This window comes from Daucus carota, chromosome 5 (genome assembly GCF_001625215.2).
Source record: "Daucus carota subsp. sativus chromosome 5, DH1 v3.0, whole genome shotgun sequence".
NCBI classification, from domain to species: Eukaryota; Viridiplantae; Streptophyta; class Magnoliopsida; order Apiales; family Apiaceae; genus Daucus; species Daucus carota.
This window is the reverse complement of record NC_030385.2, coordinates 14,537,427-14,609,515: the sequence shown is the minus strand read 5'-3', so window position 1 is coordinate 14,609,515 and position 72,089 is coordinate 14,537,427. Positions and strand designations below refer to the sequence as shown.

Sequence of the window (72,089 nt, the reverse complement as noted above, 5' to 3'; positions counted from 1 at the left end):
TTCTAATGAGGTCCTCTATGTGATCCTTGAGATGCACACATTCCACCGTGTCATGCCCATTTAAATCGTGGAAAGCACAATATTTCCCCTAGTCTTTCTTTCCAGGGGGTCCACTTCGAAAGGGCTTCCGGAAGAGCCTCGCCTTGTCTCCAACCTCGAAAATATGATTTATGGGAGCTGTCAGAGGCGTATATTCATGGTACCTTGGCTCTCTAGTCTTCCTCACAGTTAGCCTTGACTTGTCGAAGCCCTGCGTGCTGGTTGTATTCACAGTAATGGGTGAGGTTTTGCCGTCTCGGCTCGAGGATTTCTCACCAGTAGGCCTCGTGTAGGGGTTTCTCTTATAGGTGTTCCTCCTTTCTGGGCTGTAAGACCTATCTCTCTTGTTTTTCCAGCTACTACGACTTTCAGACTTTGATTCCTTCTTCAGCTTAGCTAATGACTCCTCGATCACTTTATGGGGTTCTGCCCTAGCAAAGAAGTCAGCTAGGGTTTCAGGCTCCCGCCCTTGCAACTCCTTCCAGAAATCTGTTCCAGGCCTTACCCCTGCTATCAAGAAATTTTCAGGGTTTCCTTCGATGTCGGCTTGACACGGGGTACCTCTGAGTTGAAGCGCTTGAAATATTCCCTTAGTGTCTCATGCTCCTTCTGTTTAATGTTAGCTAGAGTGTTGGCAGGTGGGGCATAAGTAACGGAAGCCCTAAATTGCCCCACAAACAGCTCACTCATTTTCCTCCAAGAATTAATGGCATTAGCGGGAAGCCTTTTGAACCAGTGGTGAGCGTCGTCCCTGAGGGTTGCATCCAATAAGTGACATTTCGTGAGGTCTGGAATTTGGTAGACCTCCATCTCAGTGTCAAACCGGCTGAGATACTCCACGGGATGTGTGGTCCCATTAAATCTTAGGTCGCCAACCGCCCTGTAGATACGCGGTAGGGGTGACTCCCTAACCCTTTCAGTGAAGGGTGACTTAACGGTAAGCTCAGCTTTCGACTTCTTATCGGCCTTCACCTTCTTTAGGGCTTCCAGCAGCTCTTCCATCTTGTACTTATCATCCCCAACATCAAGCGCGACCTCATAGTCATCACCCAAGGGTTGATCCTTCTTCTTGCTTACTTCCTCATCATCGTAGGACCCTGAGCTTTCCTCATCGTCCTGGATTGAGATGACTTTTGACGGCCTGCGGTTTTTATCCTTTGATCGAGCTTCAGACACGGGCTTCTCCTGTCTTTGGCTGGGTTCATCCCCGTTACGGGCCTTGTTGTCAAGCCTATGCCGCAAGTCTTGCTCGGTCAGTTTCCGTCCCAGGCGGTCGAACACACTCACGCTGGCAGCCAGTGAATGTTCTCCATTATCCCTCTCGGGGTTAGCATCTTTGTCAGGGTTGCCACCTTCTTTTCGGCCAGTTTCCGTCCCAGGCGGTCGAACACACTCACGCTGGCAGCAAGTGAATGTTCTCCATTATCCCTCTCGGGGTTAGCATCTTTGTCAGGGTTGCCACCTTCTTTCCTGCCGCCTTCTCTTTCAAAATCTAGCTTGGTGGGAGTCACCTTGATAGCCTTTTTCGACCTTGCTGACTTTATCTTCAAGGAGGCAATCCTCCTACTCATTCTCTTCATTTTTGCCTTCATTTCCTCGCGTGTTAGTTCCCCGCTCGGAGTGTCACTATTGTCTTGCGTACCGCCCTCCGGCGTCTTGGGATTTTCTGGGTTTTCGGGAATTTCTGACATCTCTCCTCTCTAAGATCAGTAATGCCCTCCTTCTAGCGCCAAAAAGTGGTGTGAGAGGAATTGATACAACACCCCCAGAACTATATTGCACAATTATAGCGATATTTGTGACAACTACGTAAAATACTGCTAGCTTTTAGGGGCTACCGTTAACATAAACTAAGGAAAAACTAATGTGTTAAGGGATGAGCTTGCAAAGAACCAAACAACGATGCCGGAATTATGGAATTTTGTCCTACAATTGCCCGGAAATGTACGTCACAAAGGTTACACGTGCCTCTCTTTAGATTGTAGAACTCGTGAGTAATGAATCCGAATCCCTTTTGCAAGGTGCCTACACACCCTATTTATAGGGATCAAGCCCATGTAGTTCTCGATTTAGGACTCTGAAGAGATAAGCTCTTATCCCCTCTAGTTTAGGATAAAACAACTTTCTCTTGTAGTTATATAGCGGCATCCCACTCCAAGTAGGTCACTTGAAGCCTTCATCTTCAATACATATCCAAATATTCATGAATTATCTCCCCTGATTATAATTATCCTCATAATAGATGTATTTATTCCTTAATTCGTAGATAAATGATAGCTGATATACTCCCAATATATACTTCCAACTCGTCCTCCTAGAAACAAGGAAGAAGAGTCCTGCTTGGAGTCTGCCTGCCGTTCTGCCCAGGCGGCGGAAGCCCTGCCAGCGGCATCCCCTTAATGCAGCCATGTAGCTGCAAGCCAAGATGCACCCTGTGGTAATCCCTAGCTAGTAGAGGTAACCCCTAAAGCGCCTTCAGGTGCAACCCCATTCTGATAGCAGCCCCCATTATGTTTCCAATGCAAGTCCGTATACCTCCTTGTATGTCTTTAATGGTTCACCCAGCTATGGTGAAGCCCCCTACTACTTACCAATTGACTCCAGTAGGCCCAAATAAAGCCCAGATACTATGATGGGCTATAAAATAAGTCCAAGGAGATTTTACGGCACAACAATTGCCATTTGCTATATAAAAGTAGATACATTTTAATGAATATGAATTTGGAATATGATTTTTCTAGTGTGTGCTTATGGTAGACGATAACAACCTTTTTTAGTAGATGGCGGACTTTTATTGAATCCAGTATTATTAATGATGAGGGTCATGTATGTAAATAAAATTTCACTGATAAATTTTTTATCACCTAAATAATAAGGTAGATATTATTATATGTTCATGGTCACATACTAAAAAGATATTTTAAAATATGATGTTTAATATATTTTAACTTAGAGATCCTAAAAATTATTCCTAAATATTTTCTTGGAATCTTACTTAGACAATTTTCATTAAGTCCCCCGCTAATAGTGAGGTTTCAAATACACCGTTCAACAAAAATCAATTATTTGTCTAGACAGAAAAAATTGGGACAAGATTTCCCTTACTCATGCTTCGTTTGACATTACTTAACATTTTTTCACGAAAAAAGGTGAAAAAATATTTGGTAAATTTAAAATATAACTTTTTCCTAATAGTAGATTTTAACTGAAAAGATACTTTTAGAAAAGCGGACCCTATATTTTTGGAAAAAATTGATTTTTAAATTTTGTGGGAAGCTGTTATATATTTCACTACCAAACCTTATCAAAAATATTATTTTTTAAAATTAGAAATCAAATTATCCAAATATGAAAAAAAATTACCAAACAATAATCACAACATCAATTTTTTCTGGTAATCTTTTTTAACAACATCGCAATTTTTAATGACAGTTCCGAACTAAACGTTAACAATTTAACCAATCACTCAAATCTCAATAAAAAAAAAAAAAGAAAAATCACAAATCTTGAAGGTTAGCTACTCCCTCCGTCTCACCCAATTATATACATTTGGTGTGGATTCGGAGACCAAGAAAATGTATTCAAAATGAGTAAAGTTAGTGACCCATTTATGTGCCCGTTTGGGCAACGACACTTCCGGCTCTTTTTTAATAAAAGTCAGTTTTTACTTTTTTGACCCGTTTGTGTCAAAAGTCAGAAGCACTTATAAGAAGCTGAGAATGCTTTTGTTTTAGAAATTCTATTTCTTTCCCAGACAGTTTGATCACTTATAAGTTTTAATTTAGAGCATCTTTAAGGGGCTCTGCAAACAAGTTCTTAACTTCAAATTTAAAGAGTCAAAACAAAAATGAGAGCTACAATGAGCTCCTAAAAGCTCTTTAAAAATTTAAGAGCTAATCATCTCTTCTATCTTATAAAGAGCATCTAGTAGCTCTTAACTTTTATTTATGAATATTATATTAGTTTCCCTTCAACTTCAACTCCAACATTTCTCTCTTTTTATTCATTTATATGAATAAAATATGAATAAGAAGCAAGTATAAAGAGGAGCATTGAAGTTGTCATCTTTTACAATGTTTTAAGAGTAAAGTGCACTTTGTGTACTTCTTCTTTACTCAAGACACCATTTGTAATACTGTAATTCAAAATCGAGCCCTTGCAATATCAATCTTTGTATTTCATTATACTTTGTTGTATTCTGTTAATTTGGATTAACTCCGTTAGTAATTTAAGGAGTAAAGTGCACTTAGTGTACTCGGACTTTGCTCAAAACATCACTTGCAATACTCTAGTTAAAAATTCACAGTAAAATGTGAGTACACAAAATGCACTTTAAGTACAGTGCGAGTACACAAAGTGCACTTTACTCTCTAAATTATTAACGGAGTTAACTCAAATTAACGGAATGCAACACAATGTAATGAAATACAAAAATTGATATTGCAAGTGCTCGATTTTGAATTGCAGTATTGCAAGTGGTATCCTGAGTAAAGTGCGAGTACTAAAAGTGCACTTTACTCATGTTGTAACTCATTAGGAGCCACATATAATATTATATTTGAAGAGTGATTTAAGAGCCCAATCGGAGATGCTCTTAGTTCTCACTTCTAGTCTACTTCTTTATTTTAACCGAGAAGCACTTTTTTAAGTTTACCCAAACCGCCCCTATATCTAGTAAACAGATTTGAGACAGTGGGTGTAATAGTTTTTATATTACAGAGATAGGGGAAGAAAGTAGGGGATGCAACAATGTTTTATACTTCCTGCGCTCCCTTTTGCATGTCTGTTTTGTTTTGACTTTTGACCGTTCAAATAAATATATTTTGACTGAAATTTACATGTATCATATAATTGAATAAAATAATAGAAATTATATCATTAAAAATATATTTAGTTTATATTATTATGTAATTTTGAGATTTTTAAAAATAATAAATAAATACTATGTAAATATTTAGTTAAATATTGATCTATTTGACTCATTTGAAAATCAAAATAGCCACGTTGAAAAAGATGGGGGAGTATTATTAAAATGAATTATTTTTATAATGTATCGAAATGGTAAAAAAGAAACTGTGCATAAATGAAGGGGATTGGGAGTATAATATTCTTATACAATACTCTCTCCGTCTCATAATATAATTCTTTTTTGGAAAAATTACGCATATTAAAAAACCATTAATTAGATAAGGGTCTTTCTAGTGTGTGCACATAGGAGTATAATATTCTTATACAATACTCTCTCCGTCTCACAATATAATTCTTTTTTGGAAAAATTACGCATATTAAAAATCCATTAATTAGATAAGGGTTTTTCTAGTGTGTGCACATGAGCACACACTGACCACTACTTTCTGTTGAGGTGGAGAAATTTTACTGTTTATGATTTTTGTGCATATGCAGGGGTCATGATTATTAACGAGGTTTGACTAAGAAAGCCGTCCGCCTCAAAAAAAAAAAAAAGACACATTAGATTTAGATAATATTTTTAATGAATAAATTAATTGTTGACGGGGGAGTAATGATAAATTTAACCGAAACTTTGAAATTTGACGTTGACAGGACCTCGGCGTGAGCTGCTCTGAAGTGTTTTTCCTGTATACGTGTAGACCGGAGACGTTTGCATCACCCAAATTGACAAAACAATTGACGCTGAAACACTCAACTCAATGGAGAAATGGAGAGCTGCCGGTTTCATCTACCGCCGTCTACTCAAACACTCATCAAACCACGTCTTCACAAGTCATAATTCAATCCCTAATTTCACGCGATCATCCATTTCAGGTATCGTTTCTAAACATCCATCTATATTATTTTATTCTTATCCTTCACTTATTTTTGTGCTCAATTTGGATATTAGCAATTGTTTTAATTTTACTTGAGCGTTAGTAGTTAATAGAAGTGTATATGATTCCCAGGGTTTGCATATGATTACTGTAACATTGCTGCACCATCACACAATTTGGTTGGGCAGATAGGGTATAGAAATTATGCCACATCAGCTCAGCGGAACCCGATGTTTTCGTCTGTGAATTCAGATGATATTGTTCATTTTAAGAGTATTTTAGGGGATAAATATGTAATTGAGGATAAAGATAAACTGGATGATGCGAACACGGATTGGTTGCGCAAGTTTAAAGGATCAAGTAAGCTTATGCTCCAACCTAGAACCACTGAGGAGGTTTGTGTCCTTTGTTTCTCGAATTGTAGTGATACTCGTTTATTGTGTAACACTTTTGATGTTGTATTTATGTGAAGTGCAACGTGCTAGAGTAACAGCAGTTTCATTTAGTTGTATTGTAACACTTTTGATGTTGTATTTATGTGAAGTGCAACGTGCTAGAGTAACAGCAGTTTCATTTAGTTGTATTTGTTCTCCAGTATGTTTTGTGTTTATGAAACTCTATAGGTCTTATGAAGTTAACAGGAATGTCATGATACTTTAAGCGGTTTTTTTAAAGGGGGTTTGTTTCCATCTTCACTAGCTAATTTTCAGTCTGTGTAACGGAAATCTGAGATATGATCCTATATAACCGCTCTTTACGATTTTATGGACCTTGGATATCATTACATCTTTTCTTGATTTGTTATTGCTGCTTTGCTGCTCTTGTTCTCGATTGTTTTTTTACATGTGTGTGTATCATGAAAGTACTGCTGCGATGCTGCCCCATATATATCTTTATTTTTTCAGTTTAATGCTTAAAAGTTATTCTATTTCCTATGTCTTTGAAGCTTTCCGATTAAAGCTCGGCCTTGTCTGAGCTGCATTATCTACTCATAGGAATTTGTTTATTCCTATATGCATTTATTGTTATGCATCTGTGAAGAATTTCTTGCCACATCGTGTAAATTATATAAAAGATAAATGAATGACTTATAATATATATGGATCACGTAACACAGGTCTCACAGATTCTCAAATACTGCAACTCCAGACGAATTGCTGTTGTCCCTCAAGGTGGAAATACAGGTCTTGTGGGGGGAAGTATTCCTGTTTTTGATGAGGTAGTTTATGTAGCTAGATAATGATTGATGAGTAATCAGTGTCATGCTTTGCTCTATGGTGAACTGTTACTAAAAGTTAAAACTGTGGAGTCGCAGCCAGGAAATGGCAAGTAAATTATACAGATTTTTTTTTTCTCTGTTAATTTTTTTCTATAGTTTAGGTCAACAACGTTGCTGAATACTCATTTAAAACAGACATATATAGGCTTGTAACACGTGGTAATTAGTGTTACTAATTCTTCCTAGTTCCTTTATATAGACTTTTGGACCTTATTGCATTGCAAGTTGCAGAAACCTAACTAGTTTCAGTGTATTGGTGTTTTTGAGTATAAAATTACTTTCACAATAAAAATTTGGGAGTTGTATAATTTCCCTACAATTGATGACTGTATCATAATGCTGTAGATTACTTCGATATTTGTAATCTGGACTGCATTTTGATGCAATCATATGACATGGCTGAGACCAAAGGTTTTACTATATCATTATGTAATTAAGAAATTGAAGTTCACTGAGTTGCAAGCTTGAACAAAATTAGAAACTAGATATATCTTGATGCCACTGATATATAATGAAATAAAATCACCATTCTTCACATACCGAAGTACATTACTATAGATCTGTGACCTAGGTATAAGTCTGTATACTGACCAGATGGACTTGGCCTGTTGTAGATAGCTTAGGGTGCACGCCAAATCATTAGTCCCGTAGAAAAAGTGCAAGCATACTAATATAATGGATTAGTTGCAACCCCCCCCCCCCCCCCCCCCCCCCCCATTCTATATTTGCTTATTGTATTTTGTTACGTGATCTTGCAGGTGATCATTAATACTAGCCGCATGCATAAAATTGTATCATTTGACAAGGTAGACGCTTCTTTTCTTGATAATTGAGTGATGTGATATTATTTTGTTTCCCCTGTATGCATGGTTCTAATTTTTATCGTCTCTTTCTATTATTTTTTCATCCTGATCATTATAATGTAATTTTGTCCTCGCTGCAATTATTGAAGCTGTACTATATGTTGCACTGTACCTCTGTAAATTTGTCACATCAAAGAGCTAAAGTCATCTTTGTTAATTCGTAAGTTTTTTTTATGGTCTTGTATCCTGAACATTTGAAGATTTCACCTTTAGCTTTTGAAGCTATTTATATAATGAAAAGAAAATTATTATTGCCAAGCATTTTAGTGGAGTATATAGCAATCAGACAATATGTGAAATATAACATAAATGTTAAATTTTGTAGGTCAGTGGTGTATTGGTATGTGAAGCAGGATGCGTATTGGAAAACTTGATTTCGTTCCTTGACAATGAAGGGTAATTTTGACGTCACTACAGGGGACACAACTATATCATCTTTAAAGCCACATGTACAATCATAGTCTTATACATTACCTGCATTGAGGAATCAGTTTGCCAAGTTCCTCTGTATTATATAAGCATTCAGCTATCAACTTCTATAAGTGTTTCATCTATTTATAAAATATTCGGTATATCTCTGTGTCTAATTGAAGGTAAGGTTTTTTTCAGAACAGATAGACAAATATGTGCTATTAAGCAGACAGAAATTTGGCTTATATGAGTTGACATGACTTACCCTCTTATGTGCCTATGTCTACCATCGTCCATCGTGATCCACTAACTTGTATATGCTTACCCTTTATATCCATAAAAAGTTTCCTAAATGTCGCTACATTTCAAATTGATGTTGGAAACTGTGTCCAATACCTCAATCTAAAGGCAACATTTTCCACCAGAACTCCCAGACTTCCTGTTAGTTGTTTAACCATAGTTGTCAAAGCGTGTGCGTCTTCTCATAATATTTTGTTCTTGCCCTTTGAATCTGGGAAGCAGCTCAGTATTTATTAAAATACTGAGATGTCAAAAGGACTTCATAATGACTGAAAAGCATTCACATTTCTTATCACAGCATCTTCTACCTTTAATGCTCCTGCAATATTTCTGTAGAAGGTAAATGTGTAATTTCTTCCATCTTGAACTAGAATTAGCTTTAATATGGTCATTTAAAAAAAAATTACCAGTTACTTGACATGCTAAGATATAGTAAGATTTTTCATCTATTAAGTGACATTACATCTTGAGCACCCTAAAATCTCTGCAAGTCTGTAACAGTTACTTCCTGTAGTCGTTGTATATACCATCCTATCCATCCATGTTAACATGTTGTACTTTGTTTCAGATTTATAATGCCGTTAGACTTAGGTGCAAAAGGTAGCTGTCAGATTGGTGGAAATATTTCAACAAATGCTGGGGGTTTGCGGTTGGTCCGTTATGGATCACTGCATGGAACTGTGCTCGGTAAGAATTACTTTTTTACTCTATATGTTCAGAGCTTTCTTTTGCTAAACTAAAATCTTTAACCATGGATTAACTAAAATGTGCAGAAGCTCTATTTGTTGATACTTATAATGTGATAGTTGCTAATAGCTTGTTTGTAATTATATCTATAGACACTACACAAAGCTTTCATTACATGAACGGGAGATTAGGCACTAATAAATTTCTCCAGTGGTAGAGTTGTGTGATTTTCTCCTCATTTTATCATTCGTCATATATAAAATATGATAGTTAAGAACGGTAATATGTACTTTCTCTTTCTTAGACTGAGGATGGAGAATAGAGGACAGTGGTAAGAGGTAGTCTTGATATGTCTAGCTGTAACAGTGATTATGTATGACGGATGTTATTATGTGGAACACTTGTCAGCCAATTAGTGTTTTAGCTACTGGTTTCTCATGAGTAGACTGGTGTATGATGTTCATATCAATTCTAGCATACTAGATAGTTTCTCATCCGTTTAGTATTCATATGCTTCACCGTGGCAGATTTTTTTCAAAAAAAATCTTGTAATTTATTGTTTTACACTGATCTTTCAGGTCTGGAAGCTGTTTTAGCTGATGGTACCATTCTTGACATGCTTGGAACTTTACGAAAAGATAATACGGGATATGACCTGAAGCACTTGTTTATAGGTATTTTGACATATAGTCATTTTGTTTATTATGACATATCTGTCAGTTCAAATAGATGTAATCATCTATCCTGCTGATGCTTCAATTTTATTTAGGAAGTGAGGGGTCCCTGGGTCTGATAACCAAAATTTCCATACTTACCCCTCCAAAGTTATCTTCAGTAAATCTAGCTTTTCTTGCTTGCAGTGATTATCGCAGCTGCCAGGTAAAATCACTGTACTATCCCCTGCTATAGTCAATGATGTTTAGTTTTCATTTGGATTTTAGACAACTATGAGTCTCATCTTTTTTTTTTATTCTTTGGTATTATGAGATACAGTGACTAATGTAAATATATTTTATCTAATGATTCAGAAACTTTTATTAGAAGCCAAGCGAAAGCTGGGAGAAATTCTGTCTGCATATGAGTTTCTGGATGCCCAGTCACTTGATCTGGTAAATTTTCTCTGGGAATTAGCAACATACAACATTTTTAGTCAAGATCAACAGATTTTTTTTAGTCCTCGGGTGTTTTACATGTTCTATTTAAGAGTTAATGGATGATATTGGGTTTAAATTTAGTTTTTTTTATAAAGAATATGGAATACATTGTGTCATGATTCAACTAAAACTGCTGACACGCTTGTCTTGTTGTTCAAACAGGCTCTAAAACACCTAGAAGGTGCCCGGAATCCGTTACCTCCCTTGATGCACAACTTTTATGTTCTAATTGAGACAACAGGCAGTGATGAAACTAGTGACAAGTAAATTCTTGCTTGTTTTTAAATAGGCTTAGTGACCTTTGAGCCCTTAAAGTTTGAGGATTTGTACCCATAAGCCCTCAATGTTTTAACTCATACCTTAGCCCTCAATGTACAAACGGTATGAGTTAAAACATTGAGGGCTGATGGGTACACACCCTCAAACTTTAAGGGCTAAAAAGTCATTAAGCCTTCTAAATACTATTTGTATCTGTTATTTCTTGCAATTATCAGTATTGTACTACATCCTCAACTTCCCTTCATGTCACCAAGGTTCATGTGAAAACTGATCATACAGAGAATAAATGCTTTCTGCATTATAAATACATGTATATGTATTAGCAGCATGTTAGAAAGTGCACGTGGTCAGTGGTCACTCTGGTTCTTATATTGTCATGCCATATGCCTGTGTTGGCACGTCATAATCTATAGTTTTCTAATTCGCAATAATAAAATATTGCACCATTTGGTCCGAAGTTATATAATATGCCATGGCACCTATGTACGGTGCAGGAGCAGGACCAGGACCACGACAGGATTTAGATGAAAATGTGATAAAATAAGAGGTGTAGAACTTTTACAGAAATAAACAAGGCAGAAGCCTCTATATCTACAAAAAGTAAATAATCAATTTAGGATTTATAATCTGAATTAAAATAGAAAAAAGAAAGAGCTTACATTCATATCTATAATGAGATTGACACAATTTTGATTCCTAACCCTACTTAAACCATGACATGATTGTCTTAATTCTACAAAATTTTAATTATATACTTATAAACCATTATCTAATATCTGAACAGTTAGATAATTAATGATGAGAAGTACTGTACTCAGTTTCTTTGTTTCTCATCAATGTGTAAGTGGATAATTATATTAAAAGAAGTATCACCCTTTGGATCCTCGACCTCGAGTATAAAGTTTCCAGGGCATCTGATCATTCATGAGTATTATAATGTATTTGAAGTACTGTTTGAATACTACCCTGTCATCTTGTCTAATAATTAAGATAACCAAGTATCTGGTCACTGATAAGTAATGATGTTTATCTTACCTACTGTTGTGTTTTCATGTACAGACAAAAGCTTGAGGCCTTCCTCCTTGATTCACTTGAGAGTGGTTTGATATCAGATGGTGTTCTTGCGCAAGACATACAGCAAGCATCATCATTTTGGCATATTCGCGAGGTTTCTATTTTTACTTCTCCTTTGAAATTTTTGGTTTTTCCTCCTATATTGGTCGCAATTAAAAAAAAAGGGAACCTGAGATACATCTCTAGCTCCTTTTCCTGAGGTTCTACTAAAATGATGCCACTTTATTACATATGTATAATTGGAAAAATTACATATAGTCCCGTTTCTGACCCCAACCCTCTTCCCGCAAAAACAAAAATAAAATCACGACACCATTATCACCAACCTTAACATCCTCCGAATAGTCACCTTCATACACTTTCTGCGGTTGAATCCGCTTCCTCTAACCCATCATAACTAATTAGAATATTCCTCCAAGCATCAAAGGAAGTGGATGCTTGTAAATTGTTTGCGAGAGAGTTTGCTTCTTAATTATAGTAGTGGAAAACATAGAAATTCAATACGGAAGGGAAAAATAAGTTTAGCAGGGTAAGAGAGAGGAAGGTATTAAAAATAGAAATAACTGTACTTGGAGTTGGAGGGTAAACAACTTCGTTTAAGAAAATATCAGGAAACGAGCCTAAGATGTACTGTAGGTTCCCTTCTCTCTTAAGAGATCAGTATAACCACTGTTTACTTGTCAGCGACTCAGCATACACAAATGTGGTAATCAAACAGCATAGTCCTGTATAACAACTTAAATTCTTTATGATTTGGTTTCTCTTATTGTAGATTAAGATGAAGGCAAGCCTAGGAAATAAAAGTTTTGACCAGATAACACCCGACCTGAGTTGATAACTAGTTGGAGCACTACTTAATCATCATAGTAAAAAAACTGTTGGGGCTGGAATACTTTATTGATCTGCAACTCCTGCCATCAGTAGATGTATTCAGAATGCTCTGCTATGTTATTAACTTCTTTGAATAAATGATGATAAGTTTTAATACAGAAAATAGCAATACTTTCTAGGGCCTTAGAATTGAGTTAAGGTTAAATACTTGCCGAGTAAGTCGAACTCATATCCCCCAGAAGGAGCTGCAAGTAGCGTTTTTGAGGATTTTTAGAAGTAAAGATCACTTGTTTAGGGATCCATTACGGCTGACTAAATTACTTGGGCCCATAATGGGTAATTCATCCCTAAATGGGTAGTAATTTGGACCTACTTGGGCTTTATTTTATTTGGACCTATTGTCTGTGTGGTTTTAGGGTTTTACAAACCAACACTCATCAATTTTCTTATTAATTTACCATCTGATACAATGGGGAAATTGTACGGTGTTCAAGACAATTTCCCTAAGATAATGCGTCGATTAAGAATATAGGATAACTTTGTTTTTCTCTGTTATTAAAAACCTTGGTGAAAAAAGCAAAGTTGTGACAGGGTATACCAGAAGCATTATTGAAGGCTGGTGGTGTCTACAAGTATGATCTGTCATTACCAGTTGAAAAGATGTATGATATTGTTGAGGAAATGCGGACACGTCTAGGTAACCAACTTATCCTTGTATTAAGTTTTGTCCAACTGTTTTTCGCATTTTGGTTCTAAGAAAATGGTATATTGGAAGGTTTGCACTGAATGCAGAAAATAAACAATCGATGGTTTATTTGGTTTTTGATAAGAGCTTTTCTTGTGCTGTAAAAGAATGTATTCTTTGTGCTAGTCCAGTTTCTTAGATTATCTTCAGGAGTCTGTTTTAAACCTGTCTGAGATAAGGTTACATATCTTGTTCTAGTTGGGTTTTCGCTCAAGGGACCTTAAGGGGAAAATGTACTGATATGCTACATTGTAGGTGCTGAGGATGCACTTTTTGAAGTGCTCTTTTGTCTTGTTTTTCATTGGTCTATGAGTGTGAAGTGTATTTCTTATCAAGTAATCCACTTCCTGTTGATTCATGCTTTCAGATTCTATAGTTTCTTGTTTTTGGATAGAAATTACAAGAGTAGTTTTATCCGATAAAGACTAATTTTACTTGTCAAATGTATCTGACTATATGTATATTTACATATAAAACCTACATCTTCTTACATGATGGATATGAATATTATAGGTTCTGCAGCCAATGTGGTAGGGTATGGTCACCTTGGAGATGGCAATCTTCATCTTAATATATCAGTCCCACAATACGACAATACCGTAACATCCTCATTCCTGATTAAAGAGTTCAGCCGTGTATGCTACTATGCTAGGGATGTTAGTTTTGTTTAACAAAAACCAAATTTTGCAGATTTTAGCACAAATTGAGCCCTTTGTTTATGAATGGACATCAAAGCACCATGGGAGTATCAGTGCAGAGCATGGCTTGGGGTTTACAAAAGCTGATAAGATATACTACAGCAAGTCACTCGAAACTGTAAGTCCTATAGAATGTTTTTCTTGGAACTTATACCCTGGGTTCAGTTTCCTATATATATTCAAACTGCTCTGTACTGCTCATTACCCTGAGCTAGGGTAGTAATAATATATATATATATATATATATATATATATATATATATATATATATATATATATATATATATATATGTCCCGCTTCTTGAAATCCTCTAATAACATGACCACGGAGGGTTTTATACAGAAAATACTGTAATCGGTTATAATAGTTTGGTGCTTGTAATAGCCCTTTTCTTTATTGGGCCCTCAATGGGCTTTGAAATGGCATAAGAAACCAAAGATTAAAAAACCAAACAAAAGCAAAATGCAGAAAAAGAAAAACGGTGAAGAAAGGAAGGGGGAAGAACAGAGCAAAAACTAGGGTTGAGATTTCAACAAGAATATACACCGGAACGAGTACGAATGGAAAGGTGCTTGAACCGTGAAGCTTAGTTATTGTTCTTATGTCTTCTTAAAGCCCAATGAAGAAAAAGGCTATTACAGTGCTGGGGCTTGATTAACTGCATATCTTCCGCGGTGCATGTTTAAGAGCTCCTTGCTAGTTATTCAGACGGAGAGCAGAATTATTTTTCGTAGCAAATGCTTTTGAATAAGTTGGCAGGGAATTATGCTTTGTGACTAATGTCCTCTAATTGTAGTTATGAGATGGGAAGGTCCATTTACTGGACTTTGAGAAACCTTTTTGTATACAGGGATCTGAGAAGATAGTATGATTTTCTAGTTGATAGCAAAGCCATTGTATTTAGTACCATCGATATTTGGAAATGGCAGCACAAAGTGCCCAGGGGGCTACTATATGTTCTCACTATGAAAATGCATAGCTTCCACATCTTAATCATTATGAAAGAATTTCGATATCCATTGTTGGATGTAATTACACCTTATATACAAGAGGGAAGGTTGTCTAGTCAAAATGTTGTGCAACATGTTTTGTTTCCCTCAACCGTAGCTTTTATTGTTTTAAGCCTAGGTAATTCTTTATGACAGACTTGCTCTTGTACACAGGTTCAGTTAATGGCTTCCATAAAGAAGTTAATGGACCCTCATGGAATTCTTAATCCCTATAAAGTTCTCCCGCCTTCTTCTCTCACATCTTAAAGCAGGTAAACAACTCAATTCAAGATCTTTACATGTTTGAAGGTATCTAGAGCGAGTCATTTGAGGCATAGGCACAAGCATTGAGTTAATTAGATTAATGTTGCCCGAAGTGGATGGTATAGATTGTCTTAGAGCTGGAAATCACAAATTTTCCCATGATTAGAATGAGAACTAGCATTTGAAAGAATGACTTCTGTAGACCATCTTTTCTTCGGTATGTGGAAAAATACCCCTCCACTCAACAAGAGAGCATGAGCGTGACAGATGAATTGGTATGGACGAGACCAAAATACCATGTGTGTGTTCCAAATTATACTTTCTATGGATTGGGGAGGCCCAGTAATCTATGGGGAGGCCCAGTTGATTTATAAGTAAATAATATTTTTCTAGATCCAGAACGAGGGAGTAAACACCAAAATACAATGGAAAGGGAAAAGTGAAATTTTGCATGAGAACATATATTTGGCTTTAGAGTTGCATATTACAATGGAAAAGGAAAAAGTGAAATTTTGCATGAGAACATATATTTGGCTTTAGAGTTAACATATCACAATGTTGCTTTTTTCTTTTCAAAATTTTTAAAAATTACACAGCAATTTGCAACTTGTTTTACTCTTCTGTTTGTAATTCCTTTCGGCTTATGTTTATCGTATTTCGCATATGAGTTGTGATTTTATGATTTGTAGGTAATTTGTATTTAGGATCTATTTTGTTAAGTCGTTGAAGACAGTATGAAACTAAACTCTGCTGTTGCTATGTTCCTGAAGATGACAAAGAGCCAAGTCCAGTGGCATGGTTGTTTCTTTTCCATTTACTATAAGACGAAGCTCATGCTAATTTCTGTATATATGTCATTCTCATAAAGATTTATACTAAACTAGTCTCGTAATATACTACAAACAATGTAGTAATAGCATATATGTTGTATCTTAATGAAGACATGTGCTCAACCGAATATGCAAAAAAAGATAAATTTAATCTCAAGCTGTAAATTATACTGCCAAATGAATTAGATTATGTATTGCCAAATGAATAGGCAGATTCCCAAATCTTAAAACAATTATAGAAGTTAATTTTGAAACTTCAAAAATTATAGTAGTATATTGTTTGTGATGTGTTTCAAATTTTATAACCGTTGATTTATAAGGTATATTCCCTGAGATATTTTTTGCTTAGTCAACTATTCCCCCCATCTCATATTATGTTTTTTTTTGACTATTAGAGAGTCAATTTGACCAAACTTTGACCATTAATTAAAGAAAATTTATTATTATTTTAAAAATCTGAAAAATGGATTTTGAAGGGAATTAGATATATTTTGTAATCAAGTAAGTTTTTTAATCTTTTGAAGTAGGATGATATGTGTAATTTGCGGTCAAAATCTAGTCAATTTGACTCTTCAGTAGTCAAACAAGACACATAATATGCAAATGGAAGGAGTAATAGTCTCAACAGAAAAAAGAAATAAGTATATTTGTAATGTTGTAGTTGAATCATGAATGTGAATTCAACCCCTTGTTTACTAGAGTTGATAAAAAAGTTATTATTGTTTCTAGGATTATTTACCAAATGATTATCCTATTACATATATCCTAATATAATAATATGCATATGAATTTGAGCACAAATATAATATATTTGTAAAAATACTGTATTTTTAAAAAATATTTTGTAATAGTACAATCTTTGAAAATTGTAAAAATATCATTTTCTGAAACTTTTTTACAAAAATTTGAAGGCTACGTTTGTAACTATAATCACTAATCATATACGTAACAACAAATGTAATTTTTTTATTGAAAACAACTTCAATTGAATTGAAAATAACAAAAAATTCAATTGAATTTGAGTGCTCTTGATGGGTCAATTAATTAAATCAATTTTTCTTTTTTTATTGAAAACAACTTTAATTGAATTGAAAATAAGAAAAAATTCAACTGAATACGAATGAAATTGAGTGCTCTTGATAAGTCAATTAATTAAAAGTAATTGAAATGAACTAATGCTTCATAGTAATAACTAATTAACTAATTCTCAAAACAAAAACAAAGAAACCAAATCAACAAAAAATTGCAATTTTAATTCTAATATACCTCTAAATCATAGTCAAACTGTCAATATGTTTTCTCTCTATTGAATCCTTCGATCTTTTTTGCAGATAGGACATCTCACCTCGATTGGCTTGTCCGACCGCCAGTGATACCTTCATTAACCACCGCTCCTATAACCTTCCTCCATACTTTCTTCTCCGCCAATCACTGTCCTCCGTCGATATTTTTTATTAATCACTGCTCCATTATAACCTTCGTACATGCTTTCATCTCCGCCTATCACTATCATTTCCCTCCCATTTTGAAAATGCTATTTTCCATCCATTAAGTTGACTTATTCTTCTCTTGACAAGACATGTTTGTAAATCGGTGATGATGTCGTAACTATTGTAGTGAAAGAAAAAAAAAACAAGAAAAGAAGTTACATTTACTTGTTTTTATTTAAAATTATATGTTATTAAAAAAATTCCGAAATTGTAATTAATTGCATTTGTGTTTAAAGATATTTTCTCAAATATTTTGAGAAAATAAAATTACCGAAAATCTCAAAACAAGTGATATTTCTGATAAATATCTTATATATAGATAAAGTCAAACCACTTACTTGCATCTTTAATATTTTAACACAATTTGAAGAATAATAATAGATTTCTTTCCTGACAACCCTATTTCAACAAAATATCATTATATGTTAATTTATTCGTGCTCTCGTGAGCAACACTAAGCAAACTTTAAAAGATAATGAAAAATAATGCAAATTTTGGGCTTGTCTTTGATTTGAAAGTGGACCTGAGATCAAAACGAGGTTTTTCATATACGATTTTCGGTTGAGTTATATATTCAAGAAACTTTTATATTTCTAATATTTGTAAAATCACACCGAAATCAATAGTATCTTTGTCAGGTTAGTTTTATCCTTCGTGAAATTTATATCCTTGTATATTAAAATCTTTTTTAATCATAAATTTGTTCTTGATTTATCATCAAATTTGTATAATTATTTTCTTATCTTTGTTTATAATTTAGTATGGATCATTTTTCTTAGATTTAATTATAAAAAAAACTATATAACTGCTGTGTTTCTTTCAATTTAACCATAATAATACATTTGTTACACGATAATACAACTAACTTTCTAAAACTTTATGTAAAAAACCTAATATCACTGTTATTTAGACAATGCAAACAACAAGTTAGATTGTAGGAGGGGGTTGAATACAATCTACAAAAATTTTAATAAATTCTTGCACAACAGATTATATTCAAGTTACAAGAGAACATAAAACTAAAACAGAAATTTAAAGAACAAGGATCTTAAAAATTTCAGGTGGATTGTTTCATCCATCTGAGAGATTTTTATATTAAGAACCTTCCAAGTAGAATTACTTGGCAGCTTGAAATTCTTGTTGCTTTGCCAGAAATGGTAGGCTTCGAGGTTCTCAATATTTGACTAAACTGTTTTAGGTTTAGCTTCCAAAGCTGGTGCAGCATCTGTCACATCAACCCAAGTGCTCTTTATCTTTTACTTGACTTGTAGCTGTCAATTGCTGATTGTCAATTGCTAATATTATCAATTGATAATGTCCTTGAACTATCAATTGATAAGTTGTTCAGAATTAGCAATTGATAGTCTTCCTTGAATTATCGATTGATGGTGTTGATGCAGCGATTGATAAGCTCCCTTTAATTAGCCATTGATACTTCAAGAATAGCGATCGATCTTCACTTCACTTGGATAGATTACATGACTTCACATATTTACAATTATGTCACCCTATCTAAACATCCATTGATAGATCAACTGCTAATCTAGAAGTATTCATAACATTACATCAATTGCTAAGATACTCCAGCTTTGTTACAGTACCTCATCATCCGTTGATGGGTTTATCTGATCAATCGATACTGCCTTAGCATGCTATCAATTGATCAGCTACATGCAAATTTATTCTAAGTAAGAACAGAAACATTTTGTATCATCAAGCATCACATATTCCTAACAATCTCCCCCTATTTATATCTGTAAGAATTTCAGATATAAATTTGAGGTGCTTGATGATTACAAAACATACAATACAGAGAACAAATATCTTTGCATTAAGAAAGGAATTTTAATTGCTGAAAAGATAAGAGTTTTACAATGATTGGATTTTTGCTCCTCTAGACTGAGCAGATGTTCATGGTTTCCTTTTCTTTTGTCTGGCCAGTTTCTTGTTTATCTCCCTCTCTAGATCTTCAATGAATTTGGCCTCTTATGTGATCTTGGAATTTAGCTTTTTCTACATAGCCCTCAAGATGTCTACATCTGCATTTCTAGCATGATCCTTCAATTTGAAGAATCTCTTAATGCCTTGATCATCTCTGAAAGTCATCAATCTTGAGGGATGATTGTGAATGGAACTACCAGTGCTAGGAAGAGACAACCTTAAAGGGAGGTCAGAAGGTTCATTCCATTTCTTCCTTATATCTTCAATCCTTTTGAGAATTTCACTCCTGACTTCTTGTGAGTATGAGCTTCTGTTGTCTAACTTCAAATGCACAGTCTTCAAATCATTGTAATCTTGATCCAAGATCCTCTCTAGTGGCCATGTAATTCTTGCTTGAGATGAGTAATGGAATTCCAACCTATAGGGAAGTTTCTTAGTCCTTGTCAAGGCCTTTACACTTAACAATTCATTCAGATACAACTCAATTGGAGGCTGTTCACTGATATGAAATGCATAAGCATAAGTAGATTTAGGGACCTTGACAATCTCTGGCACAGGAGGAACCACCACTTCTCTGGAGGGAGACTTGACCTGAACAGGTTCAACTGGATCATATCTTTTAGGATTTCCTCCTTTCTTTTTGATATGACCAGGCATATGTTTGGCCTTGCTTCCAGATTTGCTCATCCTCTTTAGTTACAAAGATTTTTGGAAAGTTCATGGATGAGATGTCAAACTCTACTGGCTCTTCTTTGAGTTCTTCTGGATTAATGATTGTCTTTGGTTGAACAGTAGAAGTAGGGGGTGGATCCTGTCTTGGAGACTTGGCTGTTTCTTGTTCATACACCACAGTCAAATTTGGTACATTTTTCTTCACACCAGCCCTAGACTTCTTTCTAGCTTTCTTCTCCAGATTCTTCTTGGCTTCATCCAGGATTTGTTGCTGAATAGCAATGTTAGACTCATCATCAGCCAAATCACCCTTCTCATCAAGTTCTTCTAGGAGCTGAGCAACAAACTTCTCAATTTCTGCATCTTCATTTGCAGAAGGCCCTTGGGATCTTTCTTGTTCTTCTTTGGCCTTAGCATACAAGGGGTGTCCAGGAGGCACACAGATAATTTCATTATTCCTTGTGATATAGGCAAATTCAGATCTCCACACTGAGTCTTGATCTAATTTGCCAACAGTCAGCTTTGGCTTTATAGGCTTTCCTTCTGCAATATCCTTTGCCTCTTGCTCAGCTCTCTCTTTTTCAGCCTTCTCCCTTTCTTTCTTTTTTTTCTTCCTCATTTTCATCCCATTTCTTGCCAAATTTACCCATATGAATGGCAAGACCAAGTAACTTAGATTTGTCTGATTTTGGCATAGGAAAATCTTCAGCTAACTTGTTCTTACCATGTGGCTTTCTTGGAGATGGAGGATCAATCAGACAAGGTCTAAACTCATCAACAGCAGATGGCACACCTTGACTTTTTATGCTTTTGACTGTGACAGTTTTTGATTTCTTCTTAGGTGGCTGTTTTTGCTTTAAAGCTGGAGGAGTTTTAGATGTTGAGACTAGAGCAAGTTGCTCCCCCTTAGTTGGTGGCTCCCCCTGAGTTGTAGGCACTTGTTCTGTAGAGGTGGTAGGAAGAGTTGTAGGATTGGCAATTGCAAGACTTGTGTTGATGGTAGGAGATGTGGCAATTACAGTTGTTGTGGTGACAGATGGAATAGTTGCAGTGGGAGCTGAAGTAGTGGTAGTAACAGCAGCATTTGAAGTAGTAGACTTCTCCCCCTTTTTGTAATCAGCAAGCAGATAAGGAATTGGAATGTTCTGAGCTTGGAGGAGAGTGAAAAGTAACTTTTGTTGAATGTTCTGATCGATGAGAACTTGATTTGGTTGACATTCAACATCAGAAACCCTCTTGTCTAGAGCCTCAATAGAGCCAGCCATGGAGGAGTTTTGATGCAGTTTAGATCTGATGTTGGCCATGGTGTCATAAGAAATCCTGGCTTCCAAATTGCTCTTGTTATCCTCCTTTACAGTAGACACAACATTGTGAAGATCTCCAATCTCTTGCCTGATCTGAGTAAGATGAGATTTATGAAGTCTCAAATTATCCTTCACAAACATAGACAGAGTTTTCTTGATAGGATCTTCATCTTCTGCCCACTCCATGGCTCTTTTGTACTGCCTCAGGATCTCCATCTTGGTGTCACCAAAATTGAAGTTTTGGCTGAACACCCAATCAGGCATTTCAGAAGGGCCAACAACTTCATCTTCTTCAACATCATCCTCTTCATCAAGAGAATCATCATACTTGGAATCACCTTGAGTAGAGAGCATGCCCTTAGGAACAACAGCATGTGCAAGTTGTGCTCTCTCTAAGGCTTCAGAGGTGTGCAGCAATCCCAGAGTCTCATCTGCTTGGACATTCGATTGACCATCCATAACTTGATAGGCTGGTATAGGATGAGCAAATTGAAAAGCATCCAAGAGGTCCACAGCAGGCTCCATCCTTATATCTCCAGTACCTGCATTTCTCTCTTGATCTCTGTGTTCTTGCATCAGGGTCTCACCCTGGCTCACCACACACTCACCTTCAACTTCTAAGGTGGAACCCACAATCTCTTCTTTCGCCTGAGAGGAAGAAATTCTCAGCCTCTCACTCACATCCTCTCCTTTTGCCTGTTCACAAGACAACCTCTCCTCTAACTCACCATCTCTCAATCCTAAGAGTGCAGTAACAATAATGAGTTCTTCACTAGCAGCTCTTGTGACAGCAAGATGCTCAAGTTGTGAGTTGTCTGCTAGTGGAACTACTTCTATAAATGGCTGAGAAAGAGCCATTGATGGTATATTGTCACTCATCAATGGATGACTGCTGTTAGGCACATCCATTGATAGAACTGCACTTATCGATCGATGAGGGATATCGATCGATGATGTAAAAGGATTAGCAGTTGATACATTTGTGGTGACAACTAGATAATCTGTGAAGAGTGAGGGATTTGGTAATTCCACAACTTCACTAGTTGTCTTTGAAGAAATAGATTGATGACCCAACAAATCCTGTGAAGGATGATCATCAATTTCAGAATTGGGCTTCTACAAGTGCAGAGTTGGAGAATTTGGGTGGGGGAAGTTGTACAGTAAATCAACTTCCTCCATTTGGAAGTCTGTGCTTGGAAAAACTGTTTCAAATTGAGGGGGCTGTGACTCCACATTTGCTGGAGTCACAACAAACTGAATTTGAGAAGAAGTTTGTACAGTCACAAAATCTGTGATTTTGGACTGTACAGAAGTGTGTGCATCAAGTGCCCTTTTCTTGGTTCTCCTAGAAAAGGTTTTGGGAGGTGTTTGGTCTGTGTCCCTTCCCCTTTTGTTTAGTGCTCTTGGAGGAGAGCTCTTTTCAATAGTGACATCTTTTTGGGAAGATGTCACCAGAGATGTGCTTATTTTCATATTAATCACCACATCTTTTTGAGAAGATGTGGGATGGCTTGGCTGGATTTCACTTATCTCGCCTTCCTTATCCTGGGGGCTTCTTTGATGTTCACCCCTCCCCTCACCACTAACCTCCTTCACACTCCCCTCAGGTTGTGTGGTAGATGTTACAACTGGTGCCTTTTGGGAGACACCAGAGGTGGGTTTCTTAGATTTGGAATTTGAAATTTTCTTTGGTTTGGCAGCTTGGGTAAGAAGTTGGGGGTGTTCAACTTCCATTGCTGCACTGGAAGTAGAAGAAATTTGAGGGTTGGAAGGAGTAGTAGGAACAGAAGATACCTGCATGAGTGATGGCAATGACAAGGGTACTTGATCATTTGCAAGTATCCTCATCAAATCACTGCATATCCTCTTACTTTGCACCTAGCAATCCAGAGTATTATCTGGCTGTGCAATTGCTAAGTTCTTGACAAAATGGTTAGCAATAATCCAAAAAATCTAGCAAAATAAATATTTCTGGGCCTGTCCTCATGAGGACCTAATTTAGCAACAATCTCATACAAAACTAAGTCACCACAATATTTAAATATTCATCAGTTAAAAGCATATGGAACATAGTCTGCATAGACATTGTAAAAGCATCATAATTAGACACTTTACCAGAAAATACCTTAATAAAAGAATCACACAGGAAACTCCATTCCTTGCGCATATGGCGCCTAAGAATCTGTCCTAGGTTAGACAAGTCGCCATTATAATGCATATCTCTAAGCATACTAACAATCTTATTTTCAGTAGGCACTTGATGGGGATTGGATTAATTAAATGTTAAGGCCTGATCCAAGAAAGCCCGTGCAGTTATCTAATTACCATAAAACCAGCATCAGCCCACTAAAAACCCGAATCTCACATATGGACAGTCAAGAGGATTAAGGCCCAATTAAGGTCCCAGCCACGAACTCGAGTCCTGCAAGACGACTAACTCTCACGGGTAAACATCCGGGAGTTCGGGATAAACACTAACACTCGAAGATAAGAGTTTAGTCTTATCTTTGGCACTGAAGCATACTTCGATTCAAAGTCTGATACCTGGAATCGTACTTCTATTCAGCTTCTGACTTCGAAGCATCTATATAAAGGGCTCTACCCCTCACAACTAGAACTACGTTTTGGACTTGATTTTTCTCCACGCAGAAGATACGTAGGCATCTCGCACCGAGACCAGTCCGAAGCACGAATCGCTCAACCTTCGTTTTCTATTCTATAACATTTGGCGCCGTCTGTGGGAAACGAAACAACAACCATGACGAATCCAACCGGACTACGTTCCGAAATCCATGTTCCACGCAGCCGAACCACCACTGGAGTCTCTACTGAGCCCATTCTCGTCACTGCCACTATCCCGCTTGGGACCACTGTTGCTCAAACTACTCTTCCGCTGACCTTTGGCTCGCTGCCCCCTCTGACTCGAGTGATTGCAACCGTCACCGACGCCGGCACGCATTACTCAACCGTCACGACAACCACTCGTGGAGGCACGGGTGATGACTATGTGCACGTAACTGATTATGACTCCTCAGAGTCGGAGCAAGAGCGTGATACCCCCCCTCGGAGGAGAAGAGATACCGATCATACTCGACACCGTCGACGCCGCCATAGGCAGGAAGCTAATGAGCCCCGAGGAGCAACGAACCAAGCCTATGAGGATCGAATCCGTGCTTACGAGGAAGAAATTGCACGATTGAAGAGGGACCAGGCAAGGTTGCCGCCTCCGGAACCAAGAGATGAGAATCCTCGTCAGAATGTCATGAATCAGATTCACTTGCTACCAGCAGGTGATCCCAATAACCCCGTTCCCCCTTTCACGCAAGAAATAATGGATGCGAGAATCTCTCGAAAATTTAAGCTCCCAACCATTAAAGCTTATGACGGCACGGGTGATCCCGCCAACCATGTTCGAACCTTCATGAACGCTCTGTTACTCCAACCCGTTACGGAAGCAATTAAGTGCCGTGCTTTTCCTCAAACTTTGAGCGGAATGGCTCAGCACTGGTACAGTCGCTTACCTCCAAACTCTATTTCCTATTTTGCTGACCTGAGCAGGGCCTTCATAGGACAATTCGTTGGAAGCAAAACTCACGCCAAAAGCTCCGCCTCATTGATGAATTTACACCAGGGTAAAAACGAATCACTCAGGGAGTATATGAACCGTTTTACCAAAGAAGCCTTGAAGGTTCCGGACCTACATCAGAAGGTAACCATGATTGCACTCCAGCAAGGTACCACTGATGACAATTTTCGCAGGTCTCTAGCCAAGAGGGCCCCTGATAATATGAACGACTTACAAGAAAGAGCCGGGAAGTATATTAAGGCAGAAGAAAGCCTAAGGAAATCCCAGAGTAACCAAGGGCCGAACACCAATTTTAAGAAACGTGGGAACGACGCCGAGTATAACGCTGAGAACAAATATGCCAAAAAGGATGATGATGAGAAGTCTCCTGCTAAAAGGAAGGTAGGACCAAGGTTCACCGAATATGCTAGGCTCAACGCCCCGAGGAGTCAAATCCTACTGGAGATCGAAAAGGATGAGAGTGTTCGATGGCGGAAGCCCATAAGGACCGACCCAGAGAAACGAAATAAAGATTTGTATTGTCGATTTCACAAAGACACGGGGCATAAGACTGATGATTGTCGACAACTGAAGGACGAAATCGAATTCTTGATCTGAAGAGGCAAGTTGTCCAAATTCACCAAGGATGGAGACAAAAATTATCGGCACAATGATAGCCGTGGAAGAGACAATGATGATAAGAGAACCCAGCCTCGAGGGCCTGTGATTAACGCGATCTCCGGAGGGCCTACAGCAGCCAGAACCTCAAGCAATTCACGGAAAGCTTATGCGAAGGAAGTAATGAGTATAGTTGGAGAACCCCCGAAGCGGGCAAAAATTGACTATGCAATGGCATTCGATAACATCGACCTCGAGAAGGTAAAATTCCCCCATGATGACCCCTTAGTAATTACACCAGTGATTGGAAAATCGTCCGTAAAGAGAGTGCTCATTGATAATGGAGCCTCGGTGGATATTTTGTTCTATGATGCCTATGAAAAGATGGGATACTCCGATACTCAACTGACACCCTCGGATATGCCTATATATGGCTTCAACAATGTGGAAACCAAGATTGAAGGCATGATCCAACTCCCTGTAACTATGGGTACCGAACCTAGACAAGCCACATGTATGATAAATTTCTTGGTTGTTAAAGCCTCGTCGACCTATAATGCCATCCTTGGGAGGACGGGGATACACGCTTTTAAGGCAATCCCGTCCACTTACCACATGAAGATTAAATTCCCGACTAGGAACGGAATTGGAGAAGAATTAGGAGATCAGAAAATGGCCCGCAGCTGTTATATTGGGGCACTAAGATCTGGAGGAACTGGGGGCAAGTACTACCCATAGAGGATCTCGATGTCCGAGAAGAGGAAGAAAGAAGAGGCAAGCCCGCCGAGGACTTGATTCCAATCTCATTGTATACTGAGGAACCCGAAAAGGTTACTTATATTGGAGCCTTACTTCAGGAAGACCTGAGGCAGGAACTAATGAGGTTCTTGAGGAACAATCGTGATGTTTTTGCTTGGACAGCGGCTGACATGCCAGGTATTGATCCCTTATTCATGACCCATAAGTTGAATGTGAATCCCGATAGGAAACCGATTAAGCAAAAGAAGAGGAATTTCGCTCCCGAAAGGCAAGAAGCCATTAAACAGGAGGTCGATAAGTTGCTGGAAGCCGGGTTTATTGAGGAAATTCAATTTCCAGAATGGTTGGCCAACCCTGTTATGGTCAAGAAAGCTAATGGGAAGTGGAGGATGTGTGTAGACTTCACTGACCTAAATGACGCTTGCCCAAAGGATTGTTTTCCACTTCCAAGAATTGATACACTGATAGATGCCACTGCTGGCCATGAGATGCTGAGTTTCATGGATGGCTTCAGCGGATATAATCAGATCCGGATGGACAAGGACGATGTACCCAAGGTATCGTTTATCACTGACTTTGGTGTATTTTGTTATTTGGTTATGACCTTTGGACTTAAGAATGCAGGAGCAACATACCAACGCCTTGCAAACAAGATGTTTAAACATCTGATTGGTAAGACTATGGAGGTATATGTAGACGATATGTTGGTGAAAAGCTTGAACAAAGCGGATCACCTTGAACACCTTAGAGAGGCCTTTGAAGTCCTGAGGACGCATAAGATGATGTTAAACCCAGCAAAGTGTGCCTTTGGGGTCGGTTCTGGGAAGTTCCTGGGTCTAATGGTCTCAAAGCGTGGTATTGAAGCCAACCCCGACAAGATAAAAGCTATCCTAGATATGGAACCCCCAAAGAGTGTAAGGGATGTTCAGAAACTGACAGGAAGAATTGCAGCCCTGGGAAGGTTTGTATCCAAGTCAGGAGACAAGTGCTTGCCTTTCTTCAAGGCATTAAAGAAGGTTAAGAATTTTGAATGGACGGATGAGAGCCAAGTGGCCTTCGAATATCTAAAGAAATATATGGTAGAGCCACCACTCTTATCAAAACCCGTAGAGGGCGAAATCCTGTAAGTATACTTAGCTGTCTCCGAACAAGCGCTAAGCGCCGTCCTAGTTCGGGAGGAATCCAAAGTCCAGAAACCAGTGTACTATGTGAGCAAGATTCTGCATGGAGCGGAGCTCAATTACTCAGTGATCGAAAAGTTTGCTTTGGCCATGATTACGGCCTCAAGGAAGTTGAGACCTTACTTTCAGTCTCATAAGATAGAAGTCTTGACAGACCAACCTCTCCGAAATGTTATACATAGCCCTAAGACTAGTGGAAGATTGATCAAGTGGGCAATTGAGCTTGGAGAATTTGATATCCGATACAAGCCTCGAACGGCGATTAAAGCTCAGGCCTTAGCTGACTTCCTAGTTGAATGCACCATTAGCAACCAGGAAGTCGGGGGGCAAGGAGACAAGGTAGAAGAACCTACTAAGGAAGAAAAACCTAAAGAATATTGGCTACTATTTTTTGACGGGGCTTCAAAAACAAAAGGTAGTGGTGCAGGACTCGTGCTCCAAAGCCCTGATGGCTTTACGGTGGAATATGCTATTAAGCTAGACTTCCCAACCACTAATAATGAAGCTGAGTACGAAGCACTGATAGTTGGGCTAGGACTAGCCAGAACCCCGAGGGTAAAGAACTTAAAGGTCTGTGGCGACTCGAAGCTTGTAGTTTTCCAAGTAAATGGCGAGTTTGAAGCTCGGGAAGATACGATGCTCAGATACCTGAGGATTGTTAAGACTCAAATGGCATTATTTGAAGAGTGTATTGTAGAATATGTGCCGAGAGAGGAGAACACTAAAGCTGATGCCTTGTCACAATTTGCTTCCTCTGATGATGAGGTATGCTCGGGAAGTGTTTATTATCAGGTTATGAGAACCCCAAGCATCGATGCTAAGTTGGTTGCTCCAATTGACACGGGAGCCACCTGGATGGACGAAATTAAATTGTATCTTGAAAGTGGTCATCTACCAACCAACGCCGATGAAGCACGAAAGTTACAGGTAAGGGCCCTCAAATACGTCCTCATTGAAGGGATCTTATATCGGAAATCGTTTGTAATTCCCTATTTGAGATGTCTAAGGCCTGATGAGGCACGAGAAGCTCTTAGGGAAGTTCACGAAGGAGTATGTGGCCAACACCTTGGAGGAAGAGCATTGGCTCACAAAGTAACCCGTCTCGGATTTTATTGGCCAGATATGCTTAAGCAGGCCCAAGAATATGTGAAAAGGTGTGATCGATGTCAAAGGTTCGCACCAATAGTACGACAGCCCCCGGAGATGTTGACGTCTATCAACACTCCTATCCCTTTTGCCATGTGGGGAATGGATATCCTTGGACCTTTTCCACTCGCTACTGCGCAAAGGAAGTTTCTGTTGGTAGCAATTGATTATTTTACTAAGTGGATTGAGGCCAAACCATTGGCCAAGATAACCACCAAGCAGGTTGCTCAGTTTGTATGGGAAAATATTATCTGCAGGTATGGAATACCACGAGTGATGGTGACGGACAATGGAACTCAGTTTAACAATGCTGAGTTTAAGAGTTATTACGAAGATTATTCAATTGAGCTGCGCTTCACCTCGGTTGCTCATCCTCAAGCTAACGGACAAGCTGAGGTGGCTAACAGGATAATCCTCGATGGACTGAAGAAAAGAGTTGACAAAGCCCAGGGATCATGGGCCGATGAGATACTCCCTATACTATGGGCGTATCGAACAACTTGTAAGGTTTCAACTGGGGAAACCCCCTTTCAGCTGGCTTATGGAGCCGAGGCAGTGGTGCCACTTGAAATCACTCATACATCCTCCAGGGTCCAGCAGTATGAGCCAGAAGCCAATGAAGAAGGTATGAGACTTGCACTTGATATGATTGATGAGATTCATGACGAAGCTCATGCCAAGGTTGTGGAAAACCAGAAGCGAGCTTCCTACTACTATAACCTACGGGTTAAGGAACGATATTTTCGAGAAGGAGATCTAGTACTTAGAAAGATCGAGGCATCTGGGGTTGGCCCCAAAGGCAAGATGGCTCCAAACTGGGAAGACCCATATCAAGTTAAGGCTGTTACAGGCCATGGCTCCTACAAGCTTCAAACCCTAGAAGGAATTGAAGTCCCAAGAAGTTGGCACGCGACCAACTTAAAGATATATTATGTTTGATACATATCCTATGATAGTAGATATTAATAGTTATCACAAGAATAAGGTCATGTTGACCACTGCCATGTAATTGAATTCAAGATTAGTTTATCTCTTTTACTATGATATTAATGAAAGTCCCGAGGATTTTTAGCCTTGATTTTGTTAAATTGTGTCTTCCTTTGAATACAACGTTTTGAACAGGGAGAAAAGCTTGAAGCTGAGAAAAGACTCTAAGTAAATCCTAAGTTAAAGTATGACGAATAAAGGTCAACCAACCCTGAAGGGTCATCTTAATTAGAAGACCATTTGGAGTTTGGAAATTCAGAGTTTGAAAATTTCAAGTAAGAATTGTTCTGAATTGATCCTGATTTAAAAGTAAAGTCCCGAGGATTACTCTGAGATTTGAATTAACAAAATTCAACTAAAATCTTACGAGAGTTAGTTCAAAAATATTCTAAGAATATTAAATGCACGAAGATAAAAGATGGAACAAAAGAGAACTTAGATAAATAAGTTAAAACCCCGAGGGGTATAAATATTCGAATAAGTTATAATTACAAAAATACGCCTCGCAGGGCTAAAATAGACCTAATCTAGGGAAGCCTGTCGTCAAAGACGTTTGCTCTTGGGTCGACCCGTGAAGTCCGGCCTCCACCACCTGGGTTTCTTCACCTTGGGCCGCCTTCTCCCGGGCCTCTCCTCCTTTCCCAAGATCCTTTTCATCCTGATGGGAATCTTGGATCATAAGGTCCTCGGTTGGGATCTCCAAATCTTGAGATTCCAAGGGATGCGACCCCTCGAGATCCTCGACCGCCATTGGGGAGGGAGTCTCCTCCCCGGGAAGTTTCGGAACGGGGAATCGCTCCAAGGTAACTCCCTCGATCTGAGAACCGAGTTCGTCTATGTTCCTTTCCCAACAGGACTTAAAGGTCTCGGGAAAGGATGAGTCGAACTCCGCAGCGAGGATATCGTCGAATTCTTTGGACTTTTTAAAGTCCTCCACCGCCTCTCTGCGGACCCGTGCCAATTCCGCCTCCAAGGTGCGGACCTTTTCTTGTTCGGCCACTAGCTCGGCCTCCACCCTCTGAAACTGCTCGAAGTTAGCAGTTGAGGCTTCGAAATAACGGTCGCGGTCACGTTCCGCGATCGTTTTCTCGGCCCTAACTGCCTTCAGGTTGTGAACCGCAGCCTGGAGGTAGGTATTGACCTACACAAAATATTGCAGTTAGAAGAAGAAAAATTGCCTAAGTAAAAAAAAGACTCAAAAACAAGGCAATACGTAAGTTTCGGGCTTACCGTTGCCACGGCTTGGGCCCCCAAAAGCTCGATCTGGAGGTCTTCAGATGATTCCACCACATGGGCTCGGTCCCGGGGTGTGATCACGCTCCGGGACCACTCCGCGGCTGCCCGGGAATCTCCTACCACAGTATCCTTTTTGAGAAGGCCCCACCCCACAACATAGGGGCCTGAATCCTCCTCGATGGCCACCTCGCGAGGAGCCAGAAAGGCCGGAACTTTCTCGATTACTGGGGACTTCCCCCTCTTTCGCGACTTCTTCTCGCGAGACACTTCGGTAACCACCGCCTGAGAAGCGGTGGTTTCGCGCTTCTTGAAAATACTTACAAGAGCGGCTTGGGCTGCAAGACAAATAAGAAAAGTAACATAAGTACTCGCGAAACATGTTAAGAGATAAGTCGAATTTAAAGGCCACGATGGGCTTACCCTCAGGGCCCAAATCACTGATCCCATGACTTTGGAGCGAGGCCTCCGAAATGAGCAGGGAACTATGATGGAGGCAGTCCTCAGTCAAAATCTTTATGGCCGCTCTCTCTTCGACCCCTAGTTTAGAAGACCTCATGGCCCCATCCTCGGCCCGACTAAAATGAGAATAAAAGTAATCGGCCCAATCCGCCCCTCCATATACAAATAAAACCATTGACCCTTCCAACGAGGGAAGGAGTCGGGGGCTGAATCCAAGACGAAAATGCTGCGGCCCAAAGTCCTATATTGGATCTTGACCCAGCCCTCATCATTCGGTGCATTTACAAACTTAAACAAATATCTAAAGACCGTTACACTGGGCTCTAAATTGTGTTTTTTACATTGGAATAAAAAACAGTAAATAAACCTCCAGCCATTGGGCTGAAGTTGGGTTGGACACACCCGGGCCTCGGCCAACAGCCTATAAACAAACATTGGAGGAGGAAGCCTAAAGCCCGCATAAAACATCTCTTTATAAACCCTAATGGCCCCAGGCCTAGGGTAACAAGCCCTATCATTTGGGCCTGGAGCCACGGCCCTATACGGGTGCTCTATCCCAAACAACTTAGCCATTATATCTACATCCTTTTGTTTGTACTTAGAGGGATGGTTATAGGCGTCAAGATGGTGAAGATTAGGAAAAGCCTGACCAAACTCGCTAAGTAAATCACGTAACGAAACAACACTAGCATGGACGAGGGATTTTTTACCTCGGCGAACGTGAGTGCTAGCAGCCGGTGAAAGTTGGGATTGCTGGGATTGCTGGGAGGATGCAGAGTCAGCCATTGATCTTCTTCGGATGAAGGTAGGAAACCCAGAAACTGATGAATAAAAGATGAAGATTGCTCAGAAACTGGAAAACACGCTTGAAGATTGGCCGGAATTTGGAGAATCCTTGATGATCGCCGGAAAAGTCGCCTTGAAAATCGCCGAAAAACTAGAGAAAACTAAAAACTAGAGAGTGTTTGAGAGTGTTTAAGCTCTTGGACTTGTGAAGTGTTTTGGGTGAAATGAGAAATGATACTCTCAGTCAGTAAATTTATAGAAACCCTCAACCGGTTCACTTGCCAGTAAACCCTAGGGTTCACAGCCTACAGCCAGTCAAATGGGCTTTGGGCCGGTTAAGGGGCATTTTAAAGGGCGGGAAGCCCATGGAATTGAAAAGATACGACCCTTTCTAGAAGGATCTCGAGAATTCCGATATGCACCTGAAAATTAAAAGGAAAAGAAAAATATATATAGGCCTGAGAAGTAGACTAGGGCCCACAACCTATAACGGTAACATGCTCGTAAGACAATTATAGAAAAATATGTTACTTACAAACATGTCTCCTCGGTGGGGTTACCCACGCCAAGGAAGCATTGGCAATTTAAGCCTTATGAAGGCCTTAAAGTCAACCACGCCCAGGAAGCATATTTCCTAGGCGTTGTGTAGCAACATGTCTCCTTGGCGGTGTTACCCACGCCAAGGAAGCATGGACAATTGAAGCCATATGAAGGCCTTAAAGTCAACCACGCCCAGGAAGCATATTTCCTAGGCGTTGTGTAGCAACATGTCTCCTTGGCGGTGTTATCCACGCCAAGGAAGCATGAACAATTGAAGCCATATGAAGGCCTTAAAGTCAACCACGCCCAGGAAGCATATTTCCTAGGCGTTGTGTAGCAACATGTCTCCTTGGCGGTGTTACCCACGCCAAGGAAGCATGGACAATTGAAGCCATATGAAGGCCTTAAAGTCAACCACGCCCAGGAAGCATATTTCCTAGGCGTGGTGTAGCACTATGTCTCCTTGGCAGGGCCACCAACGCCAAGGAAGTATTGCACATGAGAAGCGTTGTCAAACACGCCAAGGAAGCACTTCCCCTAGGCGTGCTACAAAATTATGTCTCCTTGGCGGGTGAACCCACGCCTAGGAGACATTTTACTCCTGACAGAGCACGCACGCGCCTGGGAGCATACCTCCTAAGCGTGGCAGCTAAAAGTGTCTCCTTGGCGGGTATAGCCACGCCAATGAGGCTGGACACATGAAGTAACACTCTGCAACGCTCAGGAGACATGTCTCCTAGGCGTTGCTCGTTGGATGCCTCCTTGGCGGGGGTACCCACGCCAAGGAAGCATCTCCTGGAGAGGGATGAATTTTTATCAAAGGATTATTTAATTCTTTGTAAAAATACTAAAAAATTCCCCAAAATTTGGAAAAATACAAGGAAAAATCCTGACAATTGGGAAAAATTTGGAGATTAAGACGTGATTTTCAAAATTATTTTGAAAATTATTTGAAGGCCCGAAAGATTCTAGAAAATTGGAATTTAATTATATAAATTCCAATAAAATAGAATTAGGCCTCCGGAAAATACAGGGACACTCGAGAATGATACTTTGACGAGAAATTCGACGAAACACACAATGCATCATACGAAAACTAGCGGGAAATATTCAATACAGTCCCGACGGTCGTATGAAACCCTTTGTAAACTTTCGATAAATTACTACGAAATTTCTCGGAAGTTAGGGGGCAAATGATGGGGATTGGATTAATTAAATGTTAAGGACTGATCCAAGAAAGCCCGTGCAGTTATCTAATTACCATAAAACCAGCATCAGCCCACTAAAAACCCGAATCTCACATATGGACAGTCAAGAGGATTAAGGCCCAATTAAGGTCCCAGCCACGAGCTCGAGTCCTGCAAGACGACTAACTCTCACGGGTAAACATCCGGGAGTTCGAGATAAACACTAACACTCGAAGATAAGAGTTTAGTCTTATCTTTGGCACTGAAGCATACTTCGATTCAAAGTCTGTTACCTGAAATCGTACTTCTATTCAGCTTCTGACTTCGAAGCATCTATATAAAGGGCTCTACCCCTCATAACTAGAACTACGTTTTGGACTTGATTCTTCTCCACGCAGAAGATACGTAGGCATCTCGCACCGAGACCAGTCCGAAGCACGAATCGCTCACCCTTCGTTTTCTATTCTATAACAGCACTTTATCAGTAGAATTTCTAGGGAGTTTAAGAGCAGCCCTAACAGTCTCACCATTTATGTTATAACTAACAATATTAATCATAACAGACAGAGTTTTGGTTCCAGAGTCATACCTGGCAGAAGTCCAAATCTGCTCGACAATCTCACAGTAGATTGTTGGAGCATGGAGCATAGCATAAGAAAATTTGCACTCCTTAATGAAATCCATTTGGGTGTGGAAAGCCTCAGTATTGTTGCCCTCCTTGTCGACATATGCCACATGGTTGTTCTGCTCATAAATAAACCCAGTTGTACTCGTGATTTTCACTATAGGCGCCATTGATGAAAGAGCTTGAAAATAGATTAGGGTTTGAGAGAATATTTTGTATAAGAGAGAGAGTTAGGAGTTTGCAAATGCAGGTGAGAAATGAAATGAATTAAAGGCAAACTATATATATTCTCAGTAAAAGTAAATGAAGTAACCGTTCAAAAAGTAGCCAAGCGTCATCAATCGATATATATATATATATATATATATATATATATATATATATATATATATATATATATATACGTATGTATATATCGATCGATAAACTTACTGGGCACTAGCGGTTAAAATAACAATTACTAAAATAAATGTACTTCATTTATCCAGTGATATGTAACACACTATCAATTGCTAAAATAACAATCGACAATGGTAATTTTGACTTAGTCAAAATTGAACCCAAATTGTCACATATCACAGGCTGCATTAATAAGATAAAAATTAACTAGAGAAATTTAACATACCAATTTCACTTACTAATCTTGAGAATGTAGATTCATCAAGTGGTTTGGTAAAAATGTCTGCTGATTGCTTTTCACTAGGAACAAAATGGAGCTCAATTGTTCCATTCATCACATGTTCCCTAATGAAATGATACCCGATGTCAATGTGCTTTGTTCTTGAGTGTTGCACTGGATTTTCAGTTATGGCAATAGCACTTGTGTTGTCACAGAATATAGGGATTTTGGAGATTCTCAATCCATAATCCACTAATTGATTTTTCATCCATAAAATCTGTGCACAACAACTTCCAGCTGCAATATATTCAGCTTTTGTAGTTGAAGTAGAAACTGAGTTCTGCTTTTTGCTAAACCAAGAAACCAACTTATTTCCTAGAAATTGACAAGTACCAGTTGTGCTTTTTATGTCAATTCTACATCCTGCATAATCAGCATCTGAAAAACCAATTAGGTCAAAACCAGAATCTCTAGGATACCAAATGCCAAGATTTGGAGTACCCTTGAGATATCTGAAAATCCTTTTATTTGCTATCAAATGAGATTCTCTAGGATCAGCTTAGAATCTAGCACAAAGACAAGTGGCAAACATTATATCAGGTCTACTAGCTGTTAAATATAAAAGTGAGCCAACCATGCCTCTATAGCTTGAAATGTCCACTTTCTTTTCCTTAATATTCAATTCAAGTTTAGTGGCAGTGGCCATGGGAGTTTTAGTAGTAGAGCAATTTATAAGATCAAACTTTTTCAATAAGTCATAGACATATTTTGTTTGACTGATAAATATTCCATCACTAACTTGTTTGACTTGCAAACCAATAAAGTTAGTCAGTTCTCCCATCATGCTCATTTCATATTTACTTTGCATTAGCTTGGCAAACTTTTTGCAAAGTTTCTCATCTGTAGACCCAAATATAATGTCATCCACATATATTTGAACAAGTATACTAGAGCCATTAACATTTCTATAAAATAAAGTTTTATCTACAATACCTCTTGTGAAATGATTCTCAAGAAGGAACTGTGATAAAGTGTCATACCAGGCTCTAGACGCTTGTTTCAGTCCATAGAGAGCTTTCAAGAGAAGATATACAAATTCTGGAAAATTTGGATCTTCAAAACCAGGTGGCTGACTTACATAGACTTCTTCTTCAAGCTCACCATTCATAAAGGAACTCTTGACATCCATCTGATAGACCTTGAAATTGGCATGAGCAGCATAAGCAATAAAAAATCTGATTGCTTCAAGTCTGGCTACAGGGGCAAATGTCTCATCATAATCTATCCCTTCTTCTTGACAATAACCTTTAGCAACCAGTCTTGCTTTGTTTCTTGTCACCACACTATTTTCATCCATCTTGTTTCTGAATACCCATCTTGTACCAACAATTGCTCTATCTTTTGGCTTGGGTACCAGCTTCTAAACTTTGTTTCTTTCAAACTGGTTTAGCTCTTCTTGCATAGCTAAAATCCAGTCAGGGTTAAGAAGAGCTTCTTCAACCTTTTTGGGTTCTTCCTGTGATAGAAAACATCTGTACAAACATTCATACATGGTTGCTCTTCTTGTTTTGACACCTGCAGCTGCATCTCCAATAATGAGCTCAAAGGGGTGATCCCTTGTCCATTTTCTTTGTGGGGGAAGATTTGATCTAGATGAACTGGCTTCATTTGTAAAGTCAGGTTCATTTTGAGAGGCTCCCCCTAAGTGTATGGACCTTGAACTACTAGCCATTGATGGACTAGTACTGGAGAGATCATTAGCCATTGATGTAGACTGAGGTACATCAACTGCTGTTCTAGCACTTGATAAATTATTACCAATTGATGAAGAAATTCCACTAGAATTCAGATTTCCAGCACCGTCATCATCATCACTTTCCATATCTATCACTCTTTCTGTCTCATTTTCAAATTGGAGAACATCATGAAATCCTTCATCATCTAAGCCTTGAATTTTCTTGTCATCAAACATCACATGGACAGATTCCGTAACATTGTTTAATCTTAGGTTATAGACTCTATAGGCTTTTCCAGCAGCATATCCAACAAATATTCCTTCATCTGCCTTTGCTTCGAATTTACCAAGATTCTCACCTTGATTTCTTAACACAAAACACTTGCATCCAAAGACATGTAGAAAGTTCAATGTTGGTTTCTTCCCTTTAAACAATTGATAGGGTGTCATTCCTTGTGCTTGATTTATCAAAGAGATATTTTGAGTGAAACATGCTGTGTTAACAGCTTCAGCCCAAAAATAAGTTGGTAATTTTGATTCTTCAAGCATTGTTCTAGCAGCTTCAATAAGAGTTCTGTTCTTTCTTTCAACTACACCATTTTGTTGAGGAGTTCTTGCAGCAGAGAACTCATGGTGAATGCCTTTTTCTTCAAAGAAACTCTTCATGATAGAGTTTTTGAACTCAGTTCCATGATCACTCTTGATCCTTGAGACTTTCCATCCTGGATCAATGTTGTCAACTATCTTAATATGATTGATGATGATTTCACTTGCTTCATCCTTGGCATGAAGAAATTAAGTCCAAGTAAATCTTGTAAAATCATCCACAATCACAAGACAATATTTCTTTTTTGAAATGGACATGATGTTGACTGGTCCAAACAAATCCATATGTAGAAGCTGTAGAGGTCTATCAATTGAAGATTTCAGTTTACTTTTGAAAGAGGACTTTCTTTGTTTTCCAATTTGACAAGCATCACAGAGACCATCCTTGGAAAATTCCAACTTTGACAGTCCTCTAACAAGATCTTTTCTTACAAGATCATTCACGGCCTTGAAATTCAAGTGGGACAATTTCTTATGCCATAGCCAACTATCATCCAAACTTGCTTTGCTGAACAAGCAAGTGAGAGAATCTACACTGGTAGAATTGAAATCAGCTATGTAGACATTTCCCTTCCTATTTCCAGTTAAAACCACTTTGTTATCTTTCTTATCAGAGATAACACAGGCTTCTGTAAAGAACCAAACTTGATGTCCTCTGTCACATAGTTGACTGATGCTAAGCAAATTGTGCTTAAGCCCTTTCACTAATGCAATATTGCCAATGATGACATTCTCTTTTGAAATTATGCCATATCCCAGAGTAAACCCTTTGTTGTCATCTCCAAAGGTTATACTAGGGCCAGCTCTTTCCTCAAACTTGCTGAGCAGGGTAGAATCTCCAGTCATGTGCCTTGAATGTGGCGCCCTCCAAACCCGGGTCAGAAGTTTGGGGTCCACTACATAATATAAACCTGTAATTATCATAATATGTGCAATGACCCTTAAACATCCACGGATCGCAACAGGTTAAAGTATAAAACAAGCCACAACATAACTTAGTTATTACAAACCCAAATCCAAAATATAAACTTAAGTCTTACATAATAACGTGCTTACAAAGCTTACATATTACAAGCGACACACTATCCAAAACTATTAAACATAGCCAAGTGCTGCTAATAGCTTCCTCCAACTCTCAGCTGGGAATCCTGGCCTTACCACTAACCTGAGGATCATCATTACCAATCTTCTCTGCCTTCACTAGAAAGAACATAAAGTATCGCAAGAGTGAGCTAACTAGCTCAGCAAGTATAACAATAACAAATTAAATATGACTTATAAGGTGATGATAACCAGTGTTCAATAGAATCAAATCAAGATATCAGGTTCATTCTGAGATATCGGTCAGAATTGGATATTCAATTTTATTTTTAAAAACAAAAGGTTAAACTTCTGATCAGTCAGACACTAACCCCGAGCAGGCCCCGCCATGCTCTATCACTGGATCCAAGGCACACATTGGCCTAATGCGACCACTCATCTGGTCTGACCACTCATTTGGTCCACATTTAGAAAACTATCCAATTCTATCACAATTCAAGATGATCAACAATATAATTCAATAAAATAGAAACATCAACATCATAAATAAACTTTGAAGCAGAAGCAAAATGCTACTCAGAGTATCTCAAATATATTTCAAAGCAGGAATGAGGAATAACTTCAGGGTTTATCAAAGAATCAGGTATCACATGATTGGATGTGAAAGCATATCAAAGATTATTGTTTATATGAAGAAGGGTTCTAGGTTTACAAAAGGATCTAAGTATAAATGAATGCCTTCAAGATCAAAAAAACCTGGGTTTATGGAAGGAAACAAACAACTGTAAGGTATATGTAATAACAGGCGTCAACTGGTTAAGGTCTGAAGGATATGTAATTAAAATGAATTAGGTCCCAAATGGTATTCATTCAAGGGTTTCAAGAATTGAAGGTATACAATTGAAATAGGTTACATAACAAGTATCAAAGAATCTGGTTGAAGGTTCAAGAATCAACAGGGTAAGCAATCCATGCTATAACTCAATGGGTCACAAGGCTTAAATAGAAAGCTCACCAAGTAATCACAACAGATACAATATATATTCGAAGGAAAGTTTCAAGGAACTTGCCTTATATTGATGATCTCAGTTTCAACTGCACTTGCTCAATATACTATTCTATTGCCACTTGCTTTCCCTTTCTACGTCTTGCTTCCTCTGCTAATCACAACAATTATCTATCAATATGTGATCTCATACTATTCTCATCATCACACAATCGAAACGAGCTTCAATCTACCCTTCGTTTTCCCCAAATCCGATTTACGGATTGAAAGATATGTCAAAACCAATCATATAATGTTCACACAGACACGTAACATATCAATCAGATAGCACATAATACACATCACATAAGGTATTCAATAAAATTCATTTTTCAAGGAAGGTTTGAAGTCAAAAGGATTTTTCCGGTATTTATTACGAATTTTTGAACATTTTTCCGAATAAAAACAGATGAAAGAATCATTTTATAACCAAATAATCAAGTCTGAATGCTCGAAATTAGGTCTAAAATCATTTGAAATCAATTAACGGGCCTCGAACATATTTTAGAAAATATTTCAAAGCTCGAAACTATTTTTCGTAATTTTAAAATCATTTAAAATAATTAAATCTAATTAATAAATCAATTAAAATTAATTAATAAATAATTAAAACATTTAATCAATTAATATTTAAATTAATTGACTAATTATAATAATTAATTACTAATTAAAATTAATTAATAAATTAATTAAGATTTATTTTTGAATTAATAAATATTTAAAAACGATTTTTGAAAATAATAAAACATTTTTTGAAATTAAAAGTAATTAAAATAATTGAATAAAACATTTTTTTTGAAAAATTTTGAAACTGTAAGGTTTAAAATGAAAGTTTGACAAACTATCCGGGTGACTGATTTGTAAGAATTAAAACTATAGTCTTATAATTCCACCGCCTTCAGAAGTTCAGGGATGAAAATAATTAAATTTACAAGTATAATAATAATAATAATAATAATAATAATAATAATACACTTATTTAATTTAATTATTTTATGTGTAAAAAGACTATTTTATTAGTCTCGGATTTAAATTTATGATGCGAGAAGTATTAGTTAAAATATTATAGTTTCGAGAATGCTAGTAAACACGTGAGTTATATCGTGTGAGCCAGTTGTTTAAATATCAATATGTGCGTTAACCTGAGAACTGCGTTTATACGAAATATATGGTAGATGCGAATAACTGCTACGTTTTAGCCGGGATGATTATTTTTGTTTTCATTATTTTATTCGGGGTTTGATTATAAAATATTAAAATAATGAGTGATTTATTTATTTAATTATTTTATATAATAATTAATTATATTTTTCGCGTTTATTACGAGAAAAATAGGAATCGAGCGGAGCATAGCATGACGGAACTTGAAGCCAAACTACAAGACTTGGGGCGCAATTTTTAAGACTTGGTGCCCAAGTGTAATTCGTGGTGGCCAAGTAAAAATTTGATTAAGCAATAAACTAAAGAGGTCATTAAGAGTTAATTAATAATAATAATTTAATGGTAATTAGGATTATTGGAGCAGTATATAAACCAAGATCTTGGGTTGTGAAAAGTTTTGTTTTAGCGAAGGAATAAACTACGGAAGGGAAAGAAGCTCACCTAGGTAATTTCTTTAATTGCTCTCTTTAATTTACCAAATTAAATTGTCTTTAAATTCTAGCATATTCAATTGCTTTACAGAAAGATATCAGCTTAAAGTAGTATAAAATAGTGTAAAACAATTCTCTTTTCCTTCACCAAACATTTAAAGAAGCTGTGAGTTATATTTTTTAGTTAGGGTTTTATGTACACATATATATATATGGATACAAATTGATGCTTTTATTAAATTGATGAACTGAATTTGTTGGTTTGGGTGATGTGAAATGGTGGGTTTTGGGATTTGAGTTTTATCAGCAGGAAGGAGGGAGGCGGAACGTCGTCCGGCGGCTCTCGTCGGCGACCGCCGCAAGGAGGAGAGAAAGAGAGAGATAAAGAGAGGGAAAGAAAGGAGAGGAAGAAAGAGAGAGAGGGAGAGGGAGGGAGAGAGATCGAACTGGAGAAGAGAAGGAGGCGTGCCGCCGGATACTTTTCCGGCCGGCGAAGGTGAGGAAGATGTGGTAGTTTAGTAATTAAATAAAAATGGTTTCTGATGAATAATCCGCTGGGCACTAATTTAGTGTCGGATTTTAAAATAAAATTCATATTTGGATTCCTTGTAAAAAAATAGATGGAATGGACACTTGAATCACATGATTTGGATGAAAAATGAAGGAGAAATGAGTGGTCAAAGTTTGGCCATGGGTGTTGACTTCGGGGAGAGAGAAATTAGATGGGTATGTTGGAGAAGATGATGACGTGGCATCTTCTGATTGGTTAGAATATTGAAAATTAGTGTTTAATTAATTTAAGGGACTAAATGATGGAATTAGTAAAAGTATAAAACATGAAAGTTTAAGTAAATGATATTTCCGATTTAATCGTGAAGCCTAATTTTGGGTTCGAGTGATATTAAATAAATTTATATTTTGTTGATTTAATAAATAACAAGTTAAATTGGTGGATTTAATTAATAACTGAAGAAAAGGGATAATTTAGGAAAAATATAATTTTAGGATAAAAACGCGAGTCAGTAAGGAATATTTTACTTAAATCGATAATAAGAGAAGAATAAATGAGAAACGATCTAAATGAGGAATTATAAGTAGATTCTACGAGATCGTCCTTTTAAGATAATATTCTAAATTTATTATTTTGTGACATAGAAGATTGATTATCTGGAAGACGAGCTTGATTATTCAACTTAAATTGGAACGTGGTGCACTGTAAGTATATACTGTACCCTTCATTGTGATATTTTCTGATGTTTCGGTGAACATTTTCTTGATGACTTTCTGATGAGAAATGAGTATTCTTGCATTGATACTTGATGAACTGATGATGATGCTTCCTTATTGGAAGTAAAAGCTAAACCGATTGTTTAGCTGGCCGGGATCCCAACTTGATGAATTGATGAACTAATCGTGCTTGAATACTCATACTCATCTTGATGTGTGAAACTGTTTTGATGACTTTGATGAAGTATTGATTTGGTTCACCAAGTTTTGTGAATGAAACTCAGTTGAAATGTACGTATATGCTTACTGAGCTTTATAAGCTCATCCCTTTTTATGTACTAACCTTACAGGGAAGAATTTTGGAGAAGGACATTCAAGCAAGGGTAAAAGTGTGATGAATCGAAGTGCTAGACTTGGTTGGATTTGCGGGTAGAACTTGAGTAGAAATATTATGTAATCGAAAGAAATATTTGTGAACTTTTAGAAGAGTGATGTAAGACTCTGATGTAAGGTAACATATGCCTTTAAGTTATATCAAATTTAAGATTATGAAGACATTTCGGTGTGTTTAGTAGAATGGCACCACCGGGTCGGGTTGCTGAGGTCATCCCGGGCCGGGGGTGTCACAGGTGGTATCAGAGCTATAGGTTCGATAATCGGCAAAGATAGGATTAAGACTTTAAACTAGTGTGATTTTAAGTTAGAAAAGAGGTCTATGGGATATATGAATCTTAGTTGTGAAGGTGTGGTATAATATAAGTGTTTGGTACTTACGATAGTTGGAACCCTTGGAGAAAAAGGGACTGTAAATCCCGTTGAGACCAAGATATGGATAAAAGAAATAAAGAAGATTTTTGAAATATTTGGTGTAGAAGATAACAAGAAAATTATCTTTGATGCTTATATGCTTAATGGATAGGGTAATTATTGGTGGGAAGCCAAGCAAGTCCTAGAAGAGTCTAGTGTGATATCATGCACTACGTTTAAAAAATTATTAGTGGAAAAGTATTTTCCTAAATACCTAGAGAATTAAATAGAGTTCAAATTTCTAGAGCTTAAGCAAGAGAATAAGTTGGGAATGGAGTCAATACCCTTAGAAGAAGCGATGAATATAGAAATAGCTGATTAGGAAATAATTACAGTAGATAAGTTTCTCCAAGTTGGGAGATAACGGTTCAAAAGCAAATTTTTGAGATAAATCTTATTATTTTTGGGATGAACAACCCTAATTATAGGGGACACAAGGTATACCTGTCTGTGTGATAGGAGTTGGATGGGACGCCATCACTTGTGTGTGTTGTGATTACAAGAAGGTTAACAACCTTTAGTAGTGTCTTAATTTGGACACGCAACACTTAGTTCATTTGATCATTTTGGTCTCCCAATCATCCTTTTATTTCAAATGATAGCTATTTTGAAAACTTATTGACCGGTGATTACCATTGTGAAAGACTTCTATATATCCAAGAAAGTTTTAAAATTATTATTTCCTTTGAGTACTTTTCAAAATGCTCAGATTTCAAATCCTTTGATTTTGTTCTTTTCAAAAATATAGTTTGTTTGAGAAATTGTTTAGAGAAGATGTTGTATGGTGATGTCAGATCCAGACTCCCGGATTTGAAGGATGTCACATAGCTTATCGAGAATTAAATAAGATGCCCTTTACCTAGGGTTGATGATTTGTTTGACCAATTGAAGGAAGCATCTTACTTTTCTAAGATGGACTTGAGATCTGGATACCATTAATTAAGGATCAAACCTGAAAATATACCTAAGACGGCTTTTAGGACCCGTTGTAGATCTTATGAATAAAGTATTTAAGAAATGCTTGGATAAGTTCATTATTATTTTTATCAATGATATTTTGATTTATTCTAAGACGAACGAAGAGCAAGTTGAGCATCCTAGCATAACCTTAGACATTTTGAGAAAAGAAAAGTTATATACAAAGTTTCGAAATGTGAGTTTTGGTTATAGCAAGTGCAGTTTCAAGGGTACATAGTTTCCAAGGGTGGAACGGTAGTAGGCCTTGTAAAGATTGAGGCTGTAGGACCCAACAGAAGTGAAAAGTATTCTTGGATTAGCAGGAGATTATAGAAAATTCCTAAAAGATACCATCGACCAAGTTGACTAGGAAAGGTAAGAAGTTGGAATAGAAGCCTGAGTGCGAAGAAAGTTTTCAAAAAAAAAAAAAAAAAAAAAATGACTAGTAATGGCCCCTGTGCGGACCGTACCTGGCGAGACGGGAACTTTTGTGATTTATAGTGATTCATCTCACAAGGGACTAGGATGTGTTCTTATGTAATATGGAAAAGTGATAGTATATGATTTAGATAATTTAAGGATTTCAAGTTGAGATATTCTACCCATGATCTAGAATGAACTACTATAGTATCTACTTTAAAGATTTGGCGACCTTATTTGTATGGTGAGAAGTGTGAGATATTTACATATCATATGAGTTTAAAATACTTGTTTACTCAAAAAGAGTTAAATATGAGACAAATGAGATGGTTAGAATTGATGAATGACTATAACTGTACAATTAGGTATCACACAGGGAAATCAAATTTAGTTGCTGAGGCATTAAGTAGAAAAGAAAGAATTAATGTTATGTCTTTATCAAAGGAATTTAAAGGAAATGGAAAAGCTAGGATTAGAGATTAGGAATTCTGAGCATAAGGAGGGAAGGATTTATGATATGTTAGTGCAACCAGAGTTAATAGAAAGAAGCTACGTGAGAATTAGAATATATAATGAGAAAAAGCTACCCAGAATTGTTCAGCACCAATCGGGATTCCGAGGACGGAATCCTTTAAGGAGGGAAGAATGTAACATCCGTGAAATTTACAAGTATAATAATAATAATAATAATAATAATAATAATAATAATACACTTATTTAATTTAATTATTTTATGTGTAAAAAGACTATTTTATTAGTCTCGGATTTAAATTTATGATGCGAGAAGTATTAGTTAAAATATTATAGTTTCGAGAATGCTAGTAAACACGTGAGTTATATCGTGTGAGCCAGTTGTTTAAATATCAATATGTGCGTTAACCTGAGAACTGCGTTTATACGAAATATATGGTAGATGCGAATAACTGCTACGTTTTAGCCGGGATGATTATTTTTGTTTTCATTATTTTATTCGGGGTTTGATTATAAAATATTAAAATAATGAGTGATTTATTTATTTAATTATTTTATATAATAATTAATTATATTTTTCGCGTTTATTACGAGAAAAATAGGAATCGAGCGGAGCATAGCATGACGGAACTTGAAGCCAAACTACAAGACTTGGGGCGCAATTTTTAAGACTTGGTGCCCAAGTGTAATTCGTGGTGGCCAAGTAAAAATTTGATTAAGCAATAAACTAAAGAGGTCATTAAGAGTTAATTAATAATAATAATTTAATGGTAATTAGGATTATTGGAGCAGTATATAAACCAAGATCTTGGGTTGTGAAAAGTTTTGTTTTAGCGAAGGAATAAACTACGGAAGGGAAAGAAGCTCACCTAGGTAATTTCTTTAATTGCTCTCTTTAATTTACCAAATTAAATTGTCTTTAAATTCTAGCATATTCAATTGCTTTACAGAAAGATATCAGCTTAAAGTAGTATAAAATAGTGTAAAACAATTCTCTTTTCCTTCACCAAACATTTAAAGAAGCTGTGAGTTATATTTTTTAGTTAGGGTTTTATGTACACATATATATATATGGATACAAATTGATGCTTTTATTAAATTGATGAACTGAATTTGTTGGTTTGGGTGATGTGAAATGGTGGGTTTTGGGATTTGAGTTTTATCAGCAGGAAGGAGGGAGGCGGAACGTCGTCCGGCGGCTCTCGTCGGCGACCGCCGCAAGGAGGAGAGAAAGAGAGAGATAAAGAGAGGGAAAGAAAGGAGAGGAAGAAAGAGAGAGAGGGAGAGGGAGGGAGAGAGATCGAACTGGAGAAGAGAAGGAGGCGTGCCGCCGGATACTTTTCCGGCCGGCGAAGGTGAGGAAGATGTGGTAGTTTAGTAATTAAATAAAAATGGTTTCTGATGAATAATCCGCTGGGCACTAATTTAGTGTCGGATTTTAAAATAAAATTCATATTTGGATTCCTTGTAAAAAAATAGATGGAATGGACACTTGAATCACATGATTTGGATGAAAAATGAAGGAGAAATGAGTGGTCAAAGTTTGGCCATGGGTGTTGACTTCGGGGAGAGAGAAATTAGATGGGTATGTTGGAGAAGATGATGACGTGGCATCTTCTGATTGGTTAGAATATTGAAAATTAGTGTTTAATTAATTTAAGGGACTAAATGATGGAATTAGTAAAAGTATAAAACATGAAAGTTTAAGTAAATGATATTTCCGATTTAATCGTGAAGCCTAATTTTGGGTTCGAGTGATATTAAATAAATTTATATTTTGTTGATTTAATAAATAACAAGTTAAATTGGTGGATTTAATTAATAACTGAAGAAAAGGGATAATTTAGGAAAAATATAATTTTAGGATAAAAACGCGAGTCAGTAAGGAATATTTTACTTAAATCGATAATAAGAGAAGAATAAATGAGAAACGATCTAAATGAGGAATTATAAGTAGATTCTACGAGATCGTCCTTTTAAGATAATATTCTAAATTTATTATTTTGTGACATAGAAGATTGATTATCTGGAAGACGAGCTTGATTATTCAACTTAAATTGGAACGTGGTGCACTGTAAGTATATACTGTACCCTTCATTGTGATATTTTCTGATGTTTCGGTGAACATTTTCTTGATGACTTTCTGATGAGAAATGAGTATTCTTGCATTGATACTTGATGAACTGATGATGATGCTTCCTTATTGGAAGTAAAAGCTAAACCGATTGTTTAGCTGGCCGGGATCCCAACTTGATGAATTGATGAACTAATCGTGCTTGAATACTCATACTCATCTTGATGTGTGAAACTGTTTTGATGACTTTGATGAAGTATTGATTTGGTTCACCAAGTTTTGTGAATGAAACTCAGTTGAAATGTACGTATATGCTTACTGAGCTTTATAAGCTCATCCCTTTTTATGTACTAACCTTACAGGGAAGAATTTTGGAGAAGGACATTCAAGCAAGGGTAAAAGTGTGATGAATCGAAGTGCTAGACTTGGTTGGATTTGCGGGTAGAACTTGAGTAGAAATATTATGTAATCGAAAGAAATATTTGTGAACTTTTAGAAGAGTGATGTAAGACTCTGATGTAAGGTAACATATGCCTTTAAGTTATATCAAATTTAAGATTATGAAGACATTTCGGTGTGTTTAGTAGAATGGCACCACCGGGTCGGGTTGCTGAGGTCATCCCGGGCCGGGGGTGTCACAGGTGGTATCAGAGCTATAGGTTCGATAATCGGCAAAGATAGGATTAAGACTTTAAACTAGTGTGATTTTAAGTTAGAAAAGAGGTCTATGGGATATATGAATCTTAGTTGTGAAGGTGTGGTATAATATAAGTGTTTGGTACTTACGATAGTTGGAACCCTTGGAGAAAAAGGGACTGTAAATCCCGTTGAGACCAAGATATGGATAAAAGAAATAAAGAAGATTTTTGAAATATTTGGTGTAGAAGATAACAAGAAAATTATCTTTGATGCTTATATGCTTAATGGATAGGGTAATTATTGGTGGGAAGCCAAGCAAGTCCTAGAAGAGTCTAGTGTGATATCATGCACTACGTTTAAAAAATTATTAGTGGAAAAGTATTTTCCTAAATACCTAGAGAATTAAATAGAGTTCAAATTTCTAGAGCTTAAGCAAGAGAATAAGTTGGGAATGGAGTCAATACCCTTAGAAGAAGCGATGAATATAGAAATAGCTGATTAGGAAATAATTACAGTAGATAAGTTTCTCCAAGTTGGGAGATAACGGTTCAAAAGCAAATTTTTGAGATAAATCTTATTATTTTTGGGATGAACAACCCTAATTATAGGGGACACAAGGTATACCTGTCTGTGTGATAGGAGTTGGATGGGACGCCATCACTTGTGTGTGTTGTGATTACAAGAAGGTTAACAACCTTTAGTAGTGTCTTAATTTGGACACGCAACACTTAGTTCATTTGATCATTTTGGTCTCCCAATCATCCTTTTATTTCAAATGATAGCTATTTTGAAAACTTATTGACCGGTGATTACCATTGTGAAAGACTTCTATATATCCAAGAAAGTTTTAAAATTATTATTTCCTTTGAGTACTTTTCAAAATGCTCAGATTTCAAATCCTTTGATTTTGTTCTTTTCAAAAATATAGTTTGTTTGAGAAATTGTTTAGAGAAGATGTTGTATGGTGATGTCAGATCCAGACTCCCGGATTTGAAGGATGTCACATAGCTTATCGAGAATTAAATAAGATGCCCTTTACCTAGGGTTGATGATTTGTTTGACCAATTGAAGGAAGCATCTTACTTTTCTAAGATGGACTTGAGATCTGGATACCATTAATTAAGGATCAAACCTGAAAATATACCTAAGACGGCTTTTAGGACCCGTTGTAGATCTTATGAATAAAGTATTTAAGAAATGCTTGGATAAGTTCATTATTATTTTTATCAATGATATTTTGATTTATTCTAAGACGAACGAAGAGCAAGTTGAGCATCCTAGCATAACCTTAGACATTTTGAGAAAAGAAAAGTTATATACAAAGTTTCGAAATGTGAGTTTTGGTTATAGCAAGTGCAGTTTCAAGGGTACATAGTTTCCAAGGGTGGAACGGTAGTAGGCCTTGTAAAGATTGAGGCTGTAGGACCCAACAGAAGTGAAAAGTATTCTTGGATTAGCAGGAGATTATAGAAAATTCCTAAAAGATACCATCGACCAAGTTGACTAGGAAAGGTAAGAAGTTGGAATAGAAGCCTGAGTGCGAAGAAAGTTTTCAAAAAAAAAAAAAAAAAAAAATGACTAGTAATGGCCCCTGTGCGGACCGTACCTGGCGAGACGGGAACTTTTGTGATTTATAGTGATTCATCTCACAAGGGACTAGGATGTGTTCTTATGTAATATGGAAAAGTGATAGTATATGATTTAGATAATTTAAGGATTTCAAGTTGAGATATTCTACCCATGATCTAGAATGAACTACTATAGTATCTACTTTAAAGATTTGGCGACCTTATTTGTATGGTGAGAAGTGTGAGATATTTACATATCATATGAGTTTAAAATACTTGTTTACTCAAAAAGAGTTAAATATGAGACAAATGAGATGGTTAGAATTGATGAATGACTATAACTGTACAATTAGGTATCACACAGGGAAATCAAATTTAGTTGCTGAGGCATTAAGTAGAAAAGAAAGAATTAATGTTATGTCTTTATCAAAGGAATTTAAAGGAAATGGAAAAGCTAGGATTAGAGATTAGGAATTCTGAGCATAAGGAGGGAAGGATTTATGATATGTTAGTGCAACCAGAGTTAATAGAAAGAAGCTACGTGAGAATTAGAATATATAATGAGAAAAAGCTACCCAGAATTGTTCAGCACCAATCGGGATTCCGAGGACGGAATCCTTTAAGGAGGGAAGAATGTAACATCCGTGAAATTTACAAGTATAATAATAATAATAATAATAATAATAATAATAATAATACACTTATTTAATTTAATTATTTTATGTGTAAAAAGACTATTTTATTAGTCTCGGATTTAAATTTATGATGCGAGAAGTATTAGTTAAAATATTATAGTTTCGAGAATGCTAGTAAACACGTGAGTTATATCGTGTGAGCCAGTTGTTTAAATATCAATATGTGCGTTAACCTGAGAACTGCGTTTATACGAAATATATGGTAGATGCGAATAACTGCTACGTTTTAGCCGGGATGATTATTTTTGTTTTCATTATTTTATTCGGGGTTTGATTATAAAATATTAAAATAATGAGTGATTTATTTATTTAATTATTTTATATAATAATTAATTATATTTTTCGCGTTTATTACGAGAAAAATAGGAATCGAGCGGAGCATAGCATGACGGAACTTGAAGCCAAACTACAAGACTTGGGGCGCAATTTTTAAGACTTGGTGCCCAAGTGTAATTCGTGGTGGCCAAGTAAAAATTTGATTAAGCAATAAACTAAAGAGGTCATTAAGAGTTAATTAATAATAATAATTTAATGGTAATTAGGATTATTGGAGCAGTATATAAACCAAGATCTTGGGTTGTGAAAAGTTTTGTTTTAGCGAAGGAATAAACTACGGAAGGGAAAGAAGCTCACCTAGGTAATTTCTTTAATTGCTCTCTTTAATTTACCAAATTAAATTGTCTTTAAATTCTAGCATATTCAATTGCTTTACAGAAAGATATCAGCTTAAAGTAGTATAAAATAGTGTAAAACAATTCTCTTTTCCTTCACCAAACATTTAAAGAAGCTGTGAGTTATATTTTTTAGTTAGGGTTTTATGTACACATATATATATATGGATACAAATTGATGCTTTTATTAAATTGATGAACTGAATTTGTTGGTTTGGGTGATGTGAAATGGTGGGTTTTGGGATTTGAGTTTTATCAGCAGGAAGGAGGGAGGCGGAACGTCGTCCGGCGGCTCTCGTCGGCGACCGCCGCAAGGAGGAGAGAAAGAGAGAGATAAAGAGAGGGAAAGAAAGGAGAGGAAGAAAGAGAGAGAGGGAGAGGGAGGGAGAGAGATCGAACTGGAGAAGAGAAGGAGGCGTGCCGCCGGATACTTTTCCGGCCGGCGAAGGTGAGGAAGATGTGGTAGTTTAGTAATTAAATAAAAATGGTTTCTGATGAATAATCCGCTGGGCACTAATTTAGTGTCGGATTTTAAAATAAAATTCATATTTGGATTCCTTGTAAAAAAATAGATGGAATGGACACTTGAATCACATGATTTGGATGAAAAATGAAGGAGAAATGAGTGGTCAAAGTTTGGCCATGGGTGTTGACTTCGGGGAGAGAGAAATTAGATGGGTATGTTGGAGAAGATGATGACGTGGCATCTTCTGATTGGTTAGAATATTGAAAATTAGTGTTTAATTAATTTAAGGGACTAAATGATGGAATTAGTAAAAGTATAAAACATGAAAGTTTAAGTAAATGATATTTCCGATTTAATCGTGAAGCCTAATTTTGGGTTCGAGTGATATTAAATAAATTTATATTTTGTTGATTTAATAAATAACAAGTTAAATTGGTGGATTTAATTAATAACTGAAGAAAAGGGATAATTTAGGAAAAATATAATTTTAGGATAAAAACGCGAGTCAGTAAGGAATATTTTACTTAAATCGATAATAAGAGAAGAATAAATGAGAAACGATCTAAATGAGGAATTATAAGTAGATTCTACGAGATCGTCCTTTTAAGATAATATTCTAAATTTATTATTTTGTGACATAGAAGATTGATTATCTGGAAGACGAGCTTGATTATTCAACTTAAATTGGAACGTGGTGCACTGTAAGTATATACTGTACCCTTCATTGTGATATTTTCTGATGTTTCGGTGAACATTTTCTTGATGACTTTCTGATGAGAAATGAGTATTCTTGCATTGATACTTGATGAACTGATGATGATGCTTCCTTATTGGAAGTAAAAGCTAAACCGATTGTTTAGCTGGCCGGGATCCCAACTTGATGAATTGATGAACTAATCGTGCTTGAATACTCATACTCATCTTGATGTGTGAAACTGTTTTGATGACTTTGATGAAGTATTGATTTGGTTCACCAAGTTTTGTGAATGAAACTCAGTTGAAATGTACGTATATGCTTACTGAGCTTTATAAGCTCATCCCTTTTTATGTACTAACCTTACAGGGAAGAATTTTGGAGAAGGACATTCAAGCAAGGGTAAAAGTGTGATGAATCGAAGTGCTAGACTTGGTTGGATTTGCGGGTAGAACTTGAGTAGAAATATTATGTAATCGAAAGAAATATTTGTGAACTTTTAGAAGAGTGATGTAAGACTCTGATGTAAGGTAACATATGCCTTTAAGTTATATCAAATTTAAGATTATGAAGACATTTCGGTGTGTTTAGTAGAATGGCACCACCGGGTCGGGTTGCTGAGGTCATCCCGGGCCGGGGGTGTCACACTAACCGTGTGCTTGTCTCTGCAATTCGATCATCCATTTCGTCGGAAAAATCGAATTAAATGTCGCCGCCGGCGAGCTTCAATTCGAACGGCGAGCTCCGTTCGTTGCTCCTCCGGCTTTTATTATTACACGAAACGATTCAGCATCACACGCTCTAACTGTTTACACTCTCCGAACGTACCCAGAATCAATAACAAAGAAACACCTAAATTTTAATTAAAAACATTCATCGATATTCAAGAACATTCAAGAACAGATTCAAAGAATCAAATCTAATTTTCTCTATGATGCTGAGCTCAAAATCTAACATATGATATACCAAATTGGCCAGATTACCACGTACTACAATATAGCATCATCAAAACTATCAAAACCCATCAAAATCAAAAAGTCCCAATTTTAGCTAATTAAGTTCGAATTAAAAATCAAAAATCCGTGCCCACCTGTTGTTGATGCACTGATTCTGATGCTAGATATGGATTCTACACCTCAAAACCTTCGATTTGGATACTTGAACGCTGAAATCCGAGTTCGATAACACTACCAAATCCTCGTTTGAATCTCAAGAACACGAAGAACACTATCTCGATAAACCCGTATTTAACTGATATAATGATTTACCGAATAAAATAAAATATGCTTTAGGCTATTTATATTTACGAACAATTAATACCCCTCTGGATCATATATGACATGAAAATACGATGTTTAATAGCTTTATATTAATAAAGCGGGTCCAATCGGTACCGGTTTTCGAGATAATTATTAAAACGGGGCTTTTTAAATTAATCATTAGTATGCGGGTCCCATTTGCACGTATTACGATAAAAGAAATAATATAATAATCAAAATATCTGGCTTTCACGTATATCGAGACAACCAGATTATTATCGATAATTAAAATACCCGAAAAACTCCGCCGGACCGGCTCCGGGGCAAACCGTACTCCAGATCGAAAAAGTCAAAACATGAAAAGTGTCCGGAATATTCTAATTAGGCTAGAGGGAAGCTTTGTTGAAATTTTCGGGAAGTAAAATCTCGGTAACGTTGCGGGTTGACAGTTTTCGAAAAATCAAAATAATTAATAATTAAATATAATATACGTAATTAAATCCATAAATTAATTATAAAATCATACGACAATACATAAATCAATATGAAAATATCAAAATAAACTATATCTTATCCTGAGCATATAAAAATTTATATTCCTCAAATTTGATTGTATACAAGCAGCCAAATTAATAGGAAAAGAAACAATTAATTCACAAAAATTCACATAATATTCATATAATATTCAATAATCACTGAAATAATTACACGGATAATCCCAGATGTTACATCCTTCCACCCTTAAAAGGATTCTGTCCTCAGAATCACTTAAGTGAATAAATGAGGGTACTTCTCACGCATATCACTTTCTAATTCCCAGGTTGACTCTTCAACCTTTGGGTTTCTCCATAATACTCTCACCAACTTGACTATTTTATTTCTTAAAACCTTCTCTTTCCTATCTAGGATTTCCACTAGCCTTTCTGCATAAGACAAATCCGCCTCAAGTTCTATCGGCTCATTTTCTATCACATGCTTCGAATCTGGATTATACTTTTTAAGCATCGATACATGAAAAACGTTATGAATGTGCTCCATTTGCGGGGGTAACACCAATTCATATGCTACTTTGCTAACACGCCTCAAGATTTCAAATGGCCCGACATATCGGGGACTTAGCTTACCTTTCTTTCCGAATCTGGATAGCCCTTGCCATGGTGATACTTTTAGTAGCACTGCTTCTCCGTCTTCAAATTCTACGTCTTTCCTGGATTGATCTACATAATTTCATTGACGACTCTGTGCTGCAACTAGTCGCTTCTGAATAATTTCGATGACTTCCTTTGTTTGTTGTACCAGTTCTGGTCCAAGTATTTTGCGTTCTCCAACTTCATCCCAATACAACGGTGATCGACATTTTCGCCCATAAAGTGCTTCGTAAGGAGGCATTCCAATGCTCACATGATAGCTATTGTTGTATGCAAATTCCACCAAAGGTGGATGCTCGTCCCAATTGCCTTTGAAATCGATTACACAAACACGTAACATATCCTCGATCGTCTGAATAGTTTTCTCACTTTGGCCATCTGACTGTGGATGATATGCCGTACTCATATTCAATTTAGTGCCTAAGCATTCTTAAAAACTTTTCTAAAATCTCGAATTGAATCGTGGACTCTATCTGATACAATGGATACGGGGACTCCATGACAAACTACAATCTCTTTCAAGTACATATGAACCAACTTATCGAAAGAAACTCTCTCATTGATAGGAAGAAAATGAGCTGACTTGGTTAGTCTATCCACTATAACCCAAATGGCATCAAGTTTTGCTTTTGTCCTTGGTAATCATACAATAAAATCCATAGAAATATGTTCCCATTTCCATTCTGGAATCTCTAAAGGTTGCAATAGTCCACTTGGTCTTTGGTGTTCTGTTTTCACCCTTTGACACGTATAACATTTACTCACCCATTCTGCAATATCTCTTTTCATGTCTGGCCACCAATAGTTCCCCTTTAAATCTCTATACATCTTAGTGCTGCCTAGATGAATTGAATACTTAGGATTGTGTGCTTCCTTCAAGATGTCATTCTTCAACTTTGTCACTGGTGGAATCCATATCCTAGAGGAAGATCCAAGAATACCTTGATCATCTTTCTGTGTACATAGCTCTTCTCCTACTAAGTTATTAACATCCTGATTCATTGTCTCTTCCTGACACTTTCTGATTTTTTCTAGTAACTCCGGTTGGAAGGCATAGTGTACATTGCTATTTCTGATGGCTTACAAATTCTTACCTCAATTTCTAACTTCTAAAATTGCTTACACAACTCCTTAGGCATAGTCAACACATTTACCCTTTCTTTTCTACTCAAAGCATCTGCGACTACATTGGCTTTTCCTGAATAGTAGTTAATCGTACAATCATAATCATTAATCAATTCTAACCATCTTCTTTGTCTCATATTAAGCTCTTTCTGGGTAAAGATATACTTTAAAATTTTATGATCTGTGTAAATCTTACACTTTTCTCCATACAGATAGGGTCTCCATAATTTCAGTGAAAATACAATCGCTGCTAATTCCAAATCATGAGTGGGGTACTTCTGTTCATGAGGTTTAAGTTGCCTAGATGCGTAGGCAATAACTTTATCATGTTGCGTCAATACCCATCCTAATCCTTTATAAGAAGCATTACTATAAATCACAAAATTTCCTTGATCACCTGGAAGGGACAATACTGGTGCTGACACTAATATTTTTTTTTTAACTCTTGAAAACTTTCCTCACACTTGTCATTCCATATGAACTTTTCATTCTTTCTAGTTAACTTAGTTAGTGGGGTTGCAATCCTTGAGAAATCTTGTACAAATCTTCTGTAATAACCTGCTAACCCTAAGAAACTCCTGATTTTTTGTGGGGGTCTTTGGTCTTTTCCAGTTCATTATAGCTTCAATCTTTGCTGGATCTACTTTGATTCCCTCACGACTCACTATGTGTCCTAGAAATTGAACTTCTTGTAACCAAAATTCACACTTAGAAAACTTTGCATACAATTTTCTACTTCCTTAGTATCTTTAAGGCCGTTGTTAAATGTTCGGCATGCTCCTCAGTTGTCCTAGAATATATCCGAATATCATCTATAAAAACAATCACAAACTTGTCCAAGTATTTCTTAAAAACTCTATTCGTCAATTCCATAAAAGCTGCTGGTGCATGCGTTAATCCAAAAGCCATTACTAAAAATTCATAATGACCGTATCTTGTTCTGAAAGCTGTCTTAGGTATATCCTCAGATTTGATTTTGAGCTGATGGTATCCTGACTTAAGGTCAATCTTGTAGAAATATCTTGCTCCTTTCAATTGGTCAAACAAATCGTCAATACGGGATAAAGGATATTTATTCTTGATAGTAAGCTTATTAAGCTCTCTATATTCTATGCATAACCTCATACTTCCATCTTTCTTCTTCACAAATACCACTGGTGCTCCCCGTGGGGATACACCCGGTCTAATCACTCCCTTAATAGTTCTTGCAGTCGTTTTGCCAATTCTTTCATCTCTACAGGTGCCATCCTATACGGGGCTTTAGATACAGGCTTCGTTCCAGGTGCTAAATCGATTGCAAATTCTATCTCCCTATCTGGGGGAGGTCCTGGCAATTCGTCGGGAAAAACGTCTGGAAATTCATTTACCACATGTATATCCTCAAGTTTATTGGTTCCTGACTTTTGTCGATTACATAAGCAATATAGACATCGCATCCCTGACGTATCATCTTCCTCGCTTGAATCACGCTTAAGAACTTATTTTCCTGCTTTTGTCCTCTAACTGTATTATCTTGTTACCCGGTGTTTTTAACATTACCTTCTTATTTCTATAGTCTATCTGAGCATTATGTTTAGACAACCAATCCATTCCTAATATCACGTCAAATTCTCCCAACTTGAAAGGTATCAAGTCGGCGCAAAACTTATTTCGTAAGATCTCAACCTCACAATCAGGACAAACTCGATCAACAGGAATACGATCCTGATTAGCTAGCTCTACATTCATAAACTCATTTAACAACTCAACCGGACAATCCAATTTATCAACAAAATATTAAGAAATAAATGATCTAAGAACTCCGGAATCAATTAACACCTTAGCATTTAAAGAATTTACGTTAAGCGTACCTGTCACCACATTAGCATCTTGAATAACATCCTTCTCTGACATGTCAATAACTCTTACCCTAAGAGGCTCATTTACTTCTGGAATAGTTCCCATGATCCTAAGTGCATTACTAACTGGGGCTGATGTCTTACAATCCCTAGCCATATGTCCCTGCTTTCCATATTTGAAACATACATATCTTATAGCTGGAGCTTTACTTGTTAAGCCCCTGATCGCATGATCTCTTATCACTGGTTGATTCTGACATTCCCTGGAAATAGTGTCCTTTCTGGTTGCACTTAAAACACACCACATTCAGTTTGTTGCACACTCCTCCATGTCTTTTGCCACATATCTGGCATTCTGCTATAGAAGGCCTCTACTGATTAGCCTGACTCCCAATAGCAAAATGACTACTCTGTCCACTACTGCCTAGTATTTGTTTCTTAAAGTTGGGATTCCTTCCTGTTTGGAATTTCCCTTTCTTCTGATTTTGGAACCTCCCTGGATGGGATGGTCCTTCTCTATTTTCCGGCTTCCTCTGCTTATCCTCCTTAGACTTCTGAAACAACTCATTTTCAATCTCCGCAATCATTGCTTGCTCAACAACTGCCGCATAAGTATCCAATTGCAAAATAGCTAACTTGTTTCCAATCCAAGGCTTCAGACCTTGCTGAAACCTCTTTGCTTTCTATCTATCTGTATCTACATAAGTTGGCACACACCTGACCAATTCCGCAAACTTATTCTCGTATTCAACCACCAACATATTTCCTTGTTCAGCTCTAAAAAGTTTAACTCCATCTGATCCTGAAGGAACCTAGGAAAATACTTTTCTAAGAACAATTCCTTAAATCTTTCCCAAGTAATTTCAGCTGTACCTTCCTTACTCTTAATAGATTCCCACCAATACGTCGCTTCATTCTTTAAGTAATGACTGGCAAACTTTGTTTTTTGTTCCTCACTTGCTGGAACTACCTCAAAACACTTTTCCATTTCCTTTAACCATGTTTGGGCTGCAACAGGATCTGCTGAGCCCTTAAACTCTGGGGGATTAACTGCCTGAAAAGTTTTAAAAGTTACCCTAGGATTCTCTTGATGTTGCTGTTGTCGGGTAAAATGAGCAGTTTGTTGGGCCAAAATTTGAATTAGTTGGGCAACAGCAGGATCTACAGTGCCCAGGTTGAAATTCTGGTTATCATTGTTGTAGTCGGTACTGTTGGTGCCTTCAGGATTGCTGTTGGCACGAGTATGTCTTGTTGGAAACATTCTGTAAAGAAGAAACAATTCACTTAGCTTCTTTTTTTTTTTTAAATCGAATTCTCTTTTTATAAAAGGTTTTTCAGAAAACGGAATTATAACTTTTTGAAAACATTTTTGAGATTATTCAACTAAATAAATTGCATGCTTCTTTACAGAATGTAAAACAATAAAGGGAAGGGGTGCAATATTATCACAAGAGTTTATGATCGGTACTGAAAGTAAAGTAAAATAAAACAAGTGCGATAAAGTAAAGGACAAGACTGTAAGGTAAAAGATGCTGATATATATAAGTCAGTGCTGGAGATACAAGTGTTAGGTCCAGATACGATTGTAGAAGGGGGGGGTTGAATACAATCGATACCAAATTATCGCGGAAGTGAATCTGATTGAATATGACTTGTTAATCAGATTATAATTAATTAATATAACAATGTTTTAAGTCGTTATATAATTAATATGGTTCAGTTTTAATGTCCAGTAAAGTTCGTAGAATAAATTCGACAGGGTATATTCTAGATTTAGTGATTAAAACAACCGGGTTATCAAAGCACAGAAAACTATGGATATAACGATCAAGCAAGTTACGAACAACTTGAAAGCTTTACAAATGCTTTGAATATCAAAGTGATGAACACTTAGAATTGAAGAAACTAAGCCATATATATAGGCAAAGCTTTGTACTTGTAAGACAAAGGAAAGATAAGACAATTACAAGTAGAAAAGACAATCTATCAAGGGCAAGACAAACCATAAGCAAGGGAAGACAATTACAATTGTCTTGCAAGCATAAATCACAGCAGTAAGACAATCCATTCCTTCGGTAGGACAATTTAAATTGTCTTGGCAAGCTTGTTACATTCGGCCAGACAATTTAATTGTCTAAAAGCATCCACTTGACATTGTCTTGCTGTAACAACATGTATTCGGTAGGACAATTTACATTGTCTTGCTGACATCCTTTTTCCTTCGGTAAGACAAACGAAGATTGTCTTGATTGCTTACATGAAACATTCGGCAAGACAAATTGAATTGTCTTGCTATGACCACTTGAACTCCTGGTTAGACAAAACAATTGTCTGGACAGCTGAAGACTCCACTCGGTAAGACAATTCCAAATTGTCTTGCTGAGTTAGTTTAGGTGTTAAATAATGTAATTTGTAATTTATATTAAATAGATTCTTATCCACTTGATTAAGTTAATCATATAAATTCATAAATTAAATTAATTCGAGAGTGAATTAATTTAATAAATAAATTGCATAATTAATATAATTATTTGTGAAGTAAATAATAATCTATTAAATATTTAATCACCTATTCTTCAGTAGAACTGCTTCCTGTCTTCTTTAAACTTTAATAACTTCTTCTTGAATTGTCGATCGATCGAAATACCACTTCTGCTTGACTTCAAATATTTAATTTGAATAACTGATACACAGATGTACTGTCTGGTTCATCTGTATCTAGTTAAATCAAATATTATTTGTCAAATAAACAAATAAGAATTAGGTTTGTTCGTCGAGTCTTCGTCTTGTAAATACTTCTTCAATAAATGGAATCTTCTGATAAAATAAAGTATAGAAACTTTATATCTTCTGAACTCCTGGACGTGCCACAAAAGATTATTTGTGCACTGAGGCTTGAACATATTAATGAATTTCTTTCAGTGGTGTGCAACAGCATCCTGGAATTTATCTAACATATAATTCCCATAAATCATTTGACGTTCTTCGTACGGATTCCGATGACTTGCTATTTGCTGAGCTTTCTTATTTGAGTTGAGTTGTACCTCTTTAAATACCAATAGGCTGAACATATGCCTTTCAATCTCCCCTTATTTGTTTGTTAACATAACATGCAAATTTCCTAGAGGATAACTCAACTAACAGATAAGACAAAGATTTAAACAAAGGAATGTAAATAGCAAAAGTTTATGGCTTTGCATTAAACATTAAACCATGATCATAAATAGATTACAAAAGGATGTTCCTCGAACATATCTAACAAATATCCTAATCAATCTATTCACTCAGAACGAGTGACTTCTCCTTCTTCAGCATCTGAACAGTGAATAATTGGAGTAGAAGGCTCATTCTGAGTAGGCTCTTCAGCTGCAATGGATTCTCCACGCTTCTTTCTTTCACGAGCCAATGAAAGATGATATTGAACTTCTATGTCCACAGGGTCTTCGATGAAATCTGCTGGCTGAGATTGGTTGATATACTTCATCTTTCTGAAGTATTGTTGAATGTTCCTCCTTGTGCAGTAGTCCACAATCTCAGTATCAGCATCAGCTTTGGCCTTCGTAGCGAAGCCCTTGGTACGTAGAATTGTTGAAACAAGAACCATCTGATTAACATCATACTTAAGAAGATGTTGGTAGTCTAGGTAGAAGGTTCCAAACTTTCTCTCGTGAATGAACTTAACACAGTAGGGATTTCCGACAACTTGTGGACTGTTATGAATTGCACAATCCATAAGTCTGTCACGAAGGAGTTCATTCAAAATTGAGCTGCGCCTGATCTTGTTACGAATCACCCAGATTTCAGTTAGAGATAGAAACTTGAATAGTTCAATTGAAACCCTGAATGTTCCGTTTCTCTGAGTAGAAATAATGATCTCCCATTCATTGAGAAGATTCTTGACACCAATAGTTATGTATTCTAACTCGAGAGCAAGAGCACGGATAAACATATCCTCATTAGAGTTAGCCTCTCTCAGGTCATAGATGAAAGATTTGAACTTACCATCATTGAAAGGTTCCCTTTGAGGTCCAGAGAAGATTTGTCTAGCAATATCCCAGCTTTCATCAACTTAGCATCCATATCTTCTCCATGCACTTAGCATCCCATATCTTCTGTTTCTCCAGCTTGACCAACTCATCAGTTGTCCTCTTCTCATCCACCAGTTTTTGTAATTCCTGAAGCTTTGCTTTGCTAGCTTCATGTTGAGCTTTAAACATCCTGACCTTTTCTATGTGCTCAGGGTCCACAGACTGATCTTCATTGAAGAGAAAGCTTTCCTCGAAACGACCTTCTTCCTCACCTTCAAAATAAGCAGAATCAAATGCATCATCATCATCAACATCTTCAGGAATGTTGTCATAATCCTGATTAGTGAAGATGTTCTCAGATTCAGGCATTTTGCCTTTAGACTTGTCATAACTTTTGTCAGCTGCAGAAGAATCCTTTCCACTTACTCCATCTCCACCCTTATCACTCCTATCCGAATATCCATCCTTATTAGTCCTATCAGCAGCATCAGCATTGCTGTGATCATCTTTGTCATCCTTATCTTCCTTATCCTTCTCCCCCTTAGTTGAGGGATCCTCTGGAGTAGACTGAGATGTTGACGGATTAATCTTTAAGTGTTGAACAACTTGAGCCAGAGTTTGCTCCAAGTTGTCAAGCTTTGTCAGACAGAGCTCCTGAGTCTTATCAAATTTGTCCATCCTAGAGTGAATGCCCTTTACATGATCATCCAATTCCTTTTTCAGAGAAGTAAAGGAAGGATCAACAATTTTCTCCTGAAGAGTCACCAGCTCTCCACTTCTGAATCTAGCATTCTCAGCATTCAACCTTTCTATTTCAGCTTTCAGAGAAGACAATTGTTCCTGTAACTGTGTGCACTCACCTCACGAACACTCAAAGATTTATCACTATCCTCTCGTGCATGTGTTTCGCTCGGTGTTTGCCTGATTTCACTCGTGTTTATCACACAGTCACCAGTACCTGTATATACAACCATAGTTCCCTGAGATGGAACTGTAGGAAGTGAAGGAACAAATTGTCCTTCTGATGCCTGTGAAGGCTGATGTACTTGCAGGTTGCCAAGTAGATCCTGATCCAAAAAGAAAGAGTGATCAGAAAATTTTTCATATGACATGTTTTGAAATTCTGTGCTCTCTCTAAGTGAAGAATCAAAAGACACAGGTTCAGTGTTTACTAGCGTGAGTACTAGTTGTGTGCTTGACTCTTTACAGGATACCGCGGTCGGACGGCCAATTTCAATAAATGCATTCTGTGGAGAGAATGAATCTAGAGACTGTATATTTACCATTTCAGTGTCCAAATCCTTTTGGGAGGAAATGAATGCAGCTGCAGTTGTCTCTGGTTCTGCCACCCTTTGCTTCTTATGAGACAGAGCTGCGGGATCTCTCAAAATTGCACTCCCACTCCGTTTCCGGGCTACCTTTCTAACAACTGGTGTTGAAGTAGTGTTGTTTGATGTGTTTGATGAAGAATCAGTTGTTGAAATGGGAACGTCAGCTTGGTTATGAACCTGGGTGTTTTCAGGTTCAATGCTGGGAGTCTGGAAATCAAATCCAATATCACAATCAAAATCTGCAATATCAATATTAAAGGTATTAGTGAGATTAGAAAGTACCTGAGCTATCTGAAAATCAGTCCTGAAGTCCTGTAGGTCTGGATTGATAGCAGAATCAGCAGGCAGTGGCTGAGAGGTAGATTGTGGTTGAGGAATGTTATGTGTATGTGTTGGTGAGGGTATAGGTTCAGATTGAGAGGGAAAGATGGAGGCTTGTTGGTCTGGGAAGAAGTTGTAATGTGGAGGAGATTGATTTTGAGATTGGTGAGGAGAGTTGTATGATGATTGGTGAGGTGATTGATGTGGTGAGTTGTAAGGAGGGTTGTAGGGAGAGTAATGTGAGGATTGGCTGGATGATTGATAGTCTTGAAGAAGTTGAAGTGGTTGAGGGTTCTGTGGAGGTGATTGTTGTTGCAGTTGTTCTTGTTGAATGTCTGGATGAGCCAGTTGTTGTTGTTGAGATTGATATTGTTGCTGTTGTAGTGGTTCAGGAACTTGAATAGGCTGAAATGGAGCACTGAAATGCTCTAACATGAAAGGAGTCACCACCAGTGGCACATTGTCATGCTTTTTCTTGTTTACCAGCCTGGTCTGGATCTTAGCACAAGTCCTCTGAATAGGAACAACAGGAGAATCGGCGTACATATTCCTATCAGCTTCATTCATCTTATCATTCAGAAATAACATCAGAAACCTTGGATAGAAGCATTCAACTTTTTCATTCTGATGAATTGATCGTTGTGTAACAGACCCCATCTTTCTGATAATCTCCCTCAGCAATATCTTCCCAAAGTTGATTCGTCGGTTATAAGCTATGCTGAATCCAAAGATTTGTAGCATTGAAGAAATATTGCCAAAATTCTTCCGATTAGTGGGAGCAAACACCTTTGCCAGGGTGTCGAAGAACACATCCCATTCAGCCATCAGATTTCCCTTAGACATCTTAGGGAGAAAGATCTGAGTTTGATAATTAATATCCTGAAAGAATTGTCTGATTTCATCATCTGAAGGATCTTGCTCAAAATTTTCCCTTGGAAATCCCAAAATTCTGTTTACATCATCAACCGTGATGACAATCCTCTTCCGGTTAGGTAGATCACCTATGAGCTTGAAGTTATCCAGAGTCGTTGAATTGACAGCATTTGAGTAGAAGTCAAATAGTGGTTGCACTTGAATTGGAATATCTGCTGTCAGTGCAGTACTGGCCAAACACTGTCTCGAAAGAAATCCGACCCAAGTCCTGAATCTATCTGAGCAGTCATCAGGGTTAAGGCTAGCACAATAGTTGGTCTCAGCGATCACAAATTCTCCGGCCATTTTTAATAATTAAAAATTGAATTAAGCGAGAATTTTTCAAATAAAATGTGAATTCTCAAATGTCTCGCAAATTTCAACTAATAATTAAAACTTGATTAATTAATTGATAATTCGAAATATTAGAATATTATCGAATTAAAATTTAATTAATCTTAAATGGCACTAATCAATTAAAACGACACTTAGCAAGGAATCCAAACACCACCTTAAATCCAAATAACCAACTTAGCCAAACAGTCCCTTAGGATCAAAAACCCAATTTCAACTAACTCCAAACCAAACGCAGCCTTAATTTTAAACTCCAATTATCTCAACAACCAAACAAGTACCAAGAACCCTAAATCCCAAATCAAGCAATAACCACTTCGATTCTTCGGTTTTAGTAGCAGATGCAGTCAATCACTAAACCACAGTCAAGAACGATCTCGAAAAGCTCAAGTCCAAATCAACCCAGTTCGGAAAAAAATGGCAGAGTTTCGGCTTGATTTCGATCGATTTTAAGTAACAAAGCAAGCTTATATGCTTGAAAAACACGAATCTCAGCAAGTTTTAGGTAGAAACTTGAAAACCCAGTACGAATCGGTGCGTGTATATATGTATGTGATCGTGTGTGTGTGTGTGTAGGTGAAGAGGAAGACAACGGGCAAGACAATGTGATTGTCTTGCTCGAATTGTCTTGGGGATATTTATATGAGCGCAGCAAGACAACGAGGGGTGCATTCTCGGTAAGACAATTCAAAATCGTCTTGCCGAGATTAAGTGAAGCAGGCGTGTGAAGTCTGTAAGACAAATCAATTGTCTTACTGAACTGTGCGAAACTATAAAACCGGTTCAGCAAGACAATTATATTGTCTTACCGAGCCAAACTGTAGACAATTCCATTGTCTTGCTGAATACAAGTAAAAATAATATGATTTTTGATTATTTTTTAAAGGATAAAACATTTTGCAATTAAAATCAAAGAAACCTATAATAAAACAATACTAGATATTACACAAATATTTTGTAAAATTCAACTTTAATTAAATATTAATACTTCTGAATTTAACTTTAATTCAATAAAATGAATTAACTTAAACTCAAATATTTATGCTTAATTAATTTTGAAAAATACAAAATAAATACAAATAATTGTCTAAATGCCTAGAGAATATTACAGGGGAGAATACAAGCACTTAGAAAATTAAGGATTAATATACAAGCATGCATAATTACTCAGAATATCATCAGATAATATACAGAATATCATATAAAATCTAATAATATAGATATAATTACACAGAAAATTCACAAAAAATATACAAAAACATATAATACATATGAAAAAATATATACAAGAGAACTATGTCATATTTAACATCCCTAACTCACAAACCAGCTTAGAGAAAGTAGATTCATCCAGTGGTTTAGTGAAGAAGTCAGCAATTTGCTCAGTCGTGGGTACAAAATGTAACACCACTGTACCATTCATGTCATGTTCTCGAATGAAATGATACCTGATATCAATGTGCTTGGTTCTTGAATGTTGAACCGGATTGTTGGAAATGGCTATGGCACTTGTATTATCACAAAATATAGGAATTTTGTTTACTACAATACCATAATCATTTAGTTGATTCTTGATCCACAAGATCTGAGCACAGCAGCTATATATTCAGCTTTAGCAGTAGAAGTAGACACGGAGTGCTGCTTCTTGCTATACCAGGAAACCAACCGACGTCCTAGAAATTGACAGCTTCCAGACGTACTCTCTCTATCAATCCTGCATCCTGCATAATCAGAATCTGTATAGCCGGTTAAGTCAAAACCAGTATTCTTAGGGTACCAAATACCTAATCCAGGTGTACCCTTAAGATATCTAAAGATTCTTTTGACGGTTATAAGATGTGATTCTTTAAGATCAGCTTGGAACCTAGCACACAAACATGTTGCAAACATGATATCTGGTCTACTTGTAGTAAGATAGAGTAAAGAGCCAATCATACCTCGATAGCTTGTTACATCAACTTTCTTACCAGATTTATCCTGGTCAAGCTTTGTGGCAGTGGCCATGGGTGTCTTTGCCGGTGAAGAGTCTTCTAGATTGTACTTTCGAAGAAGATCTCTGACATACTTGGATTGACAAATGAATATTCCATCTTCCTTTTGGCTTACTTGAAGACCAAGGAAGTAGGACAGCTCACCCATCATACTCATCTCATAATTACTCTGCATCAACTTAGCAAATCTCTTGCACAAGTTATCGTTAGTAGAACCAAATATAATATCATCAACATATATTTGTACAAATATCATATCCTTATCATGCAATTTGTAAAAGAGAGTTTTGTCTATGACACCTCTAGTAAAATTGTTTTCAATTAAAAACTCAGAGAGAGTGTCATACCATATCCTTGGTGACTGCTTGAGTCCATAGACTGCTTTGAATAGGAAGTATACAAAATCAGCAAACTATGGATTTTCAAAGCCAGGGGGCTGTTCCAGATATACTTCTTCTTCCAGCTTTTCATTCAGAAATGCACTTTTCACATCCATTTGATAAACCTTGAAGTTGGAGTGTGCAGCAAATGCAAGAAATATTCTGATGGCTTCAAGACGAGCAACTGGAGCATAGGTTTCATCGTAATCAATTCCTTCTTCTTGTGAATAACCTTTTGCAACCAGTCTGGCTTTGTTTCTCACAACAATGCCATCACCATCTAACTTGTTACGAAAGACCCATCTAGCTCCAATGGTAGATTTTCCTTTTGGTCTTGGAACCAGGGCCCAGACTTCTTGTCTCTCAAATTGATTGAGTTCTTCTTGCATGGCAAGAACCCAATCAGGATCAGCAAGTGCTTCTTCTATTTTCTTTGGTTCTAGTTGAGATAGAAACCCTGAGAATAGACATTCATTTGTCGTAGCACTTCTAGTCTTGACACCAACATCAGGATCACCAATAATTAAATCAAAGGGATGATCTCTTCTCCAAATCCTTTCCCTTGGAAGATGTGTCCTTGATGATTCAGCAGTATTATCATTGAGCTGAAATGTGTGACTAGTTGATCCATCAGCTCCCCCCGAGTTGTTGCCAGGTTGACTTGATGATCCACCACTAGCATTAGTGGAATCTCCAGTGCTTCCACCATTTCCTCCACCATTGCCTGGATCATCACCATTATTGTTGTCATCTCCTGTTGCAACCTCAGGTGGTAAATCATCATCTGAATCAGAGTCTGGATAGTTGTCAAACTTCAGAGACTCAGATGGATCAGCAGATTGTAGACTTGGAAGTTTAGTGTCATCAAATGTAACATTGACACTAAGTTTCACTGACAGAGTGTCAATCACAAAAACTCTATAAACAATTTTGGTATAACCAACAAAGATTGCTTCATATGCCTTTGGCTCAAACTTACTTAAATTCTCTTCACCATCTTTAAGAACAAAGCATTTGGCTCCAAAGACATGAAGATGTTTGACATATGGTTTCTTGTTGTTATACAGTTGAAAGGGAGTTTTCATGTGATCCTTATTGATCAAGGTTCTATTCTGGGTGTAGCAAGCAGTGCTCACAGCTTCAGCCCAAAAGTACAAAGGAAGCTTTGCTTCAGCAATCATTGTTCTAGCAGCTTCAATCAGTGTACAATTCTTTCTTTCGACAACTCCATTCTGTTGTGGAGTCCTTGGTGCTGAGTACTGTCTGTTGATTTATTTGTCAGAGTAAAAGTTGATTAAGGTTTGATTCTTGAACTCAGTTCCATTATCTGATCTTACAGCTTTTATAGGAACACCCTTTTCCAACTCAACTAACTTGATATGATCAATTACTGTCAGGGGAGTTTCATCCTTGGAAGCTAGGAAGTAAACCCAAGTGAATTTTGAGAAGTCATCCACAATGACCAAAGCATATATTCCTCCATCAATTGAAGTAATATTCACTGGGCCAAATAAATCCATGTGCAACAGGTGCAATGGTTCAGTGATACTATTGATGGTCTTGCTTTTGTGAGATGCTCTCTTCGCTTTTCCTTTCTGACAAGCTTCACAGAGATCATCAGATGTAAATTCCAGGGAAGGCAAACCTCTCACCAAATCTCTCTTGACCAGAGAGTTTATAGTTTTGAAATTTAGGTGTGAGAGTTTCTTATGCCATAACTGACTGTCTTCAGAAGATGTTTTTGCATAGAAACAGTGATATTCATTTCCTGGTCCAGTAGATAGATCAGCTACAAATATGTTGTCTTTCCTGAAGCCACATTGTGAAGGACGTTTATCCTTGGTATGTTTGATTATACATATTTCCTTTTCAAAGTGAACATAATAACCCTTGTCACAAAACTGGCTGACACTAAGGAGATTATGTTGTAGTCCTTCAACTAGTGCAATTTCTTCTATGATGATCCTTCCAACTTTATACTTGCCATATCCAACAGTGCGACCCTTGCTATTATCAGCAAAAGTAACTGTAGGTCCAGTTGCCTCTCTCACTTCAGACAGCAGGGATCTATTGCCAGTCATGTGCCTTGATGCTGCACTGTCAAGCACCCAAACAACTCGAACAACTCCAATGGCACCCTGCAAAAGACAACTTGATTAAACATTCTTTGGGACCCACACTTGATTGGGTCCAGCAAACTTAAAGAACTGATTTCTATCAGGTGTAACAACAGAGCCTCTTGGACTGATACTTGGTTCAGACTTGACTGAACTTACTTCCTTAACAACATCCTTATAAACCTTAGTTTTAGGCTTTGGAACATAAGTCTCCTTCCTAACACGAGGAGGACTAGCAGTCTTTGCCCTAGCATACTTCTTGTTTGTGTGTTGTCTTGGTGACGTGTTTTCATTTTTAGCATGCAAATTCTTAAAATAAGCAGACATAGTATTGAAAGCACAAATCATACAATTATCAACACCACAAAATTTATGGCATGCATCAAATATTGGGGCAACAGGAGTATCAGTCACAATAGTAGGAACATCAACAGATTCTACTCTAACATTATTAACATATTTAAAGTTCTCAGTAGAATGGAATCTATTGTTTCTGTTCTTACTATTCACAAATTTATTAGGCTTGTTGAAGTTAGTTCTTTCTGAGTTGACACCTAAACCAGCTTTAGGCAACCTAACATTGCCTTTCACTTTGATTGGTTTCAGGTTTGTCAGAATCTCATCTCTCATCTCATTACTCTCTTTCATTTTAAGGTCTTCCTGTTTGAGTTCATATTTAATGACAACAGGAGTTTCTAACAGAGGTTCAGCTACTGAGGATTTAAACAAAGGATGAGGGGAATCTTTCAAAACAAAAGGAATTCCTCTCTCCTCAGCACTCTTCTTAAAGGGAGTAATGTTACTAGCCTTACCTACAGATTTGTTATAGTCAAAACCTATTCCAACAGTTCTCTTGATCTCTTGTTTATCATTAAGCTCTTTAACTATAGTGGAGGCATCCTTAAAGGCTTTACATTTCACTTTCTCTTCGTCTAGCTGAAGTTTTAAAGCAATCTCACCTTTTTCTAGAACTCTGACTTTAGCAACTTGTAATCCTAAATCCATAGTCAGTTGTTCAATTTTAGGTTTCAATACATTCATCTCATTCATCTTATAAGCATGAATATCTAAGACTAACGTATCAATTTTAAGATTGGCAGCTTTTAACTTCTTAATAGCATCATCTCTTTCAAGTCCTTATTGCATAAACATTTTGGGGCATGTAGGATCTACCTGAAAGCTTCCAGCAGGAGGAGGTGAAGATGATCCAGTATTAGCCATGAAAGCAACATTCCCTAGCTGCTCCTCTTCATCACTATCTGTGTCATCCCAGCTTTTGCCTTCTGCCAGATAAGATTTGCTTTTGAAGTTTTGACTTCCGGAAGTACCCTGATGCTTTCTTACTAAGGCATCATACTTCTGCTTCAGCTCGTCATACGAATCCTTTCTCTTTCCTTGAACCTTGGGCTGCTTGCACTCAGTTGCAAAGTGTCCAGGTTCACCACAGTTGAAACATTTAAATTTAATTCTATCCACCATCCCAGTCTTGTATCCTCCTTTGCTTGTAGAAGATGAATAACCTCCCTTCTGAAACTTACTAGCAGTAGGTTTGTATTTGTAGGAAGGGTTCTTTCGGAATCTCATGTTTCCAAACTTCTTGGCAAACAGAGATAGAGATTGATCTTTTAACAGTTCTAGCTCTTCCATTGTATAGAATTCATCATCACCACTGGAAGAAGCAGTCTGACCCATCTCAGGTACAACAAACTCCTGAGTGGTTTTAGAAGGAACAACAACATCTTTCTTTTCTTCCGGTGTAGGTGATTCAACAACTAGAGCTCTTGAGTGGTTCTGTGTTTTACATCATCCATATCTCTGCTTTGTCTGAACTTGTTCCAGTTCATAAGTTTTCAGAACTCCGTAGAGTCTTTCCAGAGATATCTCATTCAGATCTCTGCTTTCCCTGATTGCAGTGATTCTGTGTTCCAGATGTTCAGGAAGGGTTAATAGAAACTTCATGTTGACCTCTTTATTGTCGTAGTATTTTCCATTCAGATTTAAGTTGTTAATCAGATTATTAAGTCTGATAAATACATCTGAAATCCCTTCTCTAGGATTGGAACCAAACTGTTCATACTGAGCCATCAGTATTTCTTTCTTGTTCTCTTTTACTTCTTCTGAGCCTTCATTGATGATTTCTAGCGTATCCCAGATTTGCTTCGCATTCGTACAATTAACAACAGCATTGTACATGACAGGATCTAGGGATTCAACTAAGATCAGTTGGAGAGTGTCATCAAGGTTCATCTGTTCACTCTCTTCATCCGTGTACTCAGAAAGTTCTTTCGGAACAGTTTTATGAGGCATTAACACACCATCCTCTTCGTGTGCTATTATAAGCTTCATCGGAGTAGAAACACCCTTGTTCAATATCCCGATGTATTTCCTGTTCGCAGTGCGGAGGAATAATAACATGTGCCTCTTCCATAGGCCGAAGTGTTCTTTGCTGAACAATGGGATTTTAATGCTACTAATCTTTTGTGTACTCATTTTTAATGGTTTAAAGTGAATAGTGTTTGGATGAGATTTGGATTACTGAAAGAAAAATATTTTAAATCAAAATTAATTTAAAAAAAAATTAATTCAAATTAAAATATTTAGATTTGAAGTGAATAGTGTTTGGATGAGATTTGGATTTTTGAATGAAAAATATTTTTAATCAAACTTAATTTTTGGAATAAAATTAATTCGAATAAAAAATATTTGAGCGTTACAGAGTGTGTATAGGATCTGATACGGAAAAATGGTATCAACCGCTCTGATGCCAATTGTTAGGTCCAGATACGATTGTAGAAGGGGGGGTTGAATACAATCGATACCAAATTATCGTGGAAGTGAATCTGATTGAATATGACTTTGTTAATCAGATTATAATTAATTAATATAACAATGTTTTAAGTCGTTATATAATTAATATGGTTCAGTTTTAATGTCCACTAAAGTTCGTAGAATAAATTCGACAGGGTATATTCTAGATTTAGTGATTAAAACAACCGGGTTATCAAAGCACAGAAAACTGTGGATATAACGATCAAGCAAGTTACGAACAACTTGAAAGCTTTACAAATGCTTTGAATATCAAACTGATGAACACTTAGAATTGAAGAAACTAAGCCATATATATAGGCAAAGCTTTGTACTTGTAAGACAAAGGAAAGATAAGACAATTACAAGTAAAAAAGACAATCTATCAAGGGCAAGACAAACCACAAGCAAGGGAAGACAATTACAA

The 72,089-nt window shown here is 37.0% G+C and overlaps 3 protein-coding genes and 3 long non-coding RNA genes across 7 annotated transcripts; 5 read left to right on the top strand and 1 right to left on the bottom strand.

The window, feature by feature from the left end:
- The first annotated feature begins 5,564 nt into the window (after window positions 1-5,564).
- LOC108223736 (D-2-hydroxyglutarate dehydrogenase, mitochondrial) lies at window positions 5,565-16,408 on the top strand. Of its 2 annotated transcripts, XM_017398131.2 has the most exons (16): window positions 5,565-5,823; window positions 5,958-6,220; window positions 6,943-7,044; window positions 7,863-7,910; window positions 8,293-8,363; window positions 9,247-9,365; window positions 9,944-10,039; window positions 10,135-10,244; window positions 10,394-10,474; window positions 10,682-10,782; window positions 11,858-11,966; window positions 13,295-13,400; window positions 13,962-14,047; window positions 14,139-14,264; window positions 15,311-15,408; window positions 16,090-16,408. In XM_017398131.2, the coding sequence occupies exons 1-15, from the start codon at window positions 5,709-5,711 to the stop codon at window positions 15,401-15,403; spliced, it is 1,626 nt and encodes a 541-aa protein (XP_017253620.1). In that variant the 5' UTR covers window positions 5,565-5,708; the 3' UTR covers window positions 15,404-15,408; window positions 16,090-16,408. The 2 variants fall into 2 exon arrangements, with proteins under 2 accessions (XP_017253620.1, XP_017253621.1); XM_017398132.2 differs by lacking the exon at window positions 5,565-5,823 and having other exon boundaries at window positions 6,008-6,185; window positions 16,090-16,230.
- A 7,987-nt stretch (window positions 16,409-24,395) lies between these two features.
- Window positions 24,396-26,558, top strand: LOC108221386 (uncharacterized). Its single transcript, XM_064093843.1, has 2 exons — window positions 24,396-25,738; window positions 25,823-26,558. Exons 1-2 carry the CDS (start codon window positions 24,396-24,398, stop codon window positions 26,556-26,558), a joined length of 2,079 nt encoding a protein of 692 aa, XP_063949913.1.
- A 14,178-nt stretch (window positions 26,559-40,736) lies between these two features.
- LOC135152669 (uncharacterized) lies at window positions 40,737-44,757 on the top strand. Its single transcript, XR_010292047.1, has 3 exons — window positions 40,737-41,378; window positions 42,523-42,579; window positions 42,942-44,757. It is a non-coding gene; the product is annotated as an uncharacterized LOC135152669 (long non-coding RNA).
- A 720-nt stretch (window positions 44,758-45,477) lies between these two features.
- LOC135152662 (uncharacterized) lies at window positions 45,478-49,515 on the top strand. Its single transcript, XR_010292046.1, has 3 exons — window positions 45,478-46,119; window positions 47,264-47,320; window positions 47,683-49,515. It is a non-coding gene; the product is annotated as an uncharacterized LOC135152662 (long non-coding RNA).
- Window positions 49,516-50,217: 702 nt separating this feature from the next.
- LOC135153019 (uncharacterized) lies at window positions 50,218-52,646 on the top strand. Its single transcript, XR_010292501.1, has 3 exons — window positions 50,218-50,859; window positions 52,004-52,060; window positions 52,423-52,646. It is a non-coding gene; the product is annotated as an uncharacterized LOC135153019 (long non-coding RNA).
- A 4,126-nt stretch (window positions 52,647-56,772) lies between these two features.
- LOC108221385 (uncharacterized) lies at window positions 56,773-57,580 on the bottom strand. The gene is made up of 3 exons (XM_017395267.1): window positions 57,436-57,580; window positions 57,125-57,303; window positions 56,773-56,985 (listed from the first exon to the last, which is right to left on the bottom strand). Exons 1-3 carry the CDS (start codon window positions 57,578-57,580, stop codon window positions 56,773-56,775), a joined length of 537 nt encoding a protein of 178 aa, XP_017250756.1.
- Window positions 57,581-72,089: the final 14,509 nt, after the last annotated feature.

Excerpts from the sequence above, each read along its gene's own strand:
- LOC108223736 (XM_017398131.2), top strand. The coding sequence starts at position 5,709 with ATGGAGAAATGGAGAGCTGCCGGTTTCATCTACCGCCGTCTACTCAAA. Across the intron at positions 9,366-9,943 it reads ACTGCATGGAACTGTGCTCG|GTCTGGAAGCTGTTTTAGCT; the intron begins GTAAGAATTACT and ends CTGATCTTTCAG. Across the intron at positions 10,475-10,681 it reads ATGCCCAGTCACTTGATCTG|GCTCTAAAACACCTAGAAGG; the intron begins GTAAATTTTCTC and ends TTGTTCAAACAG.
- LOC108221386 (XM_064093843.1), top strand. The coding sequence starts at position 24,396 with ATGACGAATCCAACCGGACTACGTTCCGAAATCCATGTTCCACGCAGC. Across the intron at positions 25,739-25,822 it reads GAGAAACGAAATAAAGATTT|AGGCAAGTTGTCCAAATTCA; the intron begins GTATTGTCGATT and ends CTTGATCTGAAG.
- LOC108221385 (XM_017395267.1), bottom strand. The coding sequence starts at position 57,580 with ATGGCTAGGGATTGTAAGACATCAGCCCCAGTTAGTAATGCACTTAGG. Across the intron at positions 57,304-57,435 it reads AGATGCTAATGTGGTGACAG|AGCTAGCTAATCAGGATCGT; the intron begins GTACGCTTAACG and ends TTATGAATGTAG. Across the intron at positions 56,986-57,124 it reads TAGACTATAGAAATAAGAAG|TCAGGAACCAATAAACTTGA; the intron begins GTAATGTTAAAA and ends AATCGACAAAAG.